At 41.0% G+C, this 70,572-nt stretch overlaps 7 protein-coding genes across 8 annotated transcripts in view; 2 read left to right on the top strand and 5 right to left on the bottom strand.

The window, feature by feature from the left end:
• Nucleotides 1-3,439, bottom strand: part of LOC115020473 (stress-induced-phosphoprotein 1) — an 8,519-nt gene extending 5,080 nt beyond the window's left edge. For both annotated transcript variants that reach the window (XM_029450523.1, XM_029450524.1), the window contains exons 1-5: nt 3,248-3,439; nt 717-799; nt 553-633; nt 350-406; nt 48-260 (exon numbers count right to left, since the gene is read on the bottom strand). In XM_029450523.1, the coding sequence (XP_029306383.1) occupies nt 48-260; nt 350-406; nt 553-633; nt 717-799; nt 3,248-3,305 (492 nt within the window). In that variant the 5' untranslated portion in view covers nt 3,306-3,439. The remainder of the gene's footprint in view (nt 1-47; nt 261-349; nt 407-552; nt 634-716; nt 800-3,247) is intronic.
• A 619-nt stretch (nt 3,440-4,058) lies between these two features.
• pyroxd2 (pyridine nucleotide-disulphide oxidoreductase domain 2) lies at nt 4,059-10,520 on the bottom strand. Its single transcript, XM_029449592.1, has 16 exons — nt 10,374-10,520; nt 9,948-9,967; nt 9,698-9,791; nt 9,415-9,488; nt 9,156-9,311; nt 8,771-8,924; nt 8,578-8,639; nt 8,401-8,498; nt 8,168-8,309; nt 7,940-8,074; nt 7,787-7,859; nt 6,581-6,734; nt 5,994-6,145; nt 5,639-5,745; nt 5,145-5,265; nt 4,059-4,867 (listed from the first exon to the last, which is right to left on the bottom strand). Exons 1-16 carry the CDS (start codon nt 10,498-10,500, stop codon nt 4,797-4,799), a joined length of 1,740 nt encoding a protein of 579 aa, XP_029305452.1. The 5' UTR covers nt 10,501-10,520; the 3' UTR covers nt 4,059-4,796.
• Nucleotides 10,521-14,064: 3,544 nt separating this feature from the next.
• On the top strand, nt 14,065-20,436 carry slc25a28 (solute carrier family 25 member 28). The gene is made up of 4 exons (XM_029449593.1): nt 14,065-14,656; nt 16,941-17,169; nt 18,025-18,081; nt 18,538-20,436. The coding sequence occupies exons 1-4, from the start codon at nt 14,312-14,314 to the stop codon at nt 19,128-19,130; spliced, it is 1,224 nt and encodes a 407-aa protein (XP_029305453.1). The 5' UTR covers nt 14,065-14,311; the 3' UTR covers nt 19,131-20,436.
• Nucleotides 20,437-34,321: 13,885 nt separating this feature from the next.
• nkx3.3 (NK3 homeobox 3) lies at nt 34,322-36,123 on the bottom strand. The gene is made up of 2 exons (XM_029450315.1): nt 35,652-36,123; nt 34,322-34,981 (listed from the first exon to the last, which is right to left on the bottom strand). Exons 1-2 carry the CDS (start codon nt 35,929-35,931, stop codon nt 34,455-34,457), a joined length of 807 nt encoding a protein of 268 aa, XP_029306175.1. The 5' UTR covers nt 35,932-36,123; the 3' UTR covers nt 34,322-34,454.
• A 3,584-nt stretch (nt 36,124-39,707) lies between these two features.
• On the bottom strand, nt 39,708-42,697 carry nkx2.3 (NK2 homeobox 3). The gene is made up of 2 exons (XM_029450134.1): nt 42,063-42,697; nt 39,708-40,853 (listed from the first exon to the last, which is right to left on the bottom strand). The coding sequence occupies exons 1-2, from the start codon at nt 42,451-42,453 to the stop codon at nt 40,210-40,212; spliced, it is 1,035 nt and encodes a 344-aa protein (XP_029305994.1). The 5' UTR covers nt 42,454-42,697; the 3' UTR covers nt 39,708-40,209.
• Nucleotides 42,698-49,766: 7,069 nt separating this feature from the next.
• got1 (glutamic-oxaloacetic transaminase 1, soluble) lies at nt 49,767-56,514 on the top strand. Its single transcript, XM_029449869.1, is given in 10 exon segments — nt 49,767-49,925; nt 52,077-52,258; nt 52,341-52,464; nt 52,759-52,823; nt 52,825-52,872; nt 52,975-53,079; nt 53,205-53,355; nt 53,872-54,037; nt 54,144-54,286; nt 55,299-56,514. Coding segments are annotated over 10 exon segments (1,233 nt in total). The 5' UTR covers nt 49,767-49,816; the 3' UTR covers nt 55,439-56,514.
• Nucleotides 56,515-56,693: 179 nt separating this feature from the next.
• On the bottom strand, nt 56,694-69,483 carry cnnm1 (cyclin and CBS domain divalent metal cation transport mediator 1). Its single transcript, XM_029450507.1, has 10 exons — nt 67,996-69,483; nt 64,498-64,641; nt 63,265-63,405; nt 62,912-63,081; nt 62,632-62,731; nt 61,699-61,844; nt 60,977-61,220; nt 60,102-60,206; nt 59,276-59,377; nt 56,694-58,895 (listed from the first exon to the last, which is right to left on the bottom strand). The coding sequence occupies exons 1-10, from the start codon at nt 69,461-69,463 to the stop codon at nt 58,816-58,818; spliced, it is 2,700 nt and encodes an 899-aa protein (XP_029306367.1). The 5' UTR covers nt 69,464-69,483; the 3' UTR covers nt 56,694-58,815.
• Nucleotides 69,484-70,572: the final 1,089 nt, after the last annotated feature.

The raw sequence follows: 70,572 nt of genomic DNA, 5'->3' as shown, positions 1-70,572 counted from the left end.
TAAAAATGATAGCAGCAGAGCATAATACTCGAGTATAGTTCCCTTACCTCTTCAGCGGATCTGCCTTGTGTCTTCTGATGTTCTTTTATTCCCGAAGGAGCCATGACTGGAGTGGCAACGTACTTCTGTGAGGCAGCTGACTTTGCCTCGTTTTTCTCCTCTTTTTGCATTTCTTGTTTCTCCTCTTCAGCACCAACTTCTGCATCTGACTCACTCTCATCCAGGTCAGATTCTGCACCCTCATCCTCGTCTTCCTCATCCTAATGTGTAGGATCATATAAATATCAAGTCATTCACAGTAAGAGGCAAATGTAGAGTGCATTCCTAGAAGGAATAATGTGATTATTACCCGTTCAGCACTCTCATTTTGCTTAACCTGCTCCTGCTTCTTACGTTTTCGACGGCGCTGAAACAGATGCAGTACTCGACACATCAGAAAATGCCTTTCACGCATCACACATAGCATAATAGACTTTACTTATTACAAGTGCAACTAGTAGGATCTTTAAGGACCTTTTAATCTTTAAGCGGTGTCGTGATTTGTGTGCTAACCTTCCGCTTGGCTTTGCGTCGCTCTGCCCTCAGTCTGCCCTTCTCCTCCTCACTCAGATCTTCCTCTCCATTTAATGCATCCTAAACAAATGCACACAGTTGAACATTGCACCTTCACCTTGCAGCACTGACAATGGCGTGTCAGTCTGACACCATTTGTTTACCTGTGACAAAATGGTATCATCGCTTGGGTCAGGGGTTGCGGCACCACAATCCATCTGCTCCGCCTGCTGCTGCACAGGGGGGCCTGTTGGGAAACACATCACAACACATCAGCTCTTTAGAAGCTAATTACACTTTCTACAAGCGGCGTGATCTTTGTAAGTGTCCTAACATGTCAACCGAAAGAAATATTGGTCGTCTAGATGGCAAATGCAAATATTCCTCCTTCCTCATTCACATTCAAGTAACAAGCACTGCAATAACAACAACATGCAAAACTCTAAATAACATGAGGTGGAGGCAAGAAAGATGATCTAATGCTTTCTTAGAAAAAGAGCCAGGAAAGCTCCACATCAGACAAAAATGCACACAGTTATTGATTGAAGTCATTTCTTTTGGGTCTTAAGAGAGACATGTTTGCTCAAACGTTTCCACTGCCACAGGCCCAGCATTCAACACACAGCTGCTGTTTGAGAACACCGTATCTTTTCTCAGAAACAATCATAGAAAACAACAACCACTGCTGCGCGCGCGTGTGTGTGTGTGTGTGTGTGTGTGTGTGTGTGTGTGTGTGTGTGTGTGTGTGTGTGTGTGTGTGTGTGTGTGTGTGTGTGTGTGTGTGTGTGTGTGTGTGTGTGTGTGTGTGTGTGTGTGTGTGTGTTGGGGGGTCATAGATCATATCAAACCAGAAGCCTAGCGCTGCTTTAGGCCCAATGGCAGCAGACAAACTAAAAGACAAAAGGAAGCAAATCACTGGACCATGCAGGATTCTACGTGGTGTCAGATTTCCATTTGTTCAGCAAAGATTTCCAGAGCAGTGACCAATTCATAATTTGTCTTTGACTCACGTTGTGACTTGGGAGGCATTGAGGGGAGTGTTTGCAACCTTCCTACTGCTCAATACTGTTTCACTCTTTAAGTAAAGAAAAAGGGAAAAGAAGACAAGCGGCTACTAGACTTCCTCATTCTGTCTCTATATTCTAGAGGCTACTGGGGCTCTGGTCAACATTTTAGGCAGCGGATAAATGCAACAAAAGTCACTGCCTAAACCATCCATCCATGTACATTCCAGCACATTGTTTTTGCATCTGTCAAACCCAGTCTCATTGGATTTGGTAAAGAGTCTACCGTTCAACCATCGCAAGAAGTTAGTGTCTCCAAATATATATAGAAAGTGGAAGGAATTTCAGCTGTTCGTGTCTAGCTCACTACTCAAATGTCAAGAAACAACCACTGCTAAAGCACAAGCTCTATCCCATTAGGTGAATCTGGCTTTTTGTTCAATCTTAACTTTAATGGAATGTCCTCCTAACAAATAAATGATCCAAGATCAGTGGGCAAAAGCAACAAAAGAGTCTCTGTTTTCTCCCCTTCAAGGAGACTGCTTAAATGAGTGTTGAGTTGAAAGGTGAGCTCTTACCACAGGAATGTAAAATAACAGTATCATTATAGACCGATAGACTGACTTGTTTCTTTACACAGCATTACAGAGAAAGAGGGAGAGAGAAGCTTATTATTGAAACAATCTCCTAAATCAGGTGTCAGTGGTTTAAACCGATTGTGTTAACTGATTAAAGACACACCTTGAAATAGTAACATCCAGTGAATCATTAGTCAATATATAATAATAGTAAATTAGTACAATAAAGTGTCTGGCTGCAGGGTACAACTATTGTGGATGGAGTTGAGCCTTTACAAATCTGACATGGCATGGACAGTTTTTCATCTATGAAACACCAAAATATGCAGTCTGCTCTCTGATGGGAGTTAGCCTTTTACTGTGTAATAATATCCTGAAATGTGACATTTAAAGACGCAGATTTAGATACACACTTTATTACACCTATTATATATAATCATATCATCATTAACATCCATTGAGCCTGAGCCGCCTCTGGTTTGGTTTTAACAGTAAGTCAATAAACGAACCGGCTCTACAGTCTGCAATACTAGGAAACTAAACACACATGGATAACCGAGAAGAGGAACAAAGTGTAAGCACATGACATATTTAAAGACACATCTCGTTATGCCAACTCTAAATGTATCACTGCGCAAGTTCTGGGCTACAGGGCTTTGCCACCTATTTGAGGCATTGTTATCATACCAACATGCACCGGGGAATGTGCTTGTAATCTGTATTAGTTTGGGCCTTTTACGGACATACCCTGCTATACAAGGCACACTTACACTTGTAACTTATCTTATTCCTGGAGTCGTGAATGTTAAAGTCTGTTAAAGTGTGTTTTAGATCAGTTATTACATGTGCAACAACTTTATGGCACCGACTGCGCAAACTTGGAAGTGGTGCAGACAAGGGTGTAACTGGCAAAGAGGGGAACTCTCATTGTTTGACCAACAACTTCACGACAAAGATAATTACGAAATACTATCGCAAATATACGGTACAATAAGCCGCGAAGTAAGATCGTATCCATAGTTTTCTTGTCACACGCGCTTCGTGATCGCTTACGGGATCAGTTTAACTTGTGGTTGAGTTTAGAAAGTTTTGAAAAAGTGGGACTTTTCTTACCGCTCCCGAGTCCCAACAGCCTGCATATATCTCTGGTGAATTTCATGAGTGCAACCATCCAGCATTATCGTCTCAAATATCCCACAAAAAAGTATTGAAACAAATGTTTAGGTCAGTGTGGACACGTTTGTAACATTGGGACAATCATCGATATCGAATCTGCGGGAATCTTTGGTGGTTTAGTCTACTTCCTGAGCGTCAAACGCCGACGCTGGATCCTCCCTGAGCGACGTCTTAAAGGCACAGGACACCGTTATCGATTATGAAACCATTCAAACCTTATCATATATAGTGAGTGAGTACCAACATAGATTGGTATTTATATATGCCTCTTATCGTTAATTAAGAATAGTTATATTATTAAAAACAATAATAAATATTAATTAAATTGATATAGTTTATTATCGTAATATGATAATCATGTACTTCTTAATCTTATCTTTAAAAAAAGCTTTTTATAAATGTATGTACATTGTTTTATTTACAACATGTCTTATTTTTTTATGTCCTTGTTCTCTATTTTATGTCATTGCAGTCCTGCAATTATTAGAACCTGTTTTAACCATGTAAAGCACTTAAAAACTTTATTTTGAAAAGTACTGTAATAGTAATAGTAATTTTTGTTTACTATTATGCAGGCTACTACTTGTGATATTGGATGTTTATTACAAGTAATACAAAACGCAAGAATATAGATATCACACAAAGCTGAAAAAATACCTCAGCCCACTTAGTACTCTTTGTACATAGGGTTTGACAATAAATTCTTAATTCAAGACAAACTTACTAGATTTCTATTTTTTTTTTTTTTTTTTTTCAGTCAGATCTCTTGTCAAAAGCTCTGGTAGAAATCTAGTAGGTGGACCATGTGTTAATTTATTGTCAAATGATAATAAATGTATAGACTATAACAAGGTCAACAATGACGCTTCAAGCCCATGCACAATTATATTGGTCCTTGAACTAACCCTATCAGTAAAATACATATAAAAGTAAAGGTTTTCTGTCTAGTACTAAACTTTTGACCTATTAGCTGCTTCAGTTTCAGGATCCTGATTCTTTCTGGGAGACTTGAATAGACCAGAGCCTGTTATTAGTAACACCTGTGTTTTCTTACCATGACAACATTACATTAAACATTCCAGTATTCATTATGCACAGTTGAAAGAAAATGAAACATTTGAATTCATTTGAATTGACTCATACAAGTTTTATACAGTCCCATTCATTGCCATCATTACATTAACAGGTAATGTCATTAAGACAAGTGTCAGTTATTTTAAAATGCATTTGTTTGTAGCAACAGAATTTAGTGCAGGCAGTATTGCACTATTGTTTCATATCAGGAGTGATTGACTGGTAGACTTTTGACATGGAGATCCTATAAAGAGCCTGAAAGCATCATTTAGTGAGTCTCTCATTCCATTTTCTCCTTTTTTAGATATCCTTGCAAACATAATATGTTGGAGAGACAGCTGATCTGATAGAACTCCACAAAATAGAGGTTGAACACTGATGAGCGATCGACACACTGATGCCGTTGCGTGTTTCATTGGCGTTTCAGGTCAGCCATTACAGTGAGAGCTGTGTTCCAGCCAGGAGAACCCATCACACCACCACCTAAAAAAACATTAAACATATAAAATGTACAAGAATTAGTCAGTCTCGTTCTGTGTGAGAGAGTCAACAACAGTTTACTCAGCAACCTGACATCATCAAGTGACTTCATTTCTTTATCATAAGCAGTAAGGATATGATTTCATCCAAAGGTTCACAGTGCTCTTCTAACACCAGACAACATAGCATGTTAATTATTGCACTTATACTACCCTATTCACAACAAACAGCCGCATTTGCAATTCAATATCCAGCTGAGGTTTAGGCATTGGAAGCAAACCTGGATGACAGCCACTGCCGCAGAGATACAGCCCTTTAATCGGTGAGCGGTGGTCAGAGAGACAGGGCAAAGGTCGTGCTAGGTAGAGCTGGTCCAGCGACATTGATCCATGGAAGATATTCTGTAAAGACAATACCAAAATGTTTACTTTTTTTTTGTTTCTTGATATAATATACAACATTATTATGGGAAAAGTAGCCTACCATTTGTTCAATGACTGCCTCACAAAGTGGTTTGCAATAAACAGTGAGTTGTATGTGACTTCTCACAGCTGATGTGAACTTTGATTCTGACGCATGGGTTGAGGTATATCTGTCTGTAACCATTAACTGCTTATACAACAGGTCTGTCCCTGAGCAGATAGTGAATGCCAGAACAGTGCTGAGGATGCAAATGACTTCCTCATACAGTGGACTGTTTAATGTGTCAAGCAAATCAACTGTGAAACAACATTCAAAAGGCTGCTCAGCTCTAAAATTGTACAGTGTATGTACCCCTCCAGTGAGTCCAAAGATCCTCTCCAGGTCAGGTGGGGTCAGGATGTCCCTGCCCACCACCGACTTTTTAAACCCAGGGGCGTATTTCTCCACCCAGTCAAATGCTGAAAAGACAGACAAAGGCTTTATTATTGAAACAGGTTGACCAGTATACATTTAACTCAACTTTAAACACTGTTTATCCACTTGGAATTTCATCATTTAAAAAGGACAGGTCATGGCAGTAAAATGTGGATGTCTCATTTTGGAATAAACATTTTCTTTTCAAACGCTAATATGATATCATTTTAAATATATGTATCAGCTTTAAGCACAGCAAGCTAGAGCACCTGGATCATTCTGTGTTTCAAACCTGTGTCTGCATAGGCCTCTCTGTCCTGGTCAGTCCACTCCCTGCCCTCTATGTAGTAGGGGGTGAATTGGGTGAACAGTGACACCACGTGGCAGCCAGGGGGAGCCAGAGTAGGATCCAACACAGAGGGGATGGTCATCTCCAGCATGGGTCTACACAGGAACAGAGGGGCATAATGTGACAATATGGTGGACAGTGCAGTATGGGTGAGTTGTTAATGAAAATTCAGGATAAAATAATGTAAGGATATAAGTTTGTTTTTAAAGATACACTGTTGGAGCCTGTTGAGGGGACAGCCTATTCTTTGAAGGCTAAGTGTTATCTGCGAGATAAGGATATGTGAACATCCTAACCCCGTTTGTTGTTGAGTCATGTTGAGGAAATATCTACTACAAGGCCCATAATATTATAGTTTTAAGGCATATACATTGTAAGGAGTTTTACGCTGCAGTATACACATGTGATGTTTGCCTCCAGTAGTATCTCTTGCATGTATGGTCAGCTAACCAGCGTGATGATTTGGTTGCTGAATGTAAATTGTTGAATCTTACATGAAGACAAATTTCCCTTGGAGTGTGAAGATATACCTTGCAGAGGGACGTCCATTCATGGCCTCTTTGTATGCAGTCTCCAGTAGCTCCGTGCTTTCACAGTTGAGATGAATGGAGCACTGATGGTGGGGTCCAGGTTTATCGTCTGGAGTGGGAGATGCTAGGAAGTTTGGTAGCTTGTCCACTGCCACTGTAAAAAAACACAAGTCACAGCAAAGAACATTACAATATTATGTCATTTTTATGTTAATTTCTTTTTCTCTAAGGTGTGAGTTTAAGTTTCAGCTTACTAAATATTTGAATTACAGTTAGGGAAAATCTCAGTACAGAGAATATGTTGTGCCTAACACTGTTAAATATGTTCACCTTAAAGCTAAGACTGTTCAAATAAATTCTACAAAACAGAGCAGACTATCATTACGACTAAGAAGCAATGCACTGTAAAGGATCAGTAGTTGGTAGTAAAGACTTCCTGATATTAAAGCCCTACAGCTCAGGCTCCACTGTAATTAACAAGCAGGAGCTACAAACAGCACCACACAGGAAGCTGAAGAACTCTAAACATCTTCTTAGTTGTGTGTGCTTTACACAGTTTTATAACAACCCAAACTTAGAAACTTCTCTTTAGAGTACCAAGCGCTTAGGCTGTGACCTAATCTTACACTATAATAATATACAGTACTAACCCCTCTTGATTCACTACATCTGCTTGTGCCTTATTGCCAAGTCTGCCTTACAACTCCCCACTTCTGTGCAGCTTTCACATTGTGTAATTAGTGATTACACACACACGCGCACACACACGCACGCACACACACACACACACACACACACACACACACACACACACACACACACACACACACACACACACACACACACACACACACACACACACACACACACACACACACACACACACACACACACACACACACACACCTGGAAAAAACAATGCAGAGATAAGACAAAGATAGTAGCTGGAGTGGCATCTTCTTTTAAAATATGTTTCTTATCAGACAATAAACATTATCATGCGCCGAGGCTGCTTTTAAAAAAAAAGGTCTCTAATGTACCTCTACCTCAGAGTGGTAACATGTTATATTATTTTGACACAGCCAACACCTTTGGATACGATTGATAATATCTTCCTTTATTGTTAGCAGTCAAAACACAACAACTACCAGTTAATGAATCCTGTGCACAAGCTCACTTAGAATAACAAAAACAGAAGTGATTTACCATTGATCTTGGTCACAGGTGAGGTGTAGTCAATCTGATCTACTGCTTTGATGAACTCTGGAGAAAGGGCGGCCTACGTTGAAAACAGGAAGCCAGAATAAATCATATTGTCTGCTACCATAGTTACATGTGGCGCTTATTTCTCTATATTACCTGTGGCGTGAGGTTCTTGAAGGTAACATATGGGGTAGCATTTGATAAAACTACTTTACTGTGGATCTCTGTGCCATCCTTTAGCACCACTCCCTTGGCAGCACCATCTGAACCAACCAGGATCTGTCCTACATCCTGTCAAGGATAAAAGTTGTATATGCATAAAGACCAAAATACAGATGCTAGAATATAATTTTCACAAAATAAACTGCATCGAAATCAACTTACCTTCTCAGTAAAAATGTCGACACCATAGGATCGAGCAGAGCTAGCAATAGCCTTAGACACGCCTCCCATGCCTCCCTCAACATAACCCCATGCTCCCTTCTCCTTCTCCAACTCCCCCATCACATGGTGCAAGAGCACATACCTTCAAGGCAAGGTCGGTGTTTAATTCAATGCAGTTAAACTTGTAGTTATGAGTGTTTGTGTGCCACAGGATGTCCTGAAATGTGTCTCACCCACTACCAGGATTACTTGGACTGGTCATGGCTCCTATCACAGCATCAGTAGCCAGTGTTGCCATCAGTGGCTCCGACTCAAACCATCGATTGAGGATCTACGACACAAAAGTTAGTCACGATGTGTTCAGTAGAAAACAGCAATTAATGCCAAACTTATTGCAAGCTATAACAAACCTTCATTATTGGTGCAGTTATAATCTCATACAAGTCCGGAATGTTTCTGCCCAGTTTCAGACCTTTACATTCAAAGACATAACAGCATGAATCAGTTACTGCAAAACTAAATCAGTACATGGTGAATCATTTCTTATTCTGGCACCGGAAAAATATAAACGTTTATTTCTTAAGCACGCATCCACCAACATACCGCATTTGACAATAGGCACCAGTGTTTTAGCTGCAGCTAGCCTCTTCCTAAGTGACCCAGTAGTGACACCTGGAATGTCTACAGGAGGAGCATCCAGGAGAGGGTGGACAGCTCCTGCTAGCATCTCAAGGTATGCAACAAAATCTGGAAAGGCCTAGGAAATATGTCAAAGATTCAGTGAAGATGAGGGTGTTAAAGGGATATGGGATTGTTAACAAAAAAGACAAAATAAAGTTATACTGGTGGAGAAAAATAGGCCAAGAGAGACAGTGAAGAACATTTTCAGGTGACAAGAGCTGAAATACATCCGTACTAAAGTGTAAACTGCAGAAAAATGCACAATGCAGCCAATCATTTACTATGGTTATAATAATGCTTAAATCACCTTAGCGTCCTTCTGTGAAAATTTGCCGATCTCCCTCTGATTCATGGCCAGATCTGAGCCCAGGATGAGAGACCTTGGTGGGGCACCATTCACACCCTCCTCTAACATGGGGGTGAAGGCATGGGGGTCCCTCATATACACCTTCAGCCCATGTTTCTAAAGATACGTATATGTTCAAATTATAAAGACCATCCACTTTAAGACTTTTAAAAAATTAGCTGAACTCATATACTGTATTTTACAACTTCTCTATGTTTACCTTGAGCTCCAATTCTGCAGTTATGTGGGGTCTTAATAAACTCAGCAAATAGGAACACCTGGAAAAGTGGAAACCTGTACAGAAGAGTATTGTTACTCCAAGTCGTCTAAAGATCAAGAACATTTCTTTCAAGCATGACTTGATAGAACATATATAAATAGATAGTATTAAATTATAAACGTGTGTGCGTAACCCTCGTTGATAACGAGTGTTAGTTGTTAGTTACTCAATGCAGTATCTGTACGTTGAGCCAGGATTGTATCCCAGCCAGAGGCCACCCTACCAGGAAAGAGTTCTTCTGAAACAGCTGCTCCTCCCAACACATGTCTGCGCTCCAGCACTGCTGTCTTCAGTCCTCCTTTCTGTAGATAGGCAGCCTACACACACACACACACACGCACACACACACACACACACACACACACACACACACACACACACACACACACACACACACACACACACACTGAATCATATAATGTAGGCCTATTACAGCACACTGTAGGTGTTGGAAAACCAAAGCATTAACTCACGGCCACCAGTCCATTGTGTCCTGCAATGAAATATAACATATGTAAGACAGTTATGCTGTAAATGCCAATTCCCTTATGATATAACTTAAAATTCTAAAATGCAGCTTCATTGACAGTTGTTCAAAATTAAGTTTCAATAAAATGTTGGGCACTTTATGCAAGCTGCTCTCCAGTACTTTTTACAGTCAAGTTGAATGAGTCCAAAGTTGAACAACTTCGATAAAACTTGCAAAACATTAGAATGCATAGCAGGAAACAGAGCCAAATCTCTTTTCTCAGACGGGTAAAAGTGACAAAGAAATACTTAATATATACTTTTGCAAACTAAGCTGACACGTTTTGACTAGGCGCATGCTGTTATTGTTAGATTGTTGCATAATCCCTGTGTTTTCTGCACCTTTTGCCCCAAGAGTCAAAATACCTCACCTCCTCCAATGACCAGCGCGTCATACTGGGATTTTAAGGCGGTGTGACTGGATCTGGATCTGGTCACTGTCCCCACAGCAATCACAGCCCGCCGCCCTCGATCAGTCCACATCACCGCTGCAGCCATGTCAGAAGTTTGATGCAAGATCCCACCTCAGTCCCTCCCCTTTTCTCCTGGAGCTGCGTTAGTTAGTAGATCCGGGTTTTTCTGACTGCGACCAAAACACTGGTCTAACTGGTCTTTAGCAGGGGGCGGGAAGTGGATTCGTAGTTATGGGGGGTTATGTTAGTAGTAAGGTGAGAAGTAGATCTTTAATTTAAGTAAAAGTAGAAATAGCTACTACTGTTACATGTAGCTCAAAGTGTTGTTGTTAAGTAAAAAGTGCAATATTTCCCTCTGAGGTGTAGTGAAGTAGAAGTACAAAGTAGCATACAATGGAAATATACTTCACATCTCAACTACACATATGTATACTGAGCACTGACCATTTGATATAAGGAATTTTGGAGCACATAGGATGATGTGTCAACTTCAATCAGACATCCAATTCATCATTTTACCTTCCCCTTTAATTTGTCTGTTCACCCTTAACTTCTTCCTTCTGTGTTTGATATTTTTCAAATGAATAACCTAGAGGTCCAGCCTCCATTGTCTTAGTTTCAGAAAAAAACAGCCTCGTTTTACATTGTCATTACATTACATTACAGTTCATTTAGCTGACGCTTTTGTCCAAAGCGCTTTACAATAAGTTCAACCATCATGAGGATTGTCACTTGTTATATTATCCTGTTATTGTTATGGTGTTGTTATTCTACTTGTCTGTACATTAAAAAAAAAACTGAAAAAACGCTTAAAATACAGTTTTTTAATTCAATATAAAGAGCCAGTAAAATAATTGTAAAAAATATAAATGCAAAAATTAAGTTTAATATATTTTCTTGGAAAATTAAAAACCTGTATTTTAAGGCAAGAAAGCAGGTCAAATAAACAATTCAAATTACACTACCTTATTCCTGTTAATTCTGTCTGTCTGTCTGTATGTCTCATGTTTGTAATGTATCTGTCAGCCAGTCATTATCCAGTTGTCCACTTGGTGGCACAGTTGTTCCATTTAATCCAGCTCCACAGCCCCGAGTCATTGTTTTCCACAAACAGCCTACAGCAATTTAAAAAATGCATAATTACAACAGTCATTTCAGTAAGTTCTCGTTTACTCATTTCACATTACATTTGTATTGTGTGTAGTATAAAATACAGCTGAAGAGATGGGCAATGAATGTATTAACACATACCTTGATTACTTTAATACTAATTTCCAGATTTTCTTATCCAGGGCCATTTCTACTCTTTCTAGATCTTAGGAATTTTATATTACAAATATGTAATATACACATTTCCACAAATTATACCATAGGACCAACGTGTTTGCATGTGAGTCTCCACAGAGCACATGTGTCTTGTTTGTGAAGGTGAAGGTAACTCCAAATAATAAATACGCAAAAAATATGAAAACAATAGATATAGCAATCAAAAAGTGCAGTTTGAGACGTCCTCTCTCAGCTTCTTTAGGGTTGGGCTCCAGTCATCTCACAGTAAGGACCCACCTTAAGAGTTTTAAGATGGGCTCTTAACAAAGAACGGTTTCTTAGTGCTGCTGTTGAAGATGTCATATTGGCCTAGTGGTTCACTTACCGTGCATTAATAAGATAAGAGGCCATAGATCATCTCGAGCCTGAGCAGCTGTCCAGGGAGTAGACAGAGCCAGAGATCTGAGGAAGGAAGTGTGTTAATTGGTACAAAAACAACCAAACACAGCAAAACAGAATCAAGTTATCTTCTCATCTCTTCTATATAATGTGGATTTTTGACTATGTTTTGCTTAGACAGTGTAAAATAATTCCTGAGGTTTATATGGACTGTGCACTCTCTTGGCAGAGGGAATGAAATGAGGTATTATGGTGATCTAGAGTTTCCTGCTAGACCTAACATGCCGCTCCCTTGATATATTAGAGTACCACTAGTTTCAGGGAAGAGAAATTATCATGATATGTTGTCTGCTTGGTTTTCCTTTAAGGAACGTCTGCGGACAACAGCCAATCAACCGTAACTAGATCAGAAGCAGGAGATTTTGTTCTTGTAAGCAGAAATTAACACTTCATTCCCCTTTGTCGGCAGAAATTCAACACTACAACCCTCGAAGGCTCTCCCAGGCAATAAAGGAGAAAATTCAATTATGTTATAACAGTGCCGCACCAAAACACAATTACCTCATTTTCTGGGGGGGGGGGGGGGAGGGCTGAGAGGCTGAGAGGGTCACTGGTGAAGATGTTGGGCCTAGAGACATTTACCTGACATCTTTCAAAATCCAAAATTATTGAATACAAGATACTGTCTCATAGAAGATCATAAAAGTTATATGCAGAAAGAAAAAAATGTTGAGAGCGTCATGCTACCCACGAGGACATCAACTGAGCATTTGGGTTTTTACACAAAATGAACTTTTGATATAGAAAGACGCTGTACACAGTCTGAAGAATTGACTGTCATGCATCCTGAGTAAAAAGAGAAGAATTTAAGAAATGAATATCATATTTGAACGCAGCACCAGATAGAGCCTAAACACTTAAATGTTCATACTTTTCAGTGTGGTGTGGAGAAATGTCAGTCGTGTAATGTATTGTGAACACTGATGGAGTTTTGAAACAATTAATAGTTGTGCTACAAACATTCTTAAGTTCAGACATGATGTGCTATAAATGTTCTTTCTCTTGATGTGGCATACATTACTCATGCATTATGTTTCTTCAATTACCAAGTTAATGGGATATATAAGACTTCAGAAAATGTTCAGCAATGTTTTGTAATCTTTTAATAAAACATATAGATAAAAAAATATGTTGCGATAGAAGCTAAAAAACTGGCATAGTTATTTTCCTTATTCTGAACAAATTGTCACTGATATATTTGTAAAAAAATCAACAACAACCAATAAACAACAACTGCACATTTGAAGATGTGTAGTGCCAAAATAAGCAATAAGTTTTTAAACAGTTAAAATAGGCTACTTTATGAATCACTGATGAGGAAAAACTGAATGAGAGAGATTATTGGTGTGAAAATCAGTAGGCTAAATCACAGGTGGACATTTACATAAACTAGCAACACAGGTGTTGTTATTCAACCGTTTACATAGCTTGATTTTGCCCATTTCAAATTCATCAATTGAAGAATTCAAGGATTGAACGGCTGATCAAGAGGCTATGACCTGACAAGATGGCTAAAACCAAAGCAAATAATACATATCAAACAGTTTGCTGTGGTCTCTCACATTCCTTAACAGTAATTTCAACATGCTGGTGAAAATACACTTTTCTTGTGGAGAGGATTTTAGTTTGTATTTCTCTGGGCTCCATTATGTAAACATTTAAGTTTCAGAGATATGCAACAATGAGTCAAAGCTGGAGTTTACAACACTGTAAATGAGACTAGAAAATCAGCATTAAGTGACAACTCAAGTGTAAACAAATTAAACTGATACTGTATGTACATAAGAAGTGTCTTTATGAATGACCTGTGGTGACCTACATGCATGATAGCTTTCACAGATGCACTCAACGTGGAGCATGACAGGGTTTAAGTCTACACATCATGAGTGGCATGTCTATCACCCAATAGCGTGAGTAGGATTCGGCCATAGTAACCAATCAGAGATCATTTCCTCATCGCGGCCTGTGGTGGAGCTTGCTGTGTATTTGTCCGCCACGGCCTCCCTTGCTCGGCCCTGGCTGGGAAGTAGCCTATAGAGGCGGGGAGAGAATGGTGTAGCAGGTAACAAGCTGTGATACCACCACACGGGAATGTGAAACTTAAGGACTGAGATCTCCAGCAAGACGCCGTGTCTGCGTGCCCAAAGACTTGACATTTTACCTGGTTTCCCATGGAAGCAGATGGATTTGTGAGGAGGCGACGGATGACAGCAGAGACTACAGGCAATGATCCCGGGGTTGCTGGCGCATCTGCCGGGGCAGAAGTTCGATGGCTTGGGGGCAGATTCTGGGGAGTTTCGGAAAGTATCGTCGGGACCCTGACACCCCGGATCGGAGGGGAAACGGAGCTGCAGACTGTTGATTTTAACCTTAGTGCACAAGATGCTCAAACAGAGGACTCTGAACCAGACTATGAGGGTTTGCCACAGGGAGCCTCCACTAGCACCCACATGTTGGCTGGAGCCGTGGCCGGGATCATGGAGCATTGCCTCATGTTCCCCATCGACAGTGTCAAGGTAGCATAGCTCAGTGGCTAACCAGCTGACTACAACTTTTTATGAATGTTCAGTGCTTACACAGCCTGGTCTCTGTTGTGTTCTGTGTATGTTATTCTTGTAGCCAACGTGTTTGTTAGCATAGCTCATTAGCTTGCTCGCTTATCTAAACACGCTGCAGTGCTGACTGCTTTGAGGACAAGGTCAGTCGGCTCAATTGGCGTGTCACATCCCTACTAGCTAACTTGTTAGCATGCTATTATAAATTAAGAGTAGTTATGACAACCTTTTGCAGGGTTAAACACAGGAGCCCATTTGGTCACTTTAAACTACTAACTAAACATAATCAAATAATTCTGCTGTCAAAGCCTCAACGCATTTAATTGTACGTATTAATGTGTAAGTGTGTAAACTGAAGTTGCGTAGTTGAAGGAGCATTTTAGAAGACCAAAGCTATATTATGTCTACAAAACACAAGGGGTTTGTTGACTTGTTGTTTCTGGTAATTTACGCCCTGTCTGCCACTATTATAACGAGACCCGCATAAATGAATTGCACTGCAGTGTTGAGACCATTTGGTCCCTGCAGTCCACAGTTGAGCATCTGTTGCTACTTTCCCAACACAGTTTGCTACTTGTATGCTGTGTGGCAGCACGCATGCTGCTTCACACACCACAACTAACGTAAACCTTCACTGGGACAGTTCTTATCATGTGATCTTCTTTGTTATGTAATCGTTTATCTTGTATTTAACTAAAGCATAGCTATAGGGTGATGACCTATTACCCCAAGAGGTCAGCTAGACTTGGCCATGCAGCAGCGAGCATTGTTAACAGCCACAGGGTTAGATAGATGGAGCAAGTGGCAATGAGTCAGCTGTTTGTCAGACTGAAAAGCTGTACATTTGTCCATGCTTCATCCATGTCTTTGCCACTTGTAGTCCATCTCTGTTGTTGAACCTGAACAAGACCAATGTTTACAGAACCATCTCATGAACAGTGTCTGCTACACCACTATAAGATCTCAGCATCTTTTCAAGCAAGCCACAGGAGATTAGGTGCATTCAGCAAAATGAAGTCTACTGCACATAAATAATACAATTTGAGATGCATCTAACATATTCCTTTTTTATTTAGAGGTTTCCCTCTAGACCAAATACAGACTTTTCCTCCTCTGTACAATAAGCCTCTCGCTTAAGAGATTGCTGTGTAATTATAGTTTTAGAATAGGCTGCCATTCAACCTTAATGTATCCTAAATCCCAGTAATTGGTTGTGGATTTTAAAACGCGTGTTGCATTTGTAGGTCTGCCAGAGTATTCTGCACAGTCTACATGACTGGAATTTCGATTGTATTGAATTTGTCATTGAACGAAACCAAGAAGTCTTCAGTGTGGAGGATGTTGTGTTTGCATTTAGCACAAAGGTCATTAATTTCTACATGTGCAAACATACCATAGATAAACATTCTGGATCCATAGTGCAAGACATCTATGCATGTGTTTGTATGGGCCACCAATGAACCGGTTTATTTTTACGATCATGCAAAGAGATGTGCAATTGTGTGTGTCAGGCATGAAGTAACTTCATGCATATACTTGAACCCCTGTAAACTAGCTTGCCTTGGACCCTGCATTCCACAGCTGTACTATAGAGTGACATGAGGCCATGTTTATGCTTAGCTAGAGTCCTACATGCACATACACAGTGGGGTGTAAATTTGTCCATTCAGCTGGAAGTTTGGTATTCAGAGATTATGTCGCTGCTAGTTCCTTAGAGACAGACGCAGTCACCCAATGCGACCCCAGCCAACTCTCTCCAAATACCAAATAGCTTGTGACTGAAACACAGATCCCATGCACTTGTCCTTTAGATAATATTTCTACCTTCTTATCATTTATCTCACTGTGCATGTGTGTATGTTAAGAGGAAGACAGAAAGGTGTGCTTCAGGGTCAGTGGGAAAAGAGGCTTACAGGAAGTAAGCCTATGTCCCCCTGTGACCTTGGAGCTTGTAACTCCATACTTCCTTCTATTCAATTATGCATGTACACCACACACAATGTCGAACACCTCCTTTCCCTTATATGACCCCTTACTCACACCGCAGTATTGAGGACATTTTTCATTGGCATGCTATTCTTTGCTATATTAGACAGACATATGGTAAGACTTAAATTATGCATTACATTCTATTTTTATATGGAATTTAGGTCAAATTAATTGAAGCTCACTAATAATAATAATATTGGTGGTGGGAACGAAGCACACTGTTGATTTTGAACTTTGAACTTTTCCTCTCTTCCAGACACGCATGCAGTGCCTCCAGCCTGACCCCGCAGCCCGCTACAGGAACGTGATGGATGCTCTCCGCCGAATTATAGCCACAGAGGGACTCTGGCGACCAATGAGAGGGTTGAATGCAACAGCAGTTGGGGCGGGACCTGCCCATGCCCTCTATTTTGCCAGCTATGAGAAACTCAAAAAGACTCTAAGTGATGTCATTCACCCAGGGGCTAACAGTCATTTGGCTAATGGTACCATAAAACATACATATACACACACTAAAAGTTATATGTACTGTAGATGTATAGATCATGTATGGCTATAATCTTAACTTTGAGACCACTACAAGATAGACTGATGTGTAGGATTTGTCCAACTCCAACCCTAATGCCAAGCGCCATCATGGTGATCGCTCTGCTGACACGGACTAATCCACGCTGACCAATTCTAAAAACCCCTGGCAGGCCATCAAATTGGATAGAGCCATTTCATCGCTACAGTTGTACACTGTAAGGATATGCCAGGGTCAGCTGTCAATCTGTGGCTGGCTTTTAGGAAAGTTAAACAATTTTAAGTTCAGAAAAGTCACCTTGGCTACAAAATAGAAATAGTTTTAACCCAAGATTCATTTTTAAAAACATTGCTCTGAATGTCAAACATTTCCTTATTCCTTGTTCTCCCTACTCTCTCTCTCCTTTTCCAGTTTAGTGGGAGGCTGGGTAAGTCCTCTTTCTCCCATCTCATCTGCTCCCTCCTGTTAGTCCTGTCTTTTAAAGCTTTTGGTTTAAATCTCTCAAAAGAGCAATGAACTGCCTTGTCCACTAGATGTCTCTCTTTGCTCAGGTTTGGCCAAGTCAGACGATATCTGTAGTTTTTACACCTGTGAAATTTGCACCATTTCTGCTATGCTAATATATTGTTTTGAGCATGAAATTTGCAGCTTTTAAGAATAAGGCAGTGGAGGCTGTGACATGACTGTTGCAAGTGAAAAATGATTATACCTTCTCATTTCTATGCCTCTTTACTGCCGTCTCCTCTATTTCCCTTCTGTATTCTTCTTGATTATCTATTCATGTGTAATCATTTCTGAGGTGTATTTGTTTCAGGAACTGCGGGCTGTGTGGCCACGCTGCTTCACGATGCAATCATGAACCCTGCTGAAGGTAAGAGCGACATTTTACAGTACAATGTCATTGGCATTTCACCACAGAATTCGGACGGGTATTAAGGCATTTTCTCTCTCAAAACAAAAGTTTGCCATACAGCAGATACTTGCAGGTGCCACGCCTGAGCCAACCATCTTCACATGTTGGCCTTAACCCTTATTGACTTTCACAGCTGCTTCTAGTCCACCTGCCCAAACATGTTAGTAGAAGGACACTGGTCAGAGTCCTCGTGTGCAGCTGTTGGATGGGGCGCAGCTGTCTGAGCATACTCTTTTCAAGTGACGCTCTACATCTTTCTGTGTGTTTATTGAAACTCCATGTGCTTTAACGACATATTTACAGTAGATAATAGCTCTCTAATCTTCTTTTTCTTTTTCTATCTTTGCCATCTTCGTACTGCCAACCCTGGACACATTGGGCCTTCTCCTCCTTCATCTGCCCATGTATCCCTAGTTGTGAAGCAGCGCATGCAGATGTATAATTCCCCCTACCGCGGCGTGATGGACTGTGTACGCGCCGTGTGGCATAAAGAGGGCCCTGCTGCGTTCTATCGCAGCTACACCACCCAGCTCACCATGAATGTGCCCTTCCAGGCGCTCCACTTCATGACCTATGAGTACCTTCAGGAGCTGCTCAACCCCCACAGACAATACAATCCCTCATCCCACATGATGTCCGGAGCTTTGGCTGGAGCCATCGCGGCCGCCGCCACCACACCTCTGGACGTCTGCAAGACCCTACTCAACACCCAGGAGTCTCTAACCCTCAGTTCCCTGTCTTCCGGCCAAGGCCCTGGTGCAGGCCAAGGCCCCGGCCAGGGCCAAGGCAAAGGAGCCCACAGACACATCTCAGGCCTGGCCCACGCCTTCCGGACAGTTTACAGGCTGGGCGGCCTGCCGGGCTTCTTCAAGGGAGTCCAGGCGAGGATCATCTACCAGATGCCCTCCACAGCCATCAGCTGGTCGGTCTATGAGTTCTTCAAGTATGGAATCACCGAACACCAGCACAATAAGAGGAGAACGCAGCACTTGGAAGCTGAGATTTAAATGTCTCCTTCCCCCCCCCCCCCCCCCCCTCTAATACTGTTCTGCCCTCCTCTAAGGAGAAGATAAAGTCAATACGCACATAAAATCTGACTAAAATCCACCTCAGCTGTCCCATACTTAGACATAGCAGATAAGAAATACCTTTTCAAGACCGTTAGTTATATTTCTGCTGCGCTAATTCAAGACTAGGTATGGTTTATAATTTTTCTTTTTTTTTGTTCCTATAGAAGAAAACATTTCCACAGTAATATAGAACTTGTTAATCTTGAGGGTTTTTAAAGACCATTCTAGTGACCACCACATGTGTCCGAGCTGAAGATAAATGTCAAGAACGCACAAGTTTTGAATTGTAATGGTCGTCAGCAGAGGGCAGTAGTTTTACTATGAAAATCATAACTGTCAGATCCAGACCCCTTTCTGGATTTATGAATAATATCATAACAAACTATTCTCACAGTAATCCTAGACAGGACAAGTTCACTATCTCGTTTGGGCTACACACAGGCATTCAGTCCTTTTTTTCTTTTGCCAAAAAATATTTTGGATTTGATCCGATTTTTAAAAGTATTTCAGCCATTTAAAATCTAAAGTAAATTGACCCTAGCTGACAACATTTTGTTGTTGCATACATTAATTTCCTGATCAGTACCTAGATACCTTTTTGTAGAAATCAAATGTAGTCCAATAGTATTTGAGGGTTTCACAGATTGGTAACAAAAAGACCATAGACCAGATTTTTTCTCTCTTGGCAGTTGCAAGAATAATTATTTCTTTTTTTTTGCCCTTTTTCAAATGTCAAAGTTAAGATTGTTCCCTATGATATAATTTGACTAAAAATACAAATAATCAGTAGCTTTGGGCTACCTGAAGAGTTCGTTTAATAAATGTTTTATTTCTAATTATTTTTGGTATCTTGTTTTCCATCAAATATATTACTTTAAACTTTCCCTTTTTTAAAGTGTTCAATCAGCCCTTCATCATCAAAACACTCACCATTAATGCCTTGTGTACGTATTTGGCAGAGCAGACCAGGGCAGCATTAAGACGACCATTTCTGTGCATTAACTGTAGCTATCAGCCTGTTTTCAGCTTGTGAACTACTGAGTTTAATATCTGTGCTTGACAGCAACAGTTGTGTACATTGTGCTGTGCTCACAAGGAGTTCAGTATGCCACAAGCTATATATCTGTACCATAAATGGAAACTGTCATACTTATTGATTGATGTCTGATTTTCTCCGACACTAAATTGCACTTGCTGAATAAAGATTGAGCAGCGGGGCTCTACTCGCTGCTCATAAATCATGGGGGCCCTCTTTTAATTTTTTTTATAAGATGTTTCTGAATACTTTGCTACGTGAAGATGGACTGTTCTTGCCTATTCACTGTTCACTGCAAAAACAAGTCCAATTGTCATTATAATCTGGGTGTGTATAAAAGCTCTTAAGTCTTTGTCTTCCTGGTGAATAGAAACCAAATAATGGGAAAGATGAAAAGGAGTCAATGCCCTAAGCCACATCTCACACAGTGAGTTTGTCTGCTTTCAGGTATTTATTTTTAGTTTGAGGCAGGTACAGTTGTTTAGTCTTGAACACAGGTGCAGAATTCAACTTTGACCTTCAAGATTGAAAACACAATTTGAACTCGTGGACACAGCCTGCGTACAAACAGCCCGGAGTGAAGCTTTGGAGTTCAGCAAATGATGCGTGATAAAGGAAACTTTGATAACCTAAGAGAGCCAAAAATACACCATAGAATAGATTGGGTATTGAAAAACTATATTAGCGCCTAAAAGATAGAAAAATGTAAAACAAATAAAGCCCTATCCTATTCTACCTTGACATCTGAAGTCAGGCCGCTATACCCTAAGGACTAGTGATCATGTCTATGGTCAAAATAGCAAAAGAAACTCTTCCTCCAGTGGAAAGAGTGGCTTTGAGATATTCCCATTAAGTGAGAGATTAGGAAAATTAGTACAAAAGAAAAGGCTTTGCATGCCCTTCAGGTCTTCCTGTACATCACACTGTCTGAGAGAAATATGAAACATGCTACACAAACACCAAAATCCTTCAGTTAGAACATTTGGACATCAGTTTCAGAGCAGCAAGGGTAATGCTTTTACAAATGGCGGTGAGGAGTGACCGCTTCACCACCTCAGCCTCTATATATACACACAAACAGAATCAGACACCGACACACCCTCACGCCCATGCTTGTCAGTTAGACACCTGTTTAAACAGAGAGCGTTATTAATGAACCGTCTGTCGCTCTCTCCCCCACTATGCGTGTACTGTATGTGTGGCCTGTCGTACTTAAATGTTGTCAGAATGGTGTATTTGTGTCTCTTTTTCCTCTACTGATGCTCGGCCAGCTACAGCGTTCTCACTGTGTCTACAGTAATGCAACTCACGAAATGGCATGTGTGTAGAAATACTGTGATACAGATACAGAGGGAAAAGCAGTAGAAACGATCTGTTGCATGTTTTTCAAATGTGAGCTTCATCTGCGCTTCTATTTCTGTTTTTTATTTCTCTTTCTGACTGACTGACTGAGCGTGTGTGTGTGTGTGTGTGTGTGTGCGTGTGTGTGTGTGTGTGTGTGTCCAAGGCCGGGCCAGATTGACTACAGGCGTACCCAATCAGAATGAAGGATTTGTTACTCTGTGCTTTGGTGCAAGAAGTACTCTGATCTTTTACTTAAGTGAGAGTAATACTTTCACAGTGTACAAATACTTTGTTGCAAGTAAAAGTAATTCATTCAATATTACTTAATTTAAAGTACAAAAGCATTAGCATCAATAGGAATTATGGAGAATTGTACATTTAAGAATCATATATATTATATTACTGGATTGTAATTATTAATGTGTACATCGCTTTAACGTTGCAGCTGGTAAAGGTGGTGCTGATTTTAATTACCTTATATAAGCCATAATATTACATCATATTTTATGATATATTATTTATAATATTATTAATTATTACCAAGTAGCTAACTAATGTTATGAAATAAATATTGTGGGGTAGAACTATAAGTAGCATAAAATAGAAATATTCAATCTATCTCAAAATTGTACTTAGGTAGGCTACAGTACTTAAGTAAATGAAGCCTACTGTTTGTATTTGTTAACGATTGTGAATATGATTGGCTTTTCTGGAAATGTCACTAGCCAATTAAAAGTCTGGAGTATGAGTGTGGGCGGGCTTGACCTTTGACGGGTGTGTGTAAATGTTTGTGTGCGGTGAGAGCTCCCTGTTGTTGCCCAAGGAGTCAAAGTTCAGACGTATTCTTGTCTGAGTCTTTGCGGTGAAATAAAATAAGGCAGCTTCTAAGTTATATAATTAACACGTCAAAGCAAATATGCATCGCAAGATATTTAAAGCAACTACGGTTGTCGGAGGAAGAAGTAAACGAAACAAGCCAGCATTTGGCTAGTTAGATTAAATGCAGCTTAAATTGTGCTCACGATCTGGTAGACAACTATTGATAAATAAAATAAATATTTAAGTTTTTTTGTCACTTTTGTAGATTTGGAAAATCATGCAACAAAACACCTAGGCATGTGACAGGCCTGCCCAAATCATTTCTTTGTGTGTGTGTGTGTGTGTGTGTGTGTGTGGGTGTGTGTGTGTGTGTGTGTGTGTGTGTGTGTGGGTGTGTGTGTGTGTGTGTGTGTGTGTGTCTACACTCCAGTGAAGAGAGTAGGAGAGCATTGCATGTATTATACAATATCCGTACAGTGTAGAAGCAGTGTCAGTAGTTTGAAGTATGTTATTTTGACTTTCTCTTCTCTGAGTGAAAATAACAACGGCTTCATGACATTCAACAATCTGTTGCTTTCAAATGTGTCAAGTTGACAAGAATCAAAATTTGAGGATTAAAGTCTTTAATAATAATAATACATTTTATGTAGAGGCGCCTTTCAGGACACCCAAAGTCGCCTTTACTTTGGGGGTCCAATGGTCTTACAGTTTCCAACGTACCGTGTGGAACTTCAGCCATGTGACGTCGTATATACAGTATGTCGGGAGATCATAACTCCCTGTGTGTTAAAGAATGGTGTTTGGTGTCGGATGTGGTTGCCTTGTTCTTCCTGGCTCGCTGACTCCTGGTCGATGATGTGACCGTTTTTGGTCTGATGTTCACAGACAGCTGCTGTTGTCTGCTTCAGGTGTTCATTCAGTCTCCATGCATTGTTTCCCACAGTCGTTGCATTTGGTGTTGAAAGGTCAGACGGGGTAGGTAGGAGCCATTCTCAAGACGATCTGTTATAAACATGCTTTTAGTTTGCTTGTAAAAAATCCTTGTACATAAAATAGGTGGTTTCAAGGCACAGTTTGCTTTGTGTGTGTATGTCACAAAAGTGCTTCCTCTTGGCAGATGATACATGTGTTGCCTTAGTTTCTGTGGGCGCCAAAACATTTGTTTGTTTCCGCTGTCGTTGTTTCTGTGAGTCTCAACATGTCATAGCAGGATGTGATTAATAACATTAACAATGGCTGCTCCCCATTTAAGTGTGCTAATTCAAATGCCTTGATATAAGTTGACTGGGACACTTCTATGGAACTGAGCCATCAGTTAATTACATAAGATACACCTGTGCTTTTCCTGTTATGTTTTCCTATTATAGGTCAAAATATCTCCTGTATTTTGTTTTAATACTGTTTTTATTCACAAGTCTTGTAGTGCATACACAAATCCTTAAACGCAAATACAGAAACATGCTCAATACTACACAGACACCAGAACTATCACAAAACAAAATATGTTTAGAGATTCTTTAATTAAAAAAGACATAAAAAAGAATAAAACAAGCGGACAGAAGGTCTCGAGACAACACCCGGTTGTTATTGTAGTACTCATATTGTCCATGTTACTTTACATTGTACTGTTCTGTCCATCAGCTGTTGAACACTCAGCTCAGAATTGGAGATCTGTCTTGGGTTTTTTATGTTCTCCCCTTTTGTCCTGCAAACGTTTCTTATGTAAAGTTGGTGATAAGGCCAAAGTTATAATTAGTAATATAAATAATTAGTTATATATGATGTATTTTACCAAGCAATTTTCTTTTCATTCATGAGTAACTGTTGATGAGTTACATCTAGGTGACTTATTTTAGTCACTACGTCCTCCTCCTCTCTGTAAAGTCATTTAACGGAGAGAGATTGGCCAGTGAAGAGTCACTGTATACTGTAAATACTTGTTTAGTGATTCATTTAAACCCTCATGTCTCCTAATAGAGTTCTGCCATTATGGTAACATGTTCTACCATTACGACGTTGAGTCATGATCTTGCCGCAATAATTACAGCCTTTAAACACAACAATGGATCATTTTAATAAGATACACAGACATGAAAGAGATGATAGAGTTATCGCTTTCAGAGTGGCACACTCTACACTGTCAGTCATAATTACGCTGAGTGTTTACCCAGTGGGTGTGTGCATATTACGAATGTGTGTGTATGTGTGTGTGTGTGTGTGTGTGTGTGTGTGTGTGTGTGTGTGTGTGTGTGTGTGTGTGTGTGTGTGTGTGTGTGTGTGTAGATCAGTGGCTGCTGCCCTCTAAGCAAACCTGGAACTCTTTCTGTTCTTAACAAAATATTATTGCTATTTCAAGGCCATCACACACACTGCATGCATCTTTTCTGGTGGAAAAGACTCATACAAGTTGATGAAGGGCTGGCAGAAACACATGCATACACTCCCTTGTGTATTGTTGTGAGCCCATGTTTTGGAAACTCAAGCCTCCGGTCAAAGACCCTTACAGCAAGCACCTGTGGAAGGGTGTATTTCACACGCACACACACACACACACGCACACACACACTCCAAGGGTACTTCGGAATGTGAACATCTGAAGGACTCTTGTCCTCTATAACAATTCTCCCTCAGTCGCTCGCCTTCTCTTATACGCTCTCCATATTTATGGCTTTTTTGTTACGTCTTTTGTCAGATCTCTCTCCATATATTAAACCAAATCATGACTGGACCACTCAGCATGAATTACAGAGTGATACAGGATTATGCCATAATGTCCACTTTATTCCATCCTTGCCAGGAGCTAATGGATGAGGTGTGATTACCGGCTCTTCGTCTAACTCACTGGGATACACACAGACGCATACAGGTTGTGATCTCACGCTCCTTGGGGGTGCTGCTGGATAAAGGAGCTGTTGTTGTAATCCCTTTGGCTGCTGCAGTCTCTCCCACTCTGGGCAGATACAGCAGGTTTTAGGAGAAGAGAGGAAAGAAGCCAAGAGAAGAAGAGGAGAGAAACTAAAGCAGAAAGGCTCCAGTGAGAGTAGAGCAAACAAGCTTTTTGGTGCATAAATTAAACAAATAAAAGAACACGATACACATTTATGCCTGGTGTAATGTGTTTAGATTTAGTTCTTTACTGGCATTCTGTAAAACTTGATCCTGTACAAAAATCTGCAGACAAGATAACCATGAATTGAGATATGATCTCTGAATTTCATCATGTTTCTTTTCCATTAATGATCACAAGCTAAGTGCTAATTGGATTTATGCAATCTGATATGAATTGTGTTTCTGAGAAATGTGGGCTTTCCCCCTCACTTTGGGTCGGATGTACCCGCTAGGGGGCCTCAGAGTAAAAATTGGCTGTGTGCCCCGACATCCCCTTAGTTTGGTTATAATGGGTTGAACAGATATGTATTTTCAATATGCACTCTGTACACACAGCAGCCAATCGAGACGGACAGGAAAACACTGATCTGAAGCAGAAGCACATAAAAACACAGCAACATAACAATCTGATCTCATCGTGCTAGGAAACATTTGTAGGGCCGTTCAACAAAAGCAATCCATTATGTTAAGTTTCTCAAACTGCTACAAATACCAGTTTTAAAGGGCCAAGAGATATATTAAACTTAACTGCCAGTCCTTTCTAAATGTAAGTGTTACTTGGTTACTTTACGTATGCATACAGGAAAACCAGAGTTATTAGAGTTCATGCAGTTTAGAATGAGTCGTAAATATCTGAATACGCAAACTTAACCAAGGCTATGTAGTCTGGCTATTTAGTTTTGCAATTTGAGGGATATTGTGTTATTTTTCTGAAATGTGATCGAAAATCCTCCCAGTTCACATCATTATTAGACATTATTTTGAAGTTCGAAGTGTCGGGTCAGATATGTTGAGTGCATATTTCACTGTCTCTTCTTTCTAAACAAGTTGTATGTTAGCGAGCTAACGTTAGCTTTGTCAGTAAAAACTACACTTTGCTGAATGCAGATTTACGGACTGAATTTACGGCAGTTGCCCACTTTGTCCAGTCAGTGATCCAATCTTGCCCTGACTTTTTATTCATACCTTAAGTTCTGGCCATACTTATCAAATTTAAAGACAAGTGAAAAATGGTTCTTGGCTAGATTTTATGATCTGTTAATCATCGCTCACGTTGATATGACTCCAAAGATGGCAGCAGCAGACTGAATTATGAAGCATGGCAAAATGTGAATTCTGGATGAGTGGCAGTGTACTGAAATAAAACAGATTATCAACCTTCTGTGCCAGTTGTGGCTTGAATTTCTCCCAAAGTGCCGTGCTGTGAAAAATTAGGATACGGGGGAGACACAGCTCCTGTCATCACTTAAGAGAACAAGTTGGGGAGGAAAAATTCTTCTCATGCACCACCAAGGATACAAGATGATCACACACACACACACACACACACACACACACACACACACACACACACACACACACACACACACAGCAACTCCTCTGTGGGAGAAAGCTGCAGCAGAAGAGAAAACAGCTGTTTTGATTATTGTGAAGCCTGCAGAGGACGCAGGACGGCATGAAGATGTTGTATGTAGCTTCGGCGTGAGTGTGAGTTCTTCTCACTTTTTGTGCAATAAAAGAATAACATGCAAGACTTGCATTGAATAGAAAGCTCCTCGCTGAATCCAAGTGTTTATAGTAAAATGTCATTGCTAATGGGCCAGAACATGGAGAAGGGGAGAGAGGGAGCAATGCTCCTATGGCAGGGAAACTGATATTTTGATATGAGCAGACAAAGCCAAAGTGTGATGATGAAAAAGAAACTCAATGGGAGCTAAAAAGAGTTAGAAAAGCTTTTTGCAAAATTTGGAATGTGTGTAGGGAATATTTCAACTGCCTTTGTTGCCTCAGGGGGATCTCCAATCCTCTGCCACGCTACTTTCATGATCAAAGCAAAAAACACATGCACGCACACACAAACACACACACACACACACACACACACACACACACACACACACACACACACACACACACACACACACACACACACACACACACACACACTTATCATCCCTTGGGCCTTTGGGAGGGAAGCCTTGGCAGCGTCTGATGAACTGCAGCATTGTTACGGACGACTGCAGGTGTCCAGCACTTTCGCTCCTCCGCCCTTCCATCTTTCAAATGTTTAAAATGTTGTGACAAATTCCTTTAAAAGGTAAGCGAGGTCATAAAATCTTCTTACAAACACTTTAGAAAGAGGCAACCACAACCACACACACACCCTCGGTGCACACCCAGCACGTGTTACAATTGCAAATACACACACTGTTCACACACATGGCCTGAGAGCAAAACTAAAGTTGTCTGTCAATGCTGTGGAAGTGGTGTGGACAAGAGTCCTTCTGTGTGTATGTGTGTGTGTGTGTGTGTGTGTGTGTGTGTGTGTGTGTGTGTGTGTGTGTGTGTGTGTGTGTGTGTGTGTGTGTGTGTGTGTGTGAGTGTGTGTGTGTGTGTGTGTGCCGAAGCAACACAGGTGCAGTCAGGGACACCGAAGAAGAAACCGGCCTCCTGCCCTTTGAACTTGATCTTGAAAAGAAAGCTGTCTTCCCTTCCTGTCAAATAAGCTTAACTGCTATGCCTCCGAGCTGCAGTCAGCACAAACTGGTCTGGTGAAAACCGTGAGCCTTTCATTTCCTCAACGAAAGCGTTCACACCAATTCAAAAGTTTTTATTACACACTTGTCTGAAGCAACTTGAGTGACAAGTAGTATCAGCAGTGATCTATGCTAAAGTCATTCTTTTTATTAAAGTTGATATATATATATTTTTTGAGTTTCATTTAATTTATTCCATTTTCTTTTTTCTCTGCAAAGTTGATAACAGTCCAGGTGAAAATTGTAAATTTGTTATCAACACATGTTTTCTGTTAAGGGAGGATCTGTTACATTGTATCCCTCAGTGTGTATCAGGTGGACTTGAGGTGTGTGTGTGTGTGTGTGTGTGTGTGTGTGTGTGTGTGTGTGTGTGTAGTGTGTGTGTGTGTGTAGTGTGTATGCATGCATGATGTTCTCCACACCGGTAGAGATAGAGAGTTGGTTCAAGGTTAGGTTTTGTTTTTTCTTCTTCGTCTCCGTCCAAACCATTTATCCTTGTGAATTATATTCCTCTTGCTGTTTGGCTAATGATGTGGTCTAAAGAGCAGAACATGGGGACTGAGGAGTAAAAACATGGCACAGATGAGTTCAAATAGATGCAAGAGAGAAAACAAATGGTACATTTGATTTAAACTGCGAGCAGGTGAGAGGGAGGTGGCTTTAATTGGGGTTTAGATGATAAGACAACAAGCTGAAATCACAAGGGTTTAAGAGACTTTGGATATTCTCCGTTTCACACAGCAGGGAGGAGAGTCCCTCTCGTTGGAGGTGAGGAGAGAGACCCGGGAGAGGAAGGGGAGGAAGGAGGGAAGCTTGAGAGGCTGTAAGTGGGCTTGAGTAGTTCCTTTATCAGGCCCCTGATAGGACTCGTCTCTCTGTGTGTCAGAGCTGCTCAATGCTCTCCTTGTCTCTGCTTATCACCGCTAATTAAAACATTTGGATTCCGCCAGCCGGCTCTGGAGGAGTGTGTGTGTCTGTCTGAGCATGTGTGTGGGAGACATGAGAGTGGAGAGGAGTCGAAGGAAGGAAATGTGGCAGCATGGAAGACTTCCTGTCCATCTATGGACAGAGGAGCTCAACACATACTCACCCTCGGCCACTGATAGACATGCTGTTTCTGCAGATGCAGACACATTACACTTCATACCTTCTTTATGTTTGTATGAAACATATATTGACATGCATTTTTTATAGTTTAAATTCAATATTCATCGTATATGTTATAGCAATAGTTTTCAAAACAGTGGAAAAATATGAACTGGGCAAGAGGTGTTTGGTAGGATGGTGTCTTTTTTGTCTGAGATTTACTTTTGGGCTGTTTCTTAATCTGCCCCCACTCAAACTCTCAGCCCTGAATATCACGTATCTGAGACACACACACACACACACACACACACACACACACACACACACACACACACACACACACACACACACACACACACACACTTACATACAGATCTGTTTTTAAAGTTCTGGGTGGGCTCATCTTTCTGTTCTTTCTAATCCCCCCATGACCCCTGCTCCTGCTCTGACACACAGAGCTGGGATCACTGCATCTTTACAGGCACAATACTACAACCACTGGGCCACAATAACGTCTGGGTTCTGCTCAGCCTCCAGCTTCAAGACAAGATTTGTCAAAAGATGTAAACCAGTTCTCTTGGGCTGTACCAAATATGTTGGTATATTTTACTATTTGTAGAATTAGATTCCGGTTAATCTCCTATATATTCTGTTTATATCCATATTTGCTGCCGTTTAGCCTTTCAAAAACCACTATTTAATTTGTTTCCCGAATTTTTTTTAAGTTATATTCATAGAAGAGAGTTGATTCAATGGAAAAACTCCTTTAATCCAATGAATCACTTTGTTCAAATTGAGGATTTTCTTTTTTTTTTGTCATAAAATATCACAACTAACATTCAAATCTTCATTCAAAACCTCAAGAGAAGCTTTGAATGTAAATAAAATGACATTCAGTACTTCCCCACAGTCTTCATTAAATGATTTTGCTTTGTCAACAGTAACTTTGTACACAAACAACAGCAGGGAAGTTACCGAACACAACAATGTGGGCTGATCATACGGAATCGATTGAAATTGTGCTCAAAGGTGGGAAATCTACAATTCCTCTTATGCAACCAGGGGGGCTTGTGAGTCCTGATGTGGTTGGCATGATGGATGTGTCTTCCCCACGGGGAGTTGATGTCTTATAGCTTTACTGTAAATGTTTACATTCCTACATGCACTGAAGTTATCTGCTAATAGTTTCTGGAACAATCCTGAAGAGTCCTCTGGGTGGGATTATTTGTGTGTGTGTGTGTGTGTGTGTGTGTGTGTGTGTGTGTGTGTGTGTGTGTGTGTGTGTGTGTGTGTGTGTGTGTGTGTGTGTGTGCAGGTCAAAGGGAAGCAGCTCTGTCTTTAAACAGAGGTATTAACGATGACCTCTCTCCTTCCTGAGTCCTGCCCCTGTGTCTGCTGAGGGCCAACGCATTAAGAGCAGCAAGACACACACTACTGCTCTATTATTTTTTTCACAAAGCCAAATATTTAGCGGTTGTTATAATTGTTATAACAAGCCCCCCTGGTAGTACAATCAACAACTGGCAGCAACAACTGACTCATAAAATGGAAGCCTGCCCAAGACTCGCTTTCGTGTGAGCTCTAAATCTGTTCCTATTACCCGTAGCAGTCTCAGTGCCAGCAGCAATTATGTGAAGATGATCTTGTTTAAATCAACAAGGCCCTTGAGAAAATAATTCCTGTTTCAATAGGCGCATCGGAAATGCATGTGTAATTGCTGCTCAGGAGCCCTGTGAGAATTCTCCATCAATAGATCTGGATCTTAAAAGCAAGCCAAGCGTGGATTAGGTGAGGGCTGTCACTCTTGTGTAACTCGGCCCCACCTTCAACGCATTCCTTCCAGCTGAGAAATCCGCAACAAAAAGACAACAGCAAGTTTACCTGTTTCCACTGCCATTCATAAGTCCTGTTTAAATCTGCCCTTTAATGCTTTGTTCAACTGTGGAAGCTGGTGCATATGATTGTTTAAGGAGTTAGAGAGACATGCTCTTCTGCACTACTGTCTGGCTCCTTTTAGTCTCGCTCTGCTTTATGAGCCTACTCATGTGGAGGCACAGTAATAAAGCACGAATCAAAGTGTTTACATACTTGAGCATTACGTATTTATACATGCAGTAATGCTTGTGAGCTCAGTGGACTACTGCCTGCTACAGCACACGATTGATGAGATCTGGGAACGTAGCAAAGACAGTCTGACGGGGCAAGAAACACAAGCAGTCAGACGATTACTGGTACTAGTTTTAAACTAATCCCAAAGTTTACCACATGTGTGTGGAAGAGGGGGAAAAAGCGAAAATTGTTACTCAAACTTTCAGTTGCAAACCTTCTGCAGTACATTTTTATCAACAACACTTGCGAAGAGATTACTACAACATGCATGCATACACACACACACACACACACACACACACACACACACACACACACACACACACACACACACACATACATACATTTTGAGTGTCACTTTTGTTCAGGTACTTGTTTTCTATGGCGATGTACTTTGGTGTGACATCACTTGGTGCAGGAAAAGAAAGCAGAATCTTATCTGGTCACGGAAGACGGCAATGACTAAAGCAACTATTCACCAGCACAATGTGACTAATCAGAGCACATGGAAAGTGGCATAACTCGGAGCCACGATGCAATACCATGAACTTATCTGTTGCATAGTCTTAGTAGCTAAGTCTTGAATAGCCAATGCACCCTAATTAAATGGAAATAATTAGACTTAACGGTGCTCTGGTGATTTACAGTCAAAAGGAGTTTTATGTGTGCGATTCCTCACTCACACAAACCTGTTGTGTCAACCACTTAGGATAGTTTGAAGTGGTGTTTTGATATAAGAGATAAATGAGGTTTGGGCTGGTGCCAGCGTGTGGCACAAGGTGATCCTCTCTGTAAAAGTCGTGGGAAAAGAGAAGTTGGAGTACCTATTTGAGTTATTTTTGACGTCTTTAATGTTGTAATTTTGTAATAATAACACGTGATATGCTTATATAGACAGTATACTACTTTGCTGCAGGCAAATACTTTCAAATAGTTTGTACATGAGTACACAAGTTATACCTTGTAGTGTCAAAGTCATATCCCTGAACACAAATATATGTTAGAAAACTTCTTATATCTTTGTATCTGTAGTACATCAGTCAGGTTTAGGTTCAGGTTTGTTTTTATTCTCCTATCAATTGTGGCCATTGTGTACATATCTTTGGGATGCGTGTGTAGTCTTTTCAGTAAGGCATGATTAATGTGTGCTGTCTTGTGCAGCCCGGCTGGATGGTGCAACATCTCCACGGTCTATTGACCGTCTCTGACTCATGCTGCACATAAAAGTATAGGCCTTTGCAGGAATCTTTACACACATACAACACGCACCTTTTTTAAAAAGGAACAGCGGATATTTATCTTCCAGTTGAAAAGTTTTACAGTAAATTATATTTCCATGCTGACACACTCTCCAAAAGGTTACTAAAGATCCATAAACCGCATATAAAGAATGTGTTCTTGCAGGTGTTATGTTGAGCTTCATGATCAATAAAGATGTCTCATAAATAAAATAAATGCCTACTAAAAATGTCAGACTCTCGGCCATGCTTCTCACATATCAAGATAAGCTACTTTGTATAAATGCAGGATTCCTTTCTGCTCTGTCTGGTCGCATATGGACTGTTACTGGCAGTCATTAAGGCGGGGGGAAAAAGCAACATATAGATCATCCTATGAGCCAGTCAGGAGCCATTCCTGTGGACTAAGAGTGTGATTTAATATATTTATACTGATATATTTTGGTTTGATGATTTGAAATGTAGATGCATCTTATTTCAGGTACCTCTGAACGAGCCTCTGCGTGAAGTCGCTGTTATTAACTTTGCATTTCTTGTTCGCATAGTCAGAAGACTTAGTCATTCATGTCAATAACAGAGCCTCAAAAGCACAACTGAAAAACTGGAGGAACAGCCTAAACATCGTCTTTGAAGAAGCTAAGAAAGAAACCATCATGATACATTTTAAGTGAATGTTTATCCCCTCAGTTTATCTGCAGGACTTTAGAGAGGCTGAGTACTCTGTGCAATATAGAGAGATCTATGTTGTCCGTGCCCAGGGGCTGATTGTCTCATAATCTTCCGTATTTGTATAAATCGACCAGTTTAAAAGCATAAATGTTTGTTAAGTGCGCTTAATTGTATCAATGATATCATTTAGATTGCCCTCTAGGTGCTACTTTTTTCATTATTGAAATATTCAGGGGCTTTCTGATAATTACTGGGGTTTGTAGGGGTATTAAATCTGAACATTCAGTTTTCATAATTGCAACACCCTCCCTAGCATTGTTAATATTTCATTTGGAATTGACCTTCACTTAGAAAAAAACTGCAATACCCTCCCCCTGTATCTCAGCACAGTGTTAGTACAACTCATTCCACTTTTTATTTTAAAAAGGCAAAGCATAAATAATTTAAGAGAGTGTAATTAAACCTTAATATTTTTAAAGTAAAAATAACAGTTTGTGTGATAGAAAAATAAATCCCTGAAACAGAGACAGGGTTGTTTATGATGCCTTTATGACCCACTGTGCCAACTATAACACAATTTACCACTTTTTGATTCCTTTAAAAAAAATATCGATCCTGCAAGGGAATACTGAAATACAAAATTGGGGTGTTCAAAAATAAAAAGACCTTTCTCTGCTTTTCCAGATATGTCCAACCAGACTCCCCTCAGGGAAAAAACACAACTCATTACTTTTTCTGATCTCCTTCAGAATTTATGTATAGTCCCTTAAAAAAAATCAGAAAAAAAATCAAATATTAGATGAAATAGATAAATAAGATTCTGAAAAAATAGGAAAAAATCAGCAGTATCCAGCCTTTAAATTATTACTTTTTTCTAAATAATAACCACACTCAAATCTCAGTCTTACATTTAAAACATTACCTCACACAGTAATAATCTAATCAATTGACAGACTTAAACAAGCTTTGTAATACCTTCTATATGCCCACTATGCTACTACTGCAGGTTAACACTTAGAAGGTTTTATTATTAATATTATTATTTAAATTGCCTTGATTATAGCAATTTACAGAATATCTCTAGATTGATCTAGTCATGGAGAGAGACATTTGCATTGTAGGAATCCTAAATAGCAGGCCAAAATGCTAAACTGGCTTATAAAACAAAAATAAACCCAGAAAACAAACAAAAAAATATGTACAATCTCAGTCAGTTTGACAATAGAGGGTGATCCATACAGAAAGCTGCCAACACGTTGAGTTGGGAGAGACATTTGTCCAAGTCATGTATCCTGTAAGAGCAGCTCAGAGCAGCTTAGAGCATCCCTCCACAGGACATGCTGTTCACGCTCCAGGGCTGGCAGTAGTAGTGCAGGCAGGGGTGGTACTGGTAGGCTTGGTGGTACAGGGGCACAGTCACTGGGATATGTACTCCATTGGCCTGATAGTACTGCTTCTGGTTGTCCATCACCAGCACTTGTACTGCTACTTTCTTTGCTGAGCCGCACGCCACCAGCTCGGCCGCCATCTGGCGCCGTTTGGTTTTATATCTCCGGTTCTGGAACCAGATTTTTACCTGAGTCTCTGTGAGTTTCAGAGCTTCTGCTAGATCGGCCCGTTCGGGACCTGAAAGATAGCGTTGCGTGTTGAATCGGTGCTCAAGCTCGTACACTTGCGCGTGAGAGAAGGCCGCCCTGGAGCGCTTCTTTGTCCTGGGCCCGCACTGCTGCTCATCGGACGAACAGCTGGCCGTCTCCCCGCTGTGGTGACGTCCCTCTTCTTCCGCCTCCTCTTTCTGCCGTTGATCCCGCTCCACACAGTGTGGCCGCTGGTCTCCAGCGCCTATAAGACAACAGAGATGAAAATGAGTGAGTTTTCTCTGTCGAGGTGGTCAAAAGCATAACGCCACTAGAACTGCTGGCTGAGAGGTCTCTTCAACAAGGTGCTGATGTTGGCCAATATGAGGTTTTCCTCTCTCTTCGATCCCTTTCACACGATCAGAAAGTCAGGTGATGTAATGGAATGAATAAGGCTTTACAATGGTGAACATTTTACAAACATTTTGGTTTGCATGCTTTTTATTTTATAGCACTATCCCAAAGCCTGACGCAGCAAAAATAAACGTAATGAATGAATACTGAAATATGGCTCTTCAGAGATCTTTGTATTTAAAAAAAAAAAACCCAATACAATTTGATTGGTAAAAATAATAAATTAAATCACTGAAAATACTGCTAAAAATGTCCCATCGTATAATGTATCTGTTGTGAATCAAACCCATATTTGAGCTCTAATAGATAGTCAAACATTGAGGTGAGACCAGTTGATCCCGTTTCCAAAGCAAGACTGTATTCAATTTGTTTCCTTCTTGTATCTATCTTATTTCAAGATGCCAATTTGCGCAAATCTAATCTAAATGCCAAATTGTCAATTTATTGTCAAATTGGTTGCAGTGAGAAACCACAGAGTCTTTACACAGTTACTTACTGACAAATACAATACAACTGCTCACCTTCTCTGAGCTCAGGCTCCTCTCCTGTGGCCTCCTCGTTGTACGTATTAGACCGGAGCTTTCCAACAGTCAGCCTAAGATCAGCAGGGAATGTCTCCTTGTGGATGCGGTTCTCATCCGTGTCTTGATGAGACAGATCGGGGACTCTCGTGCCATGCCCGGTGCAGATGTTGCGCTTTGGTGCGCAGAGCCCCTCCGTACTCCTGGTACCGGGCTTCCCCCGGGCATCACGTCCGGTGAGGATGTCTTTGATGGAGAAGGACGAAAAACTTAATGTCATGATTAAAATAAGAGCACTGATATTTCCTCACGCTCACGTACGATTTATTTGGAGGCATCAAGAGATCAGCCACTCGAAAGCAAAGGTCCTTACTGATTCGATCTTTTCACCGCTCTCAGTAATTGTTCTAATTTAATTGTGGTTATCTAAGTCCGGTCTCCTAATGAACAGCCTACATCACGAGCTGTCAAGTCTTTTACAATATTCTCAGCAGCAGAAGCAGCCGCAGCAGGAGCAGCAGCTCCAGTTAACCTTTGATAGGGCAGGATCTGCCTGGTCCCTCCTCCGCACCGCCCAGCTCCATGCTTGTCTCTTCGCTCAGGACGACGGACAATGATTTTGCAGACGAGGTACTTCACTTTGGTGAGGTGTGATTATTACAAGCTTACGTTATGAATGCATTTTATTATTTAATAAAAGGTTAATAACTCTATAGCTAAATTAGTTTGAGCCTGTTTTACTATGTGGAGACGAGGACAGTAATTAGACCCGTTTTGGGGATTTCAATTCAGTTCATTTCGGTGAATATTGGAAATGAATAAGGGATTCAGACTGGAACTAATGAACAAGTCTTACAAATAATTAACATATGCACACTGTATTCAGAAACTCTGATGCGTAAAGTTCCTTAAGCGTGCGTAAAACGCAGCTCAGCGCAGGCTACATGTGAGAAAAGTTTGAAATCCTTCCACAATACCGCAGCTCATCTTAACATAGGAAATATTACTGTTATCATACTTTGATTTTAGTGACCACTCAATTCTACAGGACTATGACAGGACCATTCTAATTTGAAATGGCTTCATTCTCTTCCAGTCCACATTTTAATCTTTACAGAATGTAACATGAAATATTCATTGTCTATTTTAACAATTGTTCTTCTTTATGCATAACATTGCATAGATAAATGATATGTTTTAATTTTTAATGTTTCAGTCTTAAATGCAGTAGCCTGAGTTGTTGGAGGCTATGGTGACATTAAACCATAATGTCCGTTAACAAAAGCCATAACTGAATTTACTGAATAACTGAGATTGACCATTGATATAGTATTTTAAAGTGTGAAGAGAGGACTTCAAGCCTTGTTACTGAAACGAGTGAGTAGCGCCGCCGTGTGGTCACGACGCTTTGTTCCCAAAGTGAAGAGGCGCGTAAAAAGAAAAGATGGCAACTCGCGTTTTGCCCCCCCCCCCCCCCCCCCGCCCTCTCTCTCTCGCTCTCTCTCTCTCTCTCTCTCTCTCTCTCTCTCTCTCTCTCTCTCTCTCTCTCTCTGTTACACACACACGCGTGCGCATTACACGATCAGCAGGCCTGCCCTTCATTGAGGAGACGCGATGACAGATGCAATGATCTGCCTCCTCCGTGTTGTTTTGTTTTCTTCCTCTGACTAAACAGAAAGATCTCTCCGGTTGCCACAGAGCGCAAGTCAGCTCCAGAGTGTCGCAACATGTCCGGATGGGAAACATGGAAGTTATAGCACACTTAACATGTGTTTTAACTACCTGATGTCATCACCATATCAACAAAGTGAAATTACTTTGGCAAAACCTTGTGGGAATTTGTATCATTACTTAACATGTAACATGCTTGCTGTAATAAATGCTGTTAATTTTGTATAAGCAGCATGCCAACTATATATATATATATATATATATATATATATATATATATATATATATATATATATATATATATATATATATATATATATATATATGTATATATATATGTATATATATATGTATATATATATATATATATATATAATATATATATATATATATGTATACATATATATATATATATATATATATATATATATATATATATATATATATATATATATATATATATATATATATATGTATATATATATATATATATGTATATGTATATATATATATATATATATATATATAGGAGGATATATATAGAATTATATAAATATAATTTAAACTCTAATTAAAAGTCTGCATGTGCATCCACAACATTTCTACAGACAGCAATTACTGAAAAATATATTATGTATTTAGAATTATGTGAGAAAAGAATGACCTTTTTTTAAAAGTTTAATCTCGGTCTTGTGATACATCAACTGGCATACAGTCATGTCAAGTCCCTTTTATTTATACAGCGCAAAACCACAGGTGTGTCTCGAAGGTTTTTACAATCTGTACAACATGCACACCCTCTATCATTAAACTACTCCCATCTCATATTCAATTTTACCAGAAGCCTAATTAAAATGGCATCTTGTCTTACTTTTACACTGACTTGTGTCATAATAAAGTCCAAAGATAATTTGGCTATAGTCCTGGAAAAACGTTTCCATGTCCATCTGATGCCAAAATGATGACACTTGGAGGTCCACCTAATGGGAGAGCCTTTACTCCAGCTTTCCACGAACTTTCCCTTCTCTATATTTGGGCCCTGGTTTTTTTTGTGAGCTCCTCGAGTGGTTGCCATTGGAGACTTTGTTTTGGGAAACTCCACGCCTAGTGCACCGATGATCCGAGCTGCTATCTTTGGAAACGTAAGATAGCGATCGCAGCGCCTGTCAGAGCAGCCGTGGCCAGGCCGCGTCCTCAGGCATCGCCGTCCTGTCGCCAGCTCTATTTACACTAGTGACTCTGCAGCACTTAGAGCTGACACCAGGTATGTCCTACCGGCAGTGCAGTAGCCAGGGGAAGTGGCCAGTGAGGCTATCAGAGGAGACAAACACTCTGTTTACGTTGCTATTCATCTCCATTAATGGTGTCTGCGTATTCGAGGAGAAGGTGTTTGCTTAAGTCCATCTCCAATTAACGCGGTGTGTACGTATTTGTGTGTGCCCTCGAGTAAAATGTGTCTGAGTGAAAATGTGGATAAGTATTTATGATTATGATATAATATAATTATTATAAAATGATTGGTGGCTATATCATTGAACCCCTTGTTATTATTATTACTACTATTAGTTACATTTTTAACATAAGTATAATGCATAATATATTTATTATTTGGAGTATATAAGAAAACATAGTCATATTTTTTTTTATATGGGAATTATGTTTTTCTGTGTCATGCATCAACGAAGACAAATTCCTAACTATTTATCATCCGAAGCTCTGAGTTTATTCGCTGTGTGAGTCCCGAGGATGGCTGTCTGGTTAATGTCCATCCCTGAATCCTGACCGGACATTAGCTCGCCTCTAAATTCTCTCTGTTTCTGGTTCTTGTCTCAGGCCAAAGTCTACCACAAGCTTTCTCACAGGGGAAAAAAATGCTTGAGAAACAATTTGAGACGATGAGAAACTAGGGATGAATGCTTATAGAATAAAGTCAACTCGACATTAATTGATTTGAGTTACTCATCCATATTGATATGAATGTTGAAAAGCAATGTAACGTGCTTCCAATACATAGTTAATAAACTTGTATAGTTTAGAAGCGTACATTTGTACATATATGTTTTTTCAAAAATATATTATGTATTTGGTATTTGTCTAGGTTCAAAACACACACACACACACACACACACACACACACACACACACACACACACACACACACACACACACACACACACACACACACACACGGGCGCGCGCTTCACGATTGTCATTATGTTTGTTGTATCATTTAATTTCATCATTAGTGATTCGTCATTGTAACTTGAGCGTAAAAACAGTCCTGTAACATAACAGTGCGCAGTTCTCACAGAGTATCGTTCAATCTCATGTATCCGACTTTTAGAGTAATAAACAAAGTATGTTGGTAAAAAACTAATCACACTGTTAAAATAAAAAAGCGTAATATTTAATAAGAATGCATTATCTTGCAATTGTGGTTCATATTATTATTTTCTCGCAGTGGACTTCACAGGGCCAATTAATCCAACATTTAATTCATTACTATTACTATACATTATGCATATTGAAACGTTTTTTTTAGTCGCATAATACATCCAACTTCAGTCACAATAGGCCTCATTACGTACAATCTTTGCTCATCGGCGACATTCAATCCGACAATCAAATATCCAACAGCAGTTTTAATATTTTTTATTTAATACGTTTGTGGCTCAGAGAAAATGCGCATACTGTATACTGTATCAGTCAACGGGTTAGGGTTTCCTCATAGGCCTGCCTTGAGTCACAGCTAACTGGCCTACACTTTTGGTGTTACAGAGTTTGAAATTGTGCTTTCGTTGCATTAGTTGATCAGGTTTACATGCTTGAGTCCATTCAGCCATCCCAGAGAAGTCTCTCCCAGCTGTGATTGTGCGTAAAGACTGCGCTACCATGCCCGTATGCCCTGCAGAGTTCCCTGACAGGGTGTGACGACTGGTCCTTGGGGTGCCTGGCTTTGCGTCTGTGCACCGAGGTTTCCCAAATTCATGTTCATAAAAGCATTAGCAGTGGTGTTGCTCGGCGGCAGAGCAGGTAAACTAGAATAAGTACAAGAGTAAGTGTTAGTATACAACGAGTTGTTGTAGCTGTAGGCCTGATAGCCATTGTAGCTGTACGGGTTTGGAGCTCCGACTGTGTAAGACCCGTTATAGTTCTGGGATCCTGTCAGACAAGGCCTCCCGTCCCGTACCAATACTGGAACCGCCACCCTCCTGGGCGGTGGTGGGTGGTGGTGGTGGTGGTGGTGATGACCTGCCATCTCCAGACTCTTGTCCTGCCGCTGCCTCTTGCATTTGTACCTCCTGTTCTGGAACCAGATTTTAACCTGGGTGGAGGTGAGTTTCAGGGAGCTGGCCAGGTGTTCTCTCTCCGGGGCAGACAGGTAACGCTGCTGCTTGAAGCGCCGCTCCAGCTCAAACACCTGAGCCTGGGAGAAGAGCACGCGGGGTTTCCTCCTGGTCCTCTGCGGCTTGGTGGTGGGCTTCTCCGAGTCTGGATCCTCAAACTCGTCTCCCAACGCACCGCAGCTCTCTGCGTGGAGAAGCAAACGTTTAGATTACATCAATGCTAAAACAAGATGAATAATAAATAAGAAATATTTATCCACCTTCCAATATTTTTCCTAATCTCATCACATCGATATCCATATGAATTAATTGATTTCAAAATCTTACTTTCTTAAAATGTTGAAGTGAAACAGTTTTTTTCATAGCAGATTATATGTTTGTTGTTTATTAAAATGTATGAACAATCATTTGAATTATATAAATGTTAGTTAAAATATATTTAAAACCAATAAATAAAATCAAGTGTACTGCTTTGGAAATTATTATTTTAGTATTTATTAGGAAATGAATCAAAACGTGGTTTCAAAGAGTGAAACGTATTTGTCAATTCATCCGTGAACTGAAATTAACAAATGTTTAGATCTTCGAAAATTAAAGTTTAAATTAAAGTTAAATATATATATTAATATATACTTATTTGACGATTAAATTAACATTAAGTAGGCAACATCTATTGCAGCAAATTATTGTTTATGGATTTTTATATGGACTTATTTATATGATTAGTTTGACCTATTTATTTTTAGATCAAATTTACCATTAGCCCAACATAGTTTTAAACAGCTCTTTTGCTAGTAAATGTCTGTCTGTGCATGTGTCTGTTTTTCTTGCCCAAAATCAAATAGCTATCGTGGATTAATAAAGTAAACACTTAAATGCATCCGAGCTTTATGCACAGCGACTAACTGCTGTGCATAAAGCTAAGGAAGCTAATGGAACAATGTGCATCCTTCGTGCAAGGTGTGGCACTTGCTATACATAATACATATATAGTATAATTACATGCTAAAAAATCAATTCGACGAATAGATATTTTTATTTTATTTAAATTTGATATTTTCAGATATTTTTAGTAAGACTCACCCCGGTGCAGAATTGATTTTCTATTCCCTCTGGGTGCATTTGGTGATCGATTTATACATGAATGGAAAATTGAAATCTTGTCAGTTTGCAGTAATTATTCCTCCAGCTATATCTATTGAAGCCAGTTTAGAAAATACTATGTAGCATGTTTAGCACGATAGCCAAATATCTAAGTTTAATGAACATTCTGATTTACTCCTCTGTCATCTCTGTCAATGCTATTTATACAATTAACAAAACAACGACAGCTATCATCATCCTCCTCACCCAGTTTTGGATGAACATATTTATCATCAGAATGTGTACTCACTGCTATCTTGGTCCTCCTGCTCGGTCTCCAGCCGGAGCTCTGCAGAGTGGTTCTGCGCCGGGTTGCTGAACATCTCCCCCGGCAGCCCGGACTCCGCCAGCCGGTCATGTACAGTCAGCGTGTTGAGGTACGACATCCTATCCTCGCTCTCCGAGAGGCCTGAGCTTACAGGACTTGGATTGTCCCTACCGGCCAACATGCAGGAGGGCGGTGAATGTGACCGGAACGGTTTATCTGGGAACGCTCCCGGCTGTGACAGCGCACTGGAGAGACCGAAGCGGGAGATAAACTGGAGCTGGTGCTGCTGAGATTGTTGCTGCAACTCTAACTTCAGAATGTCCTTCACAGAGAAAGGCGTAGTGGAAGAAGTAATGAGCGGGCTGGGGAGCATGATTACCACCAACAGAGAGATGACAGATAACAAATAGTCAACAGGTCCAAAACTGGGCCAATTTGTCTCCGGACGGCGCGTAAAAGAAGTAACTACCCCGTGCGTAAACGTGACGAATGGTCGCGCACTGCTTGTTTTTCATGCACACGGAGGAGGACTGGTTTTCTTTCAGCTGTGACATCCCTCTCCCCCCTGTGTGTCTATGGCTGGAGGGCTGAGTGAGAAAGAGAGAGGTCGATCCTGTTTGGTTGGCTGAATTAGGTTATCTAGAGAAAGAGCTGGGTCAGCCAAGATGCTGTCCTCTCCCTTTCAGTAACGTCATGAAGCGGGGGAGGGATGATAGACTCTCTCTCTCTCTCTCTCTCTCTCTCTCTCTCTCTCTCTCTCTCTCTCTCTCTCTTCTCTTTCTTTTCAATGCTTTCTGTTTTCCAACACTGAAAAAGCATTACTAAAGTAATACACAATCATTTTGTGTAATTATAAAGTTGACAATATCTAATAATTGGTTGAGTTTATCCGGTAACTCGAATAGCATTTATAATCTTCTTGTCTCTGCTGAATGGTCCCACGACATCACAGTTCTTCCCATCATCACTACGGTGCTTTTAAGATTAGGCATATCTGCGTTTCCTGTCTCGGCAACCCATGGATAAGATACTGTGCCTCAACTGTGGGAAAAGAGATAAAATTGGCAACCCAAGGAGATATGGAGAATTTAAATGTAGTGCTTTATTTATGTCTGTTTAATTTGAGAAAATTGTGGCCACAATTATGCTTGCCCTTAACATCATGTCGGTATTTCTGGAAAAAAAAAGCCCTGTGTAAAATATTAAAAGACAGGTTGCTCAATTTATATTATCTCTTTCATGGTGGGTAATTGATACAAGTAGAGTGTTAATTCAATAAATAGTTTATAAATGTCTTTCAATAATAATAATACAAATAAAACATTTAAATAATACCACCTGCTTCTTTACATTTGGCGTTTGACTCCAGAAACAGGATTATCATGTTTGCAGACTCCCAGTACTCCCAACACGTGTTTTCTCATTTAATGAATCTTAAATAGAAACATTTATTTGAAATGTCTCTTGAATTGTAGGCTACCTGTGTGCCAAAGGGCAAACAGGCTGTAAGGGGACACCTCCGTCCTGGTCTCCTTTCTGTGGCCAAGTGCAGGCGCCAGGGTCTGAAGGCCCATTGCTCCTAAACCGTGTGGAAAGAAAAGAAGGGCATGCCGACATAATCTCATCCGCTCACCATCAACACGCCGCTGTTTAGATTAGGACAGCGTATTCCCCTCTCCTGGAGATGTATGTCTTTTAAAATGCTCCGTTTAAGTGGAGTAGCAGGGTAAGGAATTAGGTCTGCGGAGGAAATAGGCGTTCGTGTACATAAGGCTTTAGCTATTCAAAATGTGCTCCCGGAAAAAAGAAATGGAGATTTTGGAATGTATGCACTGGGGAACTGCTAAAACACCCTCCAAATTATAGACTCTCTCAGGATTTATTTAAGGACAGCACTGATCATTTTCACAATGTCAAAGGTGATTTTGCGCGAGTTACTTAGAATTTACGAGCACTTAAGTGGAATGTATTGGCTCGTAAAATACTCGAAAAGGCTGTAAATGTGGCCAATTTGTTTCCCAAATATTTACCCATTCCATTTTATTGAGTGCAATGATTCAAAGAGACAACAGACCAAACACAGAAACCAATGTCCGTTACAGACGACGACGAAAAGAGATTTTTAATTAAGTGTTTACAGATTATTATCTAAAAAAAGACAAAGGTGGTTAAATATATAGAAGAAAAGCCTGCAGTTTCTAGATATCTCATACTATTAAGGGAAAATCCAGTGCTCACAGGCCGCTGCCAGCCCGTGAATTCAAAGCGTCACGGGTCAGAAACGCGGGTTGCCGCGCTAATGGCACAATTAGCTTTTCAACCCTAAACACGCACGCGCGCGCGTTTAGCCTTGAGAGTCCTCAGCTGACCATCATCAGTGGTCTTCGCGTGCCACCGGCAGCCCCAAAAGTGGCCAAGCAGAGAAGCATGTTTACGGAGCGGAAGAGTCTGTTTCCTGCCTGTAACAAAACCCAGACTCCCAGAGAGTGTCAAGGAGCTGCTCGGGTGCTCAATGCGAGTCTCCCATACATCATCTTCATTTGAGAATCATCGTGATAAGCTGGGTAAGGTCAGGCCGGCAGCAGAGGTCAGCACGGATAGACTGCAGAGCTCTAAACACATTTAATGGACACAAAACAAAGAGAAGAATAACTAGTAAAAATAACTAATTAAAAATCGACTTTCCACTTTAAGAGCAGTGACAATTTCAACCATTCCTCACAATTCACTTTCTGGAGAGTTCTTTAAAGTTGATGGCTTGCCAGGCAGTGCTCAACATGTTTGTTCTTGCCCTGCCTCCTTCTCTCCATATCACTGGCAGGAACCTGTTTAAGCAGTGTCTTCTCTGCAGAGTGGCAGGTGTATATCAGTAGTTACAGGCCCACAGCACTGATGCACTTGGAGATGTAGGTTTGAATGTTCAAAAGACAGCAGATCGCTGAACACAAAATGAAAGTTTGATGACTCGGTAATGACTACAATTATCTTCCCCCTGTAGTCTCTGCTTCTGAAAAGCCGAGAGGCGATTGGTATCTGATGGTTTTACCGCAGAGGTAAACTCTGCATAAAGAAAGCTTCAACACCTCCAGTGTCTGTGGGTACACTGTAACCCTTGTGTGTGTGTGTATGTGTGTGTGTGTGTGTGTGTGTGTGTGTGTGTGTGTGTGTGTGTGTGTGTGTGTGTGTGTGTGTGCGCGCGTGTGTGTGCATTGAAAGAAAATGTGTGTTATTATGACTTGACAGAGCTTTGTAGAGGAACACTTAACATCTTTCTACAAAGGAGCTGGTTGTTTACAGGTGTTACTATTACGGCCTGGATGTGTAATGAGGAACTGAAGTATGACGAACCATTTGTCTCACAGTAAGCCATTAAGGACAATATATTGTTACATTAGGAAAAACAGATTAGCTCAAGTGTGTCTGCACAATCTGTTTTCTATGTTGTGTGTGGTGCGATAGCTTTCCCCCATCATTATGCGTTAGGGGGACGCACGCATTGCAATAAAGAAGTCACGAGGCCATAAAGATTAAAGGATCTTGTAAATATAGAAGAAAGCACAATTACATGCAGAGTGTTGTTGCCTCATGTAGCTCATAATGTGCTTTCCTTTTTTACTTTATGGTCATCTGTAAGAATGGCACAGGACCAAACTGTTGTGTGTAATGGCTCAGCTCTCCTGGGTCCCGGAAGGTGAGTCTTATCAGCAGCCCATGTGATGGTGTCAGTAGCCAGGATCCAGACTGTGCTATTGTGCCCCTGCCTGGTCCCGAGTGACGGATGACAGCGCCTTCTCACTGGAGGAAGTGAGGAGGCCAGAGGCGAGCCTGGGGCCAGATTTTTAAGCAAAACCCTGCTATCACCCACTTACCTTTGGCTCAGAAAGTGCTAAATATTCCACAATAGTGCTAGCTTGTAGCAACAGTCCCTTAGGGCTCATTGTGTTAACCAGGTTAGGAAAAACATATCCGAATTAGATTGTTTGTTTGAAAGACTGTGAGAGGGTAATGTGTTTGAGAACCAAAGCCCTGTTCTGTGTATCTAGGGTTCTAACTTGGACACCATGGAAGGAGGAAGTGAGGTCAGGCCAGTCTGGGTCCCCTGCCCTTTGCCCTCCCTTGGGTCTCATAAATTAGCCTGCTGTAATTCTCTCCCAGACGGCCTTGCCCCAGCAGGTGTGTGTTTGTATATATGAGCGCTAACAGGGGGATGTAAGGGCTGTAATGTCTGTGATCTACGGTGTTGGGAATGTAGTTTGGAAGGAAACGTGTATCCTAAATATGCTTATCCTTTCTGCTGCCACACATGCCATAGATAAAGACACTGCAGGGTTTAACTGAATAGGATGTGTGGGTCTTGAATTTTCCCTCTAACTGCTTATATGTTTTGTCCTATTTGGCATTGGAAAACATATCAAATATCAAAAGGTTGAATCAAGTTCATCCTGTTACTGGAGGGATATTCTCTAACTAGCTCAGGCAGTAATGGCTCTCTTGGGAAAGACAATGTTGCTGTAAAATAAAAAAGCATGTATGCATCCTGGCTACAAGCGGTAAACATCCTTGAAAGAAAATGCTACTGTCTCTCCAGCAACCATGGTGGTATCGTTATCAAAGTGACAGTTTGTTTTTGGCAAAACTCAAAGTCCGTATGAATAAAGTTCAGCTTTTGTAAATAATTACTGTACATGCAATGTATTTTCAGTCTCTGTGAACGTGAGCATGAAGTCCCCCATAATGATCTCCCCATGTGGATTAATAAAACATCACAACATTTTAGATCATGATAAACATGTTTTTGATGTAGTTGTCACCTATCATTTTAATGGCTTCATTCAGACAGAAAGAAGGCAGTCAGGGTAAAAATTCAGACATGAATCTTCCACTTCCTGTCTTTGTTTCTTTGCATGCATATTTGTATAAAGCTGAGGTCTGGAGAGCCTGAGTTGGCCAAAAGACGACATCAATCAATTAGAATAACACACTGTAGACCTTGTGTTTGAGGTTGCACGCAGCCTTATAGGGTAAAGGCCATATCAGTGAAAAGCAGTGTGACAAGCATATTAGCAGATCGCTATAGTAATTATCATACATGTCAAAAAAATAATCAAAGTCGAATCTTAGATCAAATATGTGAACGGTATGTTTAAACTTTGTTTAAGAAATGTGTTGCTCAACATTTTGGGAAATACTCCACATTATTGCTTAGATGAGAAGATTAATACTCTCATGTCTGCACAATAAATATAAGGCAGATACAGTTAGTTATACAGTTATACAGTTAGTTTGGCTTTAGCACAAAGACTGAAGACCAAAATCTTCCGCCGCAGCAGCAGCATCTCTAAATTTCCCAGATTAACATTTCACCCAGGTAAAACCATAACTTTAACACAATGCAAGCAACTACTCGTTGTACATATGTATGTCTTTCAGATGCACAAGTTTCCCTGCCCAAGTAAAAAGCCCAATTTCATGTCATGATATGAGATGGAGCACACAAAGACATGTACGCACACACAAACACAAATACACTAGTCGGAATGCAGTCGGACACGCAGAGCACTGATGTCTGTTATTGCATGCACGCTCCATCAGTCACTGGACTACACAAGGAGCAACAGGGAGGTCCTGTGCTCTTTGTTGTTGCTGTGTCTAGTCCCTTGTTAGAGAATTGATGGCACTGTCTTTGGAAAACAAACAAGGCGGGAAGCTAAAAAGGTGGTCACTCACCACAGCTCTCTGACCCATAGACACAGAGGCCACCACAACATGTGAGCAACGCTGCAACGTCCCCCTTGGAATGTGCTGCAGTGTGTGTGCACACACGCTCCTGTTAGTGTTTCAGTGATACCGCAGCTGGAATGTGACTGTCTTGTGCCTGAATGTGTGCCATTGTGTGTTTTAGTGTCAGCGTCCTACAGCAACAACGGTAACCTCATGCAAAAATGAAAACACTGTGATTAAAGAAACCTTGTTGGCACTACCATTTTATTTTGTCATATTTTCATTGCGTTGCTAGATGCCAAAATAAATGTTCCACCTATCAATGTCAAGGAAATGCAGAGATGGTGCCTGTGAATGTTTGGCTGACTAACTCTCAGTGATCTGGATTTGACACACTCCCCCTGTGGACACTGTCTTGCCAGAGGCGGCTCCTGTCACTCCTTGCTCTGACTCACACTTCACATCACAGCGCAGACCGTGGTCTCCCCGGTACGTACACAGCAGACCCTGCCCTGGGCCCCCGAGCCTTGTTTTGGGAGCTCAAATCCCATAATTGCAGGGCTGACAGGGATAGCTAACGTACGAGACACCCTCACCTGGTCGGAAAGAATGAAAACATCTACTGTCAAAGTGAAGCAAGGAGATGAGGGGGGGGGGGGGGGGGGGGGGGGGGGTGGTACCGGCTATGGGGAAAGTGAGTAACATCTGGGACACAACAGGAGGGGAAAATAGTCATCAATGTTCTGAGATAAACCGGTATTAGGATTAATTGTACCACCTTTACACATAACTGATACTTTATTAATGGTTAATAAATAATGTATTCATGGTTTGTGTTTCAGAAATAAGCCATTATTAAGGACGACCTTTGGGTTACCACATTGTGAAAATAAATAAATAATTAGATTTTTTAACAACCTAAAAAGTCGTCCCTGTTAATAGTGTATTACTAAGATATAAAGCATTAATTCATGATTTATTAACCATTGATATATTCCACTTCGCTGAGTTCAAAGCATTACTTTATAATTAGTTTTTCAATCTATCAAAATACATCAATGCATATTTTATTACAATATCCCTGATTAAAAGATGATACTGTCTAATTGTGTTCCACCGTCACTGAGTTTAACAACACAAACTAGGTCAAACAATGCAGCAGCCTGCTTCTTTACCAGACAGAAACATTAAATGCCAGCACTGAGGCCTCAAAACGGGCTGAGTCCTGCCTCCAGTATAGCCAAAAAGCTTTCCAACTAAGTCACGATCCTGCAAGGGATGAGCCGGCTGGAGTGGCCCTCATTTATCAACCACTTCAGCCCCTGCAGACAGCTGTGGGGAGAGCACAGAGGAGCCGGCGTGTTTACACCACAGCTCAACCGAGGCCATCAGGGCTGAACAGATGAAGATGCTTGCACATACTCATTTACACATCCTTACATGTACTTACTCAAACTGTGTCAAGCCCAAGAAAAACAGCTGTCTGGTTCAAATTGACATTTATGGTGGGAATGTATTGTCTGTGAGTCATTTGATCTCAATATGTGTTACTTTACCTTTAAAATGGAATACATTACAGTACAAAAAAACCTCTTAACTTCAGTAATAGTAGTAGGTTGCCAGTGCATACTAGGAAGTCTTCTGGTACTATCTTTAACGGGGCATTGGCACCACCTTGTGGCTATTTCTTGTATTGCAGTAAAATCCTGAACCACCCATTATCAGCGCTTTACATTTGTTGTGATATGTGTCAGTCATGCTACAGAGGTATTCATTGGTCAACAGCCCCTGTTCGTGTGTTTCCTTGAACTTTGACCTGATAAGGATCAGTGCTGGGATTGGCTTAGCAGATACATGTAGATTTCTATTGGTTAATGCCTCACGCCCATTTTACACCCCCCTCCTCCTCCAAATCTAAATTGAAGGTAAAGTCCTCTTTCATCCCGTTAGCTGTCCCGGTAAGCGTTTGTCGTTTTTTTGTCGCTACAGTCTCCCCAGTTAAATAAACCGCAGATATGTCTGTGTTTTGTGAGGTCCCACAAGCAGCCCCTGTAGCTGTTTTTAAACTGTCGCAGGATTTCAATAACGACCAATTCCCCAACAAGGTGAACCTCGGAGTTGGAGGTAAGTTGTCGTTAGCCATAACGGTATCCAGGAGCAACCAGTCAGCTAATGCTAGCTTAGTGCTAGCTTGGTGGTTTTTCGCTGAAGACTTTGTTACTACGACTCTGTGACCCGTTTATGACGTTTTTATTTTCCAATGTCCATGTTTTTTATGATGGTGGGCACATCTTTTATTTTAATAGTATATGCCAAATTATGCTGCCTTTCTAATTGTGACGCAAATTATGACCCAAAATTGAGATAAAATAATGTATTTTGATATACATTACCATTACCAATTGATGGCTCGGCCACCTGGTGGTCTGTCAACAGTGGTAGAAAGTAACTAAGTGCAACTTAATGTAAGTAGCATATCATTTTGAGGGACTTTACTTGATTACTTCCATGTTATTCTAATAGGAAAATATTGTACGTTTTTCTCCACTACATGTATTTGATGGAGTATGATGAATTATTGTAGGTTAAGCTACCCAGCAGTATATAAAGTCATTTAAATTAGCTTCACTTTTACCAGCTGCAATATTAAAGTGATACATACATTCATCCATCAATAATTATAATCCAGCAATATAATGTATATATATATTATTCTGAATTGGACCATTCTGCATAATGAGGACTTTACATTTGTGTTCTTTAAATACATTTTTAATGCTAATACTTTTGTAATTTACTTGTACTTCTACCTTGTGATATTGCTACTTTTACTTCAGTAAAATATCTGACATAAAATATAATATGAGTACTTCCTTCATCACTATTTCGTCAACCGTCACAGACTCTGACCAGTCACACCTATAACGTAGCGTTATCTGGTTATTGTAGATAGGTGTCTCTAAAATGTCTTGTTTGGTGTAACGCTACAGCTGTGGTGGATGTTAGAGAGACACTATTTTATGTTACTTTCCAACTGAAGTGAGGATTTTGTAGATAACTATTTTGAGAATTGGCTCACTGTTTCATCAGATCCTGTCGAGAGTAAATACAACTGATTGATTCATCTGTCCACATTACTTGCTCTTCAGTCATTGCACACCAACTACTGATTAAAGCGTTGTTGATAATGTATCCTGGTTATGTAATAGTGTGGCACAAAGAGTGGAATCATTTGTCCCTGTCCTCTCTGGTTTCCTCTCTTTTCACTCTTGCTGCTACTCTGATTGGATTACTGTTCCCTCGTGCTACAAGAACAAGCTACTTGCATGAGTTTAAATATACTATGGCTTAGTCCTACTTCTATTCTAAAGCAAGCAAAAAGCACATTTCAGTCCTCACTACAACTGTTTTCGGTGTTAATCTTATTTAAAGTAGTAATCCTTGCTGCTTACATTGCAAAGAAACTGTGTGAGAAGCATTGCTCAGCTCTGTGACAGTGTTGTAACGGCACTGTTCAGCATGACCAGGCTGTCTGAGTCCCATGATTAGTACAGGAGGCTGAAGCCTCATAATCCCCTTTTCGTTGAAAGACACACAGCGCTGCAGATGGTCATCCGCTGCTGGGAAATGTAGGGCACACAATGTTTAGTATATTAAAAGTCATACACAGACATGAAACTAGTTGTGCATTTATTAATAAATCAATTAAAAAAACATTAATTGGCAACTATTTTGATAATCCACCATTTGCCTAAGTAATCTTTCAAGTAAAAAACACTAAAGGAAACTAGTACCAGCTTCTCAAGTTTGAGGATTTGCTCATTTCATTATAATCTGGATATCGTTGGGTTTTTGAAGACGCCACATTGGACTTCAGTAACTCGTGATTTACATGTTGTACTGTTTGACATTCTATATACCAAATGATCGTTCCAGTGGAAAAAAAACCTCACTGTCGATGATATTTAGCCTGAAACTTGTTGCAAAGCAAGTTGATGGTCTCTGTTCTGAAGATAAAAAAGGCTATTGTATACTTTAGTCCTTATCAGGTGGTGACATGGAGTTCAGCTGGCTGAAGCACTAAACAGAGAGATGAAAGTGCACGTCTGCTTTCCCGAGTCAGTGTTACATTCTTGTTATTTGACCCAGGAAGATTGTCCGTAACAACCCTGCCTAAAACTCTTACTCAATGCTATCTAAAAACCTTTCAATACATCAAGGCCTCATTCTATCCTCCACTTGTTTTTAATAATATTGGTAAATTGTTCCTTGCAGCCTACCGGACAGATGAGGGCCAGCCGTGGGTTTTGCCAGTGGTGAAAAAGGTTGAAAAGATCATTGTGCACGATGACAGGCTAAACCACGAGTACCTGCCCATCCTTGGTCTGCCTGAGTTCAGATCCTCTGCCTCTAAGATCGTCCTGGGAGATGACAGTCCTGCCATCCAGGAGAACAGGGTTTGTGTAGCAAAAGGCCACACAACGTTTAGTTTTTTAAAATCTATTTACATTTAAACTAACTGTCTTTTTCATTTGCCAGGTGGGGGCTGTCCAGTGCCTGGGGGGTACAGGTGCTTTGAAGATGGGCGCGGAATTTCTCAGGCGTTTCTACAATGGAAACAACAACACCAAGACACCCGTCTATGTGTCCGCACCTACCTGGGGTACGCCCGCACATACACACAAACAAACAGTGGAGTACCACAGAGTTTAAAACAACAGAGGAAGTGACTCCTCATTCAAGGACTTTGATCTTTGAATCTTTTACAGACGCTTGAACTCAACATAGACTTTAGACCCGGGATGTAGAGTGTTGCATCTTATCAGTGATGTTGATTTGTTATAAGTTCCTATGTGAGAAGCATCACTAAAACAACTTTCACCTCTCTATCCAGAGGAAATATAAACAACGAAGTGAGAACGCTGGTATCAGAGTTTTTCTTACTGTTCTCTTTCAGAAAATCACAATGCTGTATTCGCCAATGCTGGCTTTGACGATGTCCGTCCATATAAGTACTGGGACTGGAGAGAAGAAGGGCCTGGATTTGCCTGGTTTCCTTGGAGACCTGGAGGTAAGCAGTGTGTGATAGGGACTCTGGTAATACTTCACTTTTGTCATCTGTCATTTTTTTATTAGGAGTTTACACTACTTCTTCTTCTACTCTGTTTCCCAGAGTTGTCCAGAACATTCTATCTTTGTCCTGCATGCCTGTGCGCATAATCCAACTGGCACAGACCCCACACAGGAGCAGTGGCAGCAGATCGCAGACGTTATGATGGTATTATACATATGCGTGCGCACAAATACAAACCAACACATTGTCCGTACTTAACTATCACAAGTAGTGTCAGTTTAAACAGTATGATGATTGTTTGTTTGATCCTTTATCCTCTTCTTTTCCAGAGGAGGCAGCTGTTTGTGTTCTTCGACTCAGCTTATCAGGGATTCGCCTCAGGCAGTCTGGATAAAGATGCCTGGGCGGTCCGCTACTTTGTCTCCATGGGCTTTGAAATGTTCTGCGCCCAGTCGTTCTCCAAGAACTTTGGCCTCTACAGTGAGTGACCCCTGGGTGGATTAAGCTTTACATCACTTGCTTGCAAGAGAGCGATAAAGAGTAACATTCTCTGTACTGTTCTCTATCAGAATGACACAAAGTGCTTTTTATGGAAACATTTTAATAGTAGAATAAAGCGTCTAAGATTGTTTCATCTTACCCCACACCTTTATTATTTTAAAAACATGACAGAATACTGTATATGATCAACACAGCCTATCTAAACGTCAGTTATAATGAAAACAAAGTACAGTAGCTGTAGATATGTCAATGATTTAAAATAGTAGCTACTACTTGTACACTTGTACGCTTTACTCTGCTTTCATGCAATCATTTTCCAAACTGCTTTTATTAGCATGCAGCGGATTGGAGTAGAAATACTGGAATTAGCACCCCCACCTACTGAATCCAGAATCAAATTTAAATCCAATCATGACCCGATTTTTAATCCTGAGATAACAAATTATCACAAAGCTGCGATATTCTTTTATATTTGACACGTGTTTGTCCCGTCAGATGAGCGTGTGGGCAACCTGACCATTGTGGCTCGTGATGCAGACAACCTGAAGCGAGTTCTGTCCCAGATGGAGAAGATTGTCAGGACCACTTGGTCAAACCCACCGTCTCAGGGCGCTCGCATTGTTGCCAACACCCTTAACTCACCTGAGCTCTTTACTGAATGGTCAGCACAAAATATAATAACACTCAAAGCACTGTGTGAGGTATAACAGTCCTAAAAAGTATGTATTTCCCGATGTAGTTATTATTTTCTATTTGTTTGAGTGTAGGAAGGACAATGTGAAGACCATGGCTAACAGGGTGCTGCTGATGAGGGCTCAGCTGAAAGCTAAGCTCCAAGCTCTGGGGACACCAGGCACCTGGGACCACATCACAGAGCAGATCGGCATGTTCAGCTTCACAGGCCTCAACTGTGAGTAAACATTGTTCCAGTTTCCAAAGTTGTAAAGATGACTACGGATCCATGAAAACAAAACCTGTAAAGTTAACAAACTAATCCAGGATGTATCTACTTCCTACACATCTCAGAAGTGCTACACGTTCACTGTGCACTACTTTAAAGGTTCAATGTGTAATTCCGAGCCACCTGCTCCAAATTTATAGGGGGCAGTATTTCACCCTAGTTTGTCACATGTATTGTATTCTACGTCTTAGATTATTATTCTAACGTATTCTTTATATTGTGTATTGTATTCTATATATAGAAACTTTGAGATCCGGTCTAAAGAGCACTGCGATCTCATAATCTTCACGTGGAGCTGAGATATCTGTGTGTTTACTGTGGCACTGGGGGCTGTGCGGTCCGTGTTATGTTACGTTTTGATAGTTTGTATGTTGGCTTGGGTCCGGGCGGCAGAGACGAGCGAACAAATCAGTGTTTTTGTCCTGCCTCTGTGCCGAGGACAGCCTCCCCGGAGGAAAGCGTGCAGGAAAGCGGGGACGTATATCTCAGCACTGGCAGTCACTGCGGGCTGATGGAGCGCTGGGTCTAACGTGTAACTGCAGCAACAGAAAGTTTGACGATCCTGCGGAGAGTCAGCTAAATCCCTGCTGACTGCTGACTGCCACTTAGGATTTAATCAAAACAAACTATCAAAACGTGCAGGGATGGTGGATGTAATGTTGACAAACCTCTCCCTCTGGTCTGAGGGCAGGCCGGTGCTACAGTGACTCACTATCACCTCCTACACAGGGCGGGCCGGCACTAGTTAGCTGAGTTCAGTAGATATCGCTGACATAACATCAACACTGTTACCTCTTCACATTCTGTTGATAATGATAGTTCATTGTTTTAGTGTTTTTAAGTTTAATTTCTGGCATATCTGACACGTTGAATCTTTCATTTGTTCACAATACCACACAAAATATTTCCCTTTGATAATTAATAATCAATGAATAATCTGGTTCTGCTGTATTTCTTGCAGCTAAACAAGTGGAGTATATGGTGAAGGAGAGACACATCTACTTAATGGCCAGTGGTCGCATCAACATGTGCGGTCTGACCACCAAGAACATAGACTACGTGGCTGAGTCCATCCATGAGACTGTCACCATGGTCCAGTAGAAGACTACACTACCCACAATTCTCAGTTCTTCCTCCTGCCTGGCCCTGAGTCACCTCATTCCAGAAGTGTTTGTATCTAGCAGATTTCCTGGGGCAAACAGAAACTCTCATCTGCACAAATATACACACAGCCTCGGCTCACTGGCCCCCGTTTCCCCTCCCTTTCAGTGTTTGTGCTAAGCTATGCTAAACACAACCTGGACCTATTTCTAACTGAACGCACAAATGGGAATTATTCCTTTTAATTATGTTAATACTTTGTCGTGTTGGTCTCCCGCTTATAGTGTTTTCTTAGTGTGACGTCACAGATTTTGTACATGTAGTGTACTATTAGTGTATGCGTCATTACCAGGACCCTCGAGAGGGTTAGTACATCTGTGACTGTGTTACAATTATCTCAGCAGTACTGACTCAACTGTCTAAAAATGTTTTAATGTCATACTGTTATGATTCATCCATTCCAAGTGTTAATAACACATTTCCAATTCCAATTCCAAACCTGCAATAATTAGCATGTATAATTCAGGGTTAAGAGCAGCGACCACACTGACTTAATGTAGCTTTAATGGGTCAGTATTTACCTCTATCATGAGTGATTGCAGTATTACGTTTACTGCTGGGTGCAATATGAACAAGAGATGAGTATTCTCAGGAAGATATTTAAACTTGAACGATGTAATTTATTAATAAAACTGTCTTCTGCCCAAAGGGGTTGCACTAATTACCTCACTTTAATCCGTATTTATGTAGTTTATGGTCGGTAAGCACAAATGGCACTGATCAGGTGTCGAGAGTAATCCCTGTTTTGGGCTCACAGCTGAATGTTGAGATGTTTCTGGTTCTGTCGGGCACCTGCCGAGTGAATGTTGAGTTTGGACAGCGATTGCCTGTTCGTAGCACTAGTGCACTATTATGTAAGACCCTCATGTCAGTGGCACAAACACACTAATGATCAACCAGTTTGCTCTCGTCTCACTGTGCACAGTACACCAATAAAGCATAAAGTCGTACTGTTGAGCAAACGAAGCTGAAAATCTCCTCACTGGACCTTCTTATGAGATGAATGAACAACTCTAATAAAGAACTATAAATATAATGTTTGTATTGTCACATCTGTTGGAATTGATTTCATTATAAGATTTGTATTAATGCAACAACCTTCAGAAGCCCCTATGCAAATCATTTGAAGTTAAAGTGAGTGATCATAGAAATGCATAATGTTAAATGTCGGAGAACAAAACAAAGTACACAAGAATAATAGTTCAGTCCATTTATTAATAATTTAATTATCCCTTTTATATAACATTATGGTCTGTCTCTTCATATCTTTGGGTAACTTATATAATTATCTGAATTTTACATTACAAAATGTAACTTTGCTATTACATCAACCCTCACAAATACTAATCGGTGTTAACCAACTACAAAATCTCTCAAAGCATTCAGCTGAGAGACTTTCTGATTCACACAAATCCTTTTGCTGTTTGTCAGATCAAAAGACTTACTGTTGGATGTTATGTGTACATAGAGGGGTCAATGCGAATAGCTTAGCAGTGCAGTATCCTTTGTACTTGTATAGCCACCGCGTGCGTGTGTGTGTGTGTGCGTGTGTTTGACGAGAGGTGGTGGCTTGACGTCAGTGTGCGTCATATTGCTTTCCTCTTTCATGTCTTTCTCTCTTGTTCTGTCGAGCGGTGTACCTGCCAAGATTTCACAACGCAGAGCAGCTTAGTACAACCTGAGCTGCAGCTACCGCTCACATTTTCAGAAAGGATCTAATCATTATTTCATTATTGCAGTAATAGATGATTTCTAGAACAATGGCTTCATTTTTCTTCAACAAGCAGCGTTGTATGGACTCCTCCATGAATACTACAGTTGTAGTATTTATTGCACCTATCGCTTTTTCTCAACTTTAGCAGTTAAAACTTCTTTTTAAAATCTACTGTCTCTTAAGACTTCAGTAAGTCACACACTGCACCTCTGTGGGGAGAAGTTACTGCAGATCATCCTATTCATGCATCCCTCTACTTAAGCATGCATATGGAAAAATAGTGCTTTCTACACGGGATAATTCTACAGTAAAAGCAGCATAAACAAACATGCAAGTAGCTACTACTCTTTCCTCGAGAATACTCATACTATTTGGATCCCTAGACCCAAAACCCCTAGCTTATTTTTAATTGGTGTATGCAGCTTAAATGAGATGAACTGTACATAGAAAAGTGGCTAATATGGTAGCTAAAGGTATGAAGTTGATCGCCCCTACGTGTTCTACTGAATGCAATCAAACAATAGGTTAATGTTTTTTTTCCCGATGGTGGTAACATCAAGAGAAAAGGTGGATAAGTAAGGGTGTTTGGTTGATGGAAACACTGACATTGTGTTCATACAGCTACATATGCAGTGAAAAGGGAACGTTTCATTGGGAAGACCTACCAGACAGACTGTGTGTAGGACACATGCATTTATGTGGGATGGATGCGTGTATGCGGTTGCCATTTACAGTATGTAACATGACTTATATTGCTATTTTCCAATTACATTTGGTAATTCTGACACTTGCGTATAAAAATCAAGTAAGAAATTGTGTTATTTCAAGCACAGGTATTTTCAAAATTGCGCATACTCTTCTAAACTTGCTGAGAATTTAGTTCATACAATAAGTAGTCATTCAAGCTGAGAATTAATGTATGGCTTTTTTGTTTTTATAATTGTGTTCTTTTAATCTGGCGTAGAAATTGTGCTCTTGTCTTCTTAGCCGACGGCTAGTGTGTCTGGTACTGTTGGCAGTAGGTGGCACCCGTTATGGCAACATTGGGACAGTTCCCTGTGCAAACAACATTTTCAGTATGTGGGAACTGCCTCATAATAACAAATAAATAATAAAAACTCTTGTATTCATTGTTTGATCAAGTAAAAGGTTCAAGCTGGCTCAGATATTACCTAAGAACGTTGTTGGGCTCCCTCTTGAGAGATCATGTAGAGTTCAGATGACTTAAATCAGATGGGTAAATGTTAACATTATGGATAAAGCTACCATAGAAAGATTTCCCCCGTTTACTACAAAACATGTCCAGTGTAAGGCTGGATAAATCCAATACTATATTGTTAAGATTTGTCCAATAAAGTTTTTTGTTTTTGTTTTATAGATCTGTCCCGCTTATAATCAGCAATCACTTTAAGGGTGTGAAGTCAGGCGGAGGTGGGACAGAGTGTGCCATTAGGGACCTGAGTGTTACTACATCACATTAGATGGCTCCGTCTCCTGTGGGAGTTGTGTGGGAGCATGGAGGGAGTCTATGGTTGTTTAGTAAGGAAAACCAGTGAGTGATAAAGAGGAAGAAGCTTTATCCCTCTTCCTCAGTGTCACTGTGCTAGCTCGTCACTGGTGGTTGCTCTGAACCTTCCTCCAAACTGTTTTCTCCATCCCGAGTCTTTTTCCTCCTCTTGTTACCTAGAAACAGGAGAAATGAAGGTCATTACTGGTCAAAGCGCCTACCTTACACTGTAGCTGCGTCCGATTATTTAGATTTTCTTCTCTGTACATTTGCTTTACCGTGATTGTTTTTAAACTACCTCACATTTGCCATTAACTGCAATAACGTCAGCTACTGCGTCCATGAGTCATATCTGAGACAACAGATGCATCTGGAGAATCTGCTGAGCTGAAAGGGAGTAGGTGGCAGTGACATATCACCTGTTGCTAAGATACACCACTATGTCTGACGGAGAAGTTTGGGACTTAACTGACGGTGTGTGTGTGTGTGTGTGTGTGTGTGTGTGTGTGTGGGTGTGTGCTCTCTCATCGGTGTTCATGACAAATGGCTTACTCACTCAATTTACGCAATAGCTTCTTCCCAATGTTCTCCTCCGAGCTGGACAGAGACAGAGAGCTGATGAAGGGAGAGGTGGAGGGCTGAGACTCTGTAGGCACGTCTGAAAGAGACGAGAGAGTAAGATAGAGCAGGAATGACAGGCGGAGTAGATAAAATAACCTCCAGACCTACAGTGATATGAACTGTTTACAGCCTATAAGATGAAATCAGTTCCTTTAAACACATCATTTTTAGGAAAACTGACATAGAGACAACAAATATATCTTCTGGTGAGGAACGCTGTGTTCTGTAATAAAACCATTGAAATATGAAACGCAAACATTTAGTTTAACAGTAGAAAAAGTAGAGAACAGTCTTAAACACAGCAATGTGACTGAGTAACGTGTTACACAGAACAATGTATATATAGCTAAAGTTTACATTATATAATATTAGCTTATATAAAGCCATATAAAGCTATCAAGTGACGCTGCAGCAGAAAGATTCCTGTATTGTATTTGTATATTGTTTAATAGAAAGGATGCGTATTGCATGTGGATTAAACTTCATATGTAAGAGGAGGAAGTTGCTCTTTCGTCCTTAAAATGTTTCAGAATTCTTGGATGTAATTTAAAAACCAGGAAATCTTTTTAAATTTTGCAATTTAGATTAGTAATTGTCAATGCAACTTTTTTAAAACCATCTCAGTCATTGTAGTGTCTTGAGTAGGCTTACTTATGATTAAAACCTTATAAAACAAAGAAGAACAAAACTTGTTTGTTTGTGGAGGAGACAAGATTCTAGTTTTTATGAGTCCAGGTCAGGACGCATGTAGCAGCACTCACCATCTTCTCCATAATTTTCCGGCCGGTCCTCGTGGATGTAGGGAATCTCGTCCAAGCGGAGGAACACGGTATCGTTCGGACTCCTCTGCCCATCAGATTTACTGCCTGTGAAGAGAGAATTGGACAGATCAACCTTGAACCAACTGCAAGTATCTACATAACAACAGCTGGTTTGTAGCTCTGCCTGTAGAGGGAGGTAAAGAACGCACTATTTATCAGTGGGTGCAGCCAGTGGAGCAGATTTAATTGGTGAAATGGGATTGAACATAAAACCTGGCTGTATATAACTGGATACTACTCTTTTATTGACGACCAACAAGAGACATCTGTCCAGGGATGTTTCTTAATGACACTAACGCCAACACACACAAACTGGGTGGCGTGTTGCACACAGTTTAAGACAGATGGTATGTGTGAAATCCTTTAAGCCTTGAAACCAGTACAGATTGGTTGACGCCACATTTGCACGTTAGTCACTCCGAGTGCTTAACATACAGAATCCATTCTTCACTGCTATAAAAGGAAAACCTCACGTTCATTTGTTTTCTCATTTAATTATATTATTCTCAAGGTTGGTATACAAGAAGCTTTTAACTTAATTTATTATCATCGCACCCGCCAGTCATCACATCATCTATTGTCAGGTGCCCCCTGACCTGTCAGAATATCGCATCGTTACATTAATCATGCATTGCTCCTGTCAGACAGGTTTTTTTATTTTTTTTATTGACTCCTAGAAATGGTGGATGTTCAGCGTATTGACTGATTATTTAACTTGCAGTATATTCATTGTAGATTAATTAACTAATTAGTTCAGCATTTAAACCAACACATGCAATTTGTAAAGTCAACATATTGCACAAGCATCTACTTACGAACAATACGGTTTCTTTCATTGAGCTGGGAGGTGTTTCGAAGGCCACCGTGGGGATGGAGATGTGCAAGGCGTGCCAGCCCCAGTCGAGTGTGTGTGTGTGTGAGAGGGAGGGCGATGCTGTGTGAGCGGGCCTCTGGGACCGCAGGCCTCCCTTTAGCATCAGGATCCACCGGATCTGGTGTCTGTGGGGAGCTGTCCATCCTGGTGGCCGTAATGGCGTTCTGGTAGTGGTTCCTGGTGATCTATGGGGGACACAGAAAGCAAGTATGAGATCTGTATGGCAGCCTTTACACCTAACCTCAGTGCACATGGACAGGAGGAAACACGGACTGTATTGGAGAAAGGGGAGGAGAGGTGAAGCGAGAGGGCACATCCACCATTTAAGGCTAAAATATTCACTGTTGAAATGGAGCTCAATTATTCCCAGTGATTAAAGGAAAGAGGGTGAATGGAGGGGAGAGCGAGAGACAGGATGTCTGTGTTCAGTCAGAATCAGGGATTAGGACATATCAAAGGCAAACGCTGCAGCAGAGGAAGAGTTTTTGGGAATTCTGGAGCTTCAATGGAGGGAGTTTAAAAGTGCAGGTGCCCATTTTTTACCATCATTGTGCAGGAAATTATACATTAAACTGTAATTATAATAACAGAGGTTGATGTTTTTTTTTTATATGTTTCTGTGTTGTGTGTGTGTGTGTCCCCGTAGGCATTCATGTTTGTAACCTTGATGATCTGCAGGTCTGTGAGCTGTCGGACTGAGTAGTCTGGTAAGTAGACCCCTCCTCCTGTAGAGAGCTGACCCACGCTGCCCCCACTCAGTAATGACTCAGATTGGTTCAGACCACTGCCCCGGGAACTATACCTCCGACCTGAAAAGAACAGAAGAAGGAAACATGATTTTAGTTGTGTATATTATACGAAAACAGTTCATGCATCTATTAAAATACTTCAATTATATTTATGCAGTTTTCATGTTCAGCACACGTACGTGCCCTCTTCAGTGTGCACTAAGGCTTATTCATTTGTACTTACTGGACTTTAGTTACATGCACTGCAGCTCTCCCTTTGTCTTTGTATGATGTTCAGTAATGAAGGAAAACAGCTGTGTGTGTGTGTGTGTGTGTGTGTGTGTGTGTGTGTGTGTGTGTGTGTGTGTGTGTGTGTGTGTGTGTGCAACACAGAACTTTTGAGGTGTCATACTTCTGCAGCTGCTTAAGAGAAAATACTATATTTTGTCCTTACAAGGGATTTTCAAATATTTAACGGAGTCTTCCAAATTGCTTTAAGCTCACCCTGAACATCACACGTGCAAAACATGCAAACAACCAGCACAAGAAACAGAGTGAGGGAGATTGGGAGACAGGCTTTCTGCTGGCTCGACAGTCTTAGCTGGATTTCATATAATCCTGTGCAGGTCATGGCCTTCCACTGGGAAATTCTCTGAAATCACTTCTTTTAATTACTTTCTTCCCACGGCTGCTGCTGCTGCTCTTGCAGGCTGGCGCTATACAGATAAGACACTGGGTGGGATTTAGACAGCGAAAACACGTCCGGCACTGGACATTAATTTTATGATTATTATTGCTGAACTGTCCCTGTTGTCATTACCATCACCCTCATAGTGATATTGATCTTTATTGCTTCATGTGTACTTACCAATAGGCAGGGGCATGATGAGTGCTGGCATGCCATAATAGGAAAATGCTCCATTTTCAAAACGGAGAGCTTCCTTTCCGATCTCTACCTCCACCCGTCCCTGCAACGGTAACAAAGCCATTAACATGGTGTGACATGAAGCCACATTGATTACTCATCTAATGGAGCCTCCCACACAGGAAATATACACACTGTAATTATAACAACATCACGCACAGGAGGGATTATTGCTTGGTTTCATAATTCATCTGCAACTTCTGTCATTGTGATTGTGATTTACCTGAAGAACGAGGACAAAGTAGTCCACAGGTTTGTTTCTCGTGAAGAGGTAGTGTTGAAGACCGTGTTTGTTCTTGGGGTTGAACTTGAGTTCCTGCACAACACTGGGATGTTTGATGAGACGCAACAAGATCTTCTCCGACAGGTGACACGGCCTAAAAGGCTCCACCTCTACAAGATAGATGCATATAGACACACACGCACAAGACCCCACCAAAACAAAAGTCAAAGAAAGAACACCATGCTTCCTGTGACCTTGTCCTCATTTTATCCTGCGATCCACTTTGGGCACACACAAAAACTCTGCATACAGACAGACCGTGCACACATGCATATACACACATACGATGCTACCTGTTGCCAAGAAGCGGTGTGTGGCGAGCAGCAACTGGGGCGAGATCTTCACCTTCAGCTCATTTTCTGACAGTTTGAAGATTGAGAAATCCTGCGGTTTCCTTTCGTGGCTTGACACGCGCCTTTTGTTCCGGTTATCAGCTATGAACACAGATTGCAAATCATAAAGTGCTCGGATTTCACATTTTATATATGCTCTGATAATAACTGAGGGATGGAAAGGTGTTACTCTTTCACTCATTAGATTTGCCTTACTAGATATGCTTTAAGTGTACAGTATTCTTGTTGGCACTACAAGGAATTAGAAGCTACTTTGAGGTGCACCTGACCTCATTAGTTGATGCAGATGCTGCATGCAGTATACTAGTCAGTTTATCTACAGCTGCAGTTGCACGATATTATCCACCTCTCATTGATAAGTAGAATCATCCTCTGCAGATGTTAGGAGCATTAAATGCATTATATCCCATTAAATACATCGTAGCTGCAGCAGGAACAGCTGGTGCTATAAATGCCTGAAGTGCAAAGTCTGGAGAGATGAGCTTCCCTGTGCTATATATACACGCATAATTGTGCACATGCAGACACGCACAATCCGAGTTTATAAGCACCCATGCAATTGCATCAATGATCGTTTCACACACTCTGCATGTAATTAAAACTGTAGAACACAAAGTTAATGTTCATGGCTTAAGTTATTCTCCCAAATGTGGCTTGGAAGTTAAATTCAGTGAGTGAAATGAAAGCACAGACCAGATTAGAAATGAAATGAGGGGAGTTTGGGATTCGACTTCTTTTCTGTGGAGAGCCTTTCCAGCCAATTAAACATGAGCGGATTATGGAGATTATCTGTGATACTGGGCCATTTATTCAGATTATTTAATTATGCAACAGCAAGGAACTGGGAGCAACAGGGGAGATAATTTAGGATCAATAGTTTAATGAGAAAGCAGGATAGGAGATGGTAAGGTAATTCCAATGTACTTTAAATGTTAAAATGCTTCTTGTAACGTACCTAAAAAATGACTATATACAGCATTTGTTGCTGACGCATTTTCCTGTGAAGTTGTGGAGCACAGAGCTGAATAAAGTCTGTCAACTGCTGGGACAAACTGAGAGAAAATCTATTCAGTGTGGGAGCTGGAAATATAATTAAATTGATTCACAGCTAATGCATCAGTGACTTTGAAAACCCAGAGCTTCACAATCAGCGTGTTTATGCATCATACGTACTAAACAGGTCTGTCTCATCCACAATCTCAGACTTGATAATCTCCTCTATGACGTCCTCCAGGGTGACGATGCCCATCACTTCATAGAAGGGGTCTCCCTCACCTTCGCTGTTCACCCTCTGCACCACAGCCAGGTGGGACTTACCTGCATTCACGAGAAAAGAAAAGGGGCGAGCTGAAATGTTTTCACAATGTGAGTTTATGCTAAACAACAATAACAACAACAACAACAACTGCCCATGCCGTGGGGTTGAGAGGCTACGTCACTGGATAAAAATAACACAAGTCAACAGCCTCCAACTGAATCTGTGCGGTCAAGATGAAAATCAACATTAATACACCAGCTGGAGCTGTGAGGCCTTAAACACAGGGAAGGTCTATCTGAGAGTGTGTGTGTGTGTGTGTGTGTGTGTGTGTGTGTGTGTGTGAGAGAGAGACTCTGAGAAGAAGAAAGTGGGCATTGGGGGATTATCCTGAAGACACTTTGACAGTTTGGAAGACTCGGGTTCTTACGTAAACACAGAGATTACGCAATCAGTCTGGGGATGCCTGCGTCTGCTGACTAAACTTCCCATGCTGCTGCCACCTCTGTAAACACACATACATACACACACGTCAACACTTTACACATCCATGAGCAGACACAGCGCCCCCTCTCAGTAAGCGTTAGGCTGAACATGACAAGCCTGCCAGATGCAATGACACAGCCCACCGGCAGCGTCTCCGGAACGAGTCAATAAAGCAAATGTGACAAGAAGTTAAAGTTGCCACCACACTCGAACTAATTAACATGAACACATTTACAAACATACTATTAGTTGTTACGTATAGATTTATTTTCATTTTCAACTCACCAAAAGCTGAGATTGTCCTCTGTAATAATGTATTATTATGCTCCATGTATTTATTGTGCATTTTTACTTTGTCGTCGCAACGGTCACTGTCATGGTTCTTCTTACGTCAAATACGTTATATAACTGAATTTATGATGTCACCAGAACACAGACTTCCACAATCTACAACCTTACTTCGAACAAAATCAGTGGCTCATATGATGATTTAGGGGATCACTGCCAGGGGATAAAATGGATCAAATGCTTTAATCCACTGCAACAAGACAAAACAAAAATCCTGATTGACTGACAGGCAGCCATCTCCAAACATGAAACTCTGGCTGTTTGAGATTGGCTGAGATGATGAGGTTGTTCTCAGCGCTCAGGTCAACTTGTCTGAAGAGCTCAGGTGAGTCAGTGAGATGGATTTGCCATCAGCTGCTGATGGGCCCGGACACTGCATTACATCATTCATATGTTACATAATACTCTTGCAGAACGACACACACACACACACACACACACACACACTTACCAGACTCACACATGCAGACACACATGCCCCTAGCAAAACTGGGTCTACCATGGATGTCCCTTTTGCAAATCTTTCTGCTCCGCCTGTTTCCCAGGCTCCTCTTGTCTATGTGTTGTTTAAGATCTTAATGCATAATATCTTTGCATATGATTGTGCATTATGTGTATATTTGCTCTCTAGCTTTTCTGCAAACATTACAGCCTTACTATAAGGAAATAATGAATTGTTTATATTTCTGCCGCTATGTTTTTCTCCCTGTTGTACACACATACATACACAACAGCTTCTACACACATTTAGTTTATAAAAACCAGAATGCTTTGATGATCTGTTGTGTGTTAACTAAGCGTTTGGATTTATTTACTGTATTCTTTTATTAGAAGATTTGTATGCAGTGTTTAAAAGTAACAAAATATATTCATTCACATACCACATTAATAATAATGATCGAATAGCATAATACTGAGAGGGGCCATTCTGCCAAAATCATAATACTTTAACCATTTATAATGCAGTACTTTTACTTAGCTACTTTGAAGTACCTGAACACCCCATTACATTGAAAGATCTACAGCCAGAGCATTGCTTGCCGTGTAAAGGTTAAGATTCCTGTATGTACTTCCCTCTGTATAGCACGTTAGCAGTCCTGCCTTACATTTCTCTCTAGCACGAACCTCACCCCAGCCCCTCACCCTTCTCAGTGAGATGTCCCCACAGCTCCCAGCCAGGCTTCCTGAACAGCAGGAGCCTTTAATCCATTAGAGCAAAGAAGGAAGGAGCCGAGAGGGGTGAAAGGAAAGGTTGGAGATGAATTTTTCATGGTTGCTCTGCAGGTTTGGATGGCGGCGACCTACAGAGTGAAGAAAGCTTCAAAGTCCTCACGGGCTTACAGCGAGGAGCACACAAACATAAAGGTGAAGCCTGCTTTCACTTTTTCACCTAACCTCATCTATAAATAACACACAATATGGCAACACTCAGGGTCAGAAAGGGGCCCATGGATCACTTGCGGGAGACTGAAGCTATCCTTCATAATCCTGAACAAAATAAAGCTGTGGACCTCCTGGCCTGTAAGTGGCAATCTAATTTATGATCCTGCCAAAGTCACCACAGTGTCACCTTTCACATTCCGATTGGACAACCGCTGCCTCCGACCGACATCTATTGAGCTCCCTTTGTCAATGAAACAGATTTACATCTTAATCCCCCCCAACATAAGCCAATGTCAGTGAAATCCTTACATAACAGCCGTTCGAGTAGCCTCTCATATGTCTCCATTTTCACTTGTGACACCGTCAGCAGAACAGTTTGAGTTGTCTGCTGCAGGGCATTGATTCAGAATCATATTCATTATTATCATCGAGACTGAATGGGGTCCCTGGGGAAAGGCGTCACATTTAGTGAACGGATGCTATCACTGCATGTGAATGAGGAATGTAATACTGTGAATGCACTTATCAGCAAAGATGCTTATCAAACAAAAGATGTGTGAGTCAGAGAGGGACAGAGATAATATCCATTGCCTCTACTGACAATCAGTCGGGCACTGCACTTTAGCTAAATTCCTTTTTGAAATTAAAGTATAACTGATACACATGGCCTAACGTATAAAGGGGAAGCAAGCGGGGTGGTGGGGCAGATAAAGTTCACAGTGTTGTTGTCATAGGAAAACCACTTTTACGACATAAATTCTTAAGATAACCCCTTTCTGCTCCTTGGCAGCCTTTAACTTCTGGCTGAACTGGACTCACTGTGTGACACTGTATCAGATTTCACACATGGCTCTCACTGCTCTGGGGATCAAAAGGCTGCAATGGCAGGCCCACTGTGAGCCAAATATGATATATACATTGACTTTTGCTCTGAAAACATAGTTTTTTAAGTGCACACTCACTTCAAAAGACATTTAACTCCAAGGTGGCTAGAGGTAGCCTGGAGAACGTAACAAAACAAACACATGGCACCTCACACACACACACACACACACACACACACACACACACACACACACGCAAAACTGACTTCTTACTCACAAGTTATACGTTTTTGACATGTAAAAACAAAGGACACGCCTCCCTCCTGCAGAGCACTTCTGAGGCCTGAGCTCTGATATGATTTAAAGTGTAGTTACCTCTCTTAAATTCCTCCAGCATCACATCCAGCTTGGTGTCATTGAACACGCTGTGCATGGGATGATTGTAAAACTGAGTGATTGTTTTTAGGGGAGTGCAATCGTCAGGATCCACGAAGGCCAAGTCTTTGACAAAAAGGATGTCCACGATGTTGGACCTCTCGTTCTCGTAGACCGGGATCCGGGTGAAACCGCTCTGCATCACGTCCGACATGGTGCAGAAGTCCAGCATGGCGTCCGAGGACAGCATGTAGCAGTCTGACAGCGAGGTCAGCACGTCCTCTACGGTCTTGGTCCTCAGCTCCAGGGCTCCCTGGATTATGTTGAGCTCCTCTTTGACTAGGTCGTGGTAAGGATCTGTAACGCGCAGCATGGCCACCAACTTCTCCCTGGTGTAAAAGTTGCTGATCTCTTGGTGGAGCATGATGTCCAAAATCTTGGAGACTGGGTAGGCGATGGGGAAAAACACCAGCATCAGCAGGCGGGTCGCGCAGAGGGTTTTGGAGGCGATAGCAAGACTGTGCCTGGACGCCAGGGAGTGAGGTAAAATCTCGCCAAAGAAGAATATCCCCAAAGTGCACGAGGCAGTTGAGAGAGCAGTCATTCCTAAAATCTGGCACATCCATACCACAAAGCATGTATTTGTAAGCACGTTGCCGAGCACCACGGTGCAAAGGATGTAGTTTCCATGTTTACGCACTGATTCTATCTTCCGTGCATATTTCTGCTCTTTCTCTGTGCCACTATTCTGCAGGACCCGCAGCTCAACGGGGTCCAGCGCCAGCATGCTGATGTTCAGACCGCTGCAGAGCGCAGACAACCCCAACAAGAGCACTGCAACACCCGCCTGGAGCCATACATCTGCCTCTGGGGGTCTTTCCACTACCGCCAACCAGAAGTCTTTGGTGGTGAAATGCTCCCATTTTACTCCATCAAACGCGCACATGGAGTAGTATTTAATCACCTCGCCTCTGCGCAGGTCTTTAGCGAGCAGCTCCACCAAAACTGAGTTGTAACTTGAGGTGGATCTGAAAGAGCCCAGCAGCTCGATGTCTGAGCTCCGGGCATTCTCCTCTTCGCACGGATTTCCTGTGGACCTGTGCTTCTCCTCGTCCCCGCTGTCCCCACCTGGTTCCTCTATAAATGCGATCCATGGGGCGGCAGGAGCAGCGTCAGGTTTGCTGCTGATGTTTAGGCTGTTGGGATGCGGAGTAGCTGGGGATGCGGAGTAGTAAACCCTCAGTATGAAGCGGGTCCCCTCGATCGCCCTCAGTATCCCAGCCTGCACAGACAGCTCTCCGCTCTGGGTGTCTTCCGGCCGGACGCCGAGCAGCGCTACTGTCGGGGCCGGCAAAGAGGAGAGGGTGACGGTGAGAAAGAGGAGAGAGAGCCGGCGCGGATGCAGGATGCAGCAGAGAGCATCCGCAGCATCCGCAGCCATCATGCTGAATGAACTACTGAAGGGCATGGGAGAACTGGGTCACGTGGTCTGCGGATGGGATGGATGGAGCAGCTGGGTGGCCATATCCATGCAGAAGAGGATGGGCACGTTACAGAGAGAGAGAGAGAGGAGGGGGAATCGGAGTCCTTAAATATACATGACAAACCGTGACGTAGGCCTATCTTATTTGCTTACTGCCACTTTCTAAAAATAGACTGCAGGAAATGCCTAGCATGAATTATTAATGTGATACACACGGGATTAAACAACACTTGCAACTATTGAAACCCCTTAATAGGCACAAAATATTACATATATTCCACACACATTATGTAATTTAAACATTATGATGAGAAGAAAACGGCATTATTTAGAGGCTCATCACAAACATAATTTAGATCATAGGCTACATCATCGAGTTTTAGGGACCAGAATGCTTTTGTTTTTTTGCTGTTTTGGTGTCCCCACTAGATGGCAGTATTATCACCTGTTTCAGTGTTGCTCAGTCTGAAAGGTACTTACAGTACTACACGGGATAATGTGTGTGGATTTATTTTTTTGTCATAAAATAACAGCCATTAACATAATACAATAATCTCTCAACACATTTTAGAAGGATACATTTTGATCCTGAGAGCTTTAAAATCACATAAAACTTTTATATCCCATGGAATGTATTATACATAAAGACTGACCTATTAATAGGACTACCATTGGTAAAGTTGAAATGTTAATATTAAGAAAATTAAATTCAGATTCTGACAATCATAAGTTATCGCACAATGATCAGCAGCTCTTTTATATACAGTAAAGCCCTCACAGTTCGATGACCACAGCCTGTCGGATTTACGAGGTAGGAAACGTGAGGTGAGAACAGAGTGCTGCCAAGCCTTAAACACTTACACGCTCTCTCTGCTCTCCATCAGCCACACATCCACCATAACGTTTAGAAAAAAAACACTTTGCACACAGAGCAAAACAATATGGCTACTTTAATTCCGTTTTGCCTGCACTTTTCACTGGAAGGCAAAACGATTACCTTACACTATAATCCAATTGTAACATCTCAGATAACTTTCAGACAAAATCCTATATGTTAATTTTAATTAACTTTAACTTTAATTTAACAATTAAAA

This window comes from Cottoperca gobio, chromosome 15 (genome assembly GCF_900634415.1).
Source record: "Cottoperca gobio chromosome 15, fCotGob3.1, whole genome shotgun sequence".
Lineage (NCBI taxonomy): Eukaryota > Metazoa > Chordata > Actinopteri > Perciformes > Bovichtidae > Cottoperca > Cottoperca gobio.
The sequence above is the reverse complement of the archived record's forward strand: the minus strand, read 5'-3'. Positions and strand labels throughout refer to the sequence as shown.

Bases quoted from the DNA above. Each gene is read 5' to 3' on its own strand.
- pyroxd2 (XM_029449592.1), bottom strand. From the start codon at position 10,500: ATGGCTGCAGCGGTGATGTGGACTGATCGAGGGCGGCGGGCTGTGATT. The intron at 8,925-9,155 runs GTGATTTAAGCA...CATATTTCCTAG, and splicing joins TTTCACAGAAGGACGCTAAG to GCCTTTCCAGATTTTGTTGC. The intron at 8,640-8,770 runs GTATGTTGGTGG...TTGAATGTAAAG, and splicing joins GGTGCCTATTGTCAAATGCG to GTCTGAAACTGGGCAGAAAC.
- slc25a28 (XM_029449593.1), top strand. From the start codon at position 14,312: ATGGAAGCAGATGGATTTGTGAGGAGGCGACGGATGACAGCAGAGACT. The intron at 14,657-16,940 runs GTAGCATAGCTC...CCTCTCTTCCAG, and splicing joins TCCCCATCGACAGTGTCAAG to ACACGCATGCAGTGCCTCCA. The intron at 17,170-18,024 runs GTACCATAAAAC...TATTTGTTTCAG, and splicing joins TAACAGTCATTTGGCTAATG to GAACTGCGGGCTGTGTGGCC.
- nkx3.3 (XM_029450315.1), bottom strand. From the start codon at position 35,931: ATGACATTAAGTTTTTCGTCCTTCTCCATCAAAGACATCCTCACCGGA. The intron at 34,982-35,651 runs GTGAGCAGTTGT...GTTGTCTTATAG, and splicing joins GGAGCCTGAGCTCAGAGAAG to GCGCTGGAGACCAGCGGCCA.
- nkx2.3 (XM_029450134.1), bottom strand. From the start codon at position 42,453: ATGCTCCCCAGCCCGCTCATTACTTCTTCCACTACGCCTTTCTCTGTG. The intron at 40,854-42,062 runs GTGAGTACACAT...TTCTCCACGCAG, and splicing joins GCAGGAGGACCAAGATAGCA to AGAGCTGCGGTGCGTTGGGA.
- cnnm1 (XM_029450507.1), bottom strand. From the start codon at position 69,463: ATGCCCTTCAGTAGTTCATTCAGCATGATGGCTGCGGATGCTGCGGAT. The intron at 63,082-63,264 runs GTAGCATCGTAT...TCTATCTTGTAG, and splicing joins ACACCGCTTCTTGGCAACAG to AGGTGGAGCCTTTTAGGCCG. The intron at 59,378-60,101 runs GTGAGTGCTGCT...CGTCTCTTTCAG, and splicing joins GGAAAATTATGGAGAAGATG to ACGTGCCTACAGAGTCTCAG.